The 60948-nt window shown below is 40.4% G+C and overlaps 1 protein-coding gene across 1 annotated transcript; it reads left to right on the top strand.

Annotated features, from left to right (window-relative positions):
• Positions 1–1993: 1993 nt before the first annotated feature.
• Positions 1994–26533, top strand: LOC146003115 (thiol S-methyltransferase TMT1A-like). Its single transcript, XM_083141291.1, has 5 exons — positions 1994–2110; positions 4414–4586; positions 6567–6712; positions 8449–8702; positions 26267–26533. Exons 2-5 carry the CDS (start codon positions 4414–4416, stop codon positions 26519–26521), a joined length of 828 nt encoding a protein of 275 aa, XP_082997417.1. The 5' UTR covers positions 1994–2110; the 3' UTR covers positions 26522–26533.
• Positions 26534–60948: the final 34415 nt, after the last annotated feature.

Below are 60948 nucleotides of genomic sequence, written 5' to 3'. Positions count from 1 at the left end.
CAATATCATAAGAAATGGAACACGTACATTTAGGGAAACACATGCCTCTCCTCAACTCCTACTCTAAATACACGAAACATACCGTAAAAGGGGGTAACTTCGACAGGTTTTCAGAGGTTTTCGTCCTGTGGAGCCCATGCAGTGGACGTTATAGAAGTGATGTTTAGTAGTTACACCAATCAATATCTTGTGAACAGATATGACTATAGGCCATTCTCATTGGTCAGCAATAGGGTTGCCAAAAATGCTGTTATGTACATGTCGATATTACCCCTGTTGTCGAGGTTACTTCGACACCCCCTGAAAAACAATCTGTTGTTGAAGTTGACGCCTCATGGGGTGAACTTCGACAACAGAAATTCGTATGGGCAAGCGTTATTGTGATTCTTTGACAAAAGTGGAGTACCAGGGTTGCTACAAAAACCTTCCTTTACTACAAACGTAAGTCGTACATATACAGAAGTAATTAACAAAAACAAAACAGAACCAAATGAGAAGAAACACTGTCGCAAAGTTCCTTTTCTCTGTGATAGTACAGTTCTAATCCTCCGAGTATACCTCACACTCGAAGTACGGGTTGGCGGTTCCCTTATTGCATACACCACGGATGCACTTGTTGCAGGTGATGCACTGGATCCAGTCTGGGCCGCTGTAGTGCTCATAGTCGCATTTGCAAATGAAGCCCACCACACTTCCGTGCTTCCCTCCGACCCTGTCCAGAAGCGTAATTCTTGGCACTCCTGCCTTTCTGGTGGGTGCTACTATCGACATCCCATCAGCAACAACTTTGATCGCCTGCTCCATCTTCCTGGGCTCGTAGTGCTGGTGACCGACCTCCCACTACCTTCTTGTACTTCCTAGGCATGGTACCTTCTGCTTCACCTGCAAGACAAGATCTTCTGACCATTAGAAGCGTGCCTTTGTTTCAAACGCAGCTGCGAATAGGATATCACACTACCCTGTCGAAGTTACCCCCTACGGTAAATCAGTCTCTAGAGGAAATCATAAGATATGAATTTGGTTCAGTGACTTTAGGATGTAATTTACATAGTTTTTTTTTTTTACATATTTGCTGTTTTTTGTGTCAGAAACCAACTTTTACGCTAATTCAAAAATTATATTTGAATCTAATTCAATTAAGATTTATGGTAGCTCTGTCAAAGAAGAAACATAATTTAGCAAATGTTCTGCTCCTTCATCTTGGTTATCTTCACTTTTTGTGTACAATGCACCGTTTTCGAGATGATATAATTTTGAGTTTCTAAGGTGAATTTTTGCCGCCATTTTCCAAGATGGCGGATTTTCTCCAAACATTTGGATAGTGGATTTTTAATATATTATTCACTATACCATTCCGCACAAGAAACATTTGTTTTGCAATTATTTCCGGGTGAAATCGTTTATTTCTTCAACTGTTAACTACTCTTCATTAGCATAGATGTCAGTATGGGAGCGGACTTGTGAAAATCTCGTCAGGATTTAGTTTCAATGGCTAGAAAAAATGCTGCTGTTGTCCAGATAATTGGGTTAATAATATTACGTAAATGTGTAAGCTTAATCTGAGAATAAATGTTCATTTTGATAAACATAATGGTTAATTGCTGTGATAATAGTGCATAAATACATTTAGGTTTATACAGGGTAAAGTAAGCCATAAAAACAGAAATAATCTGGCGAGGTTTCATATACTCATGCTTGTGTTATTCTATTCCTAATAGTAATAAATTTACAGAGAATGATTCGACTTGCGATACTCAGACATCTACAATTATGCACAGTGTCAGGGGAGCATTCAAACCCATGCGCTTCCACTGTCAGCAATAGTAGGAATTTATGTTTTAAGTCCACTTAATGCACAGATAGGCTAATCGGGACTGGACCTACAGTTTAAAGTGGAATCCGAACCACTATGCAATGTTTCTTCACCAGGAAGCAATAATAAGAATGCTGAGATATATCATACATTGTTATATTTCACTTAGTTACGGTATACTTTAATGAGAAATTCGAGTTACTGTCTTTCAAGGCATGAAACAAGGATGGAGGAATCAGTTGAAAATTCACTGTGAATTTATAAATCAAAGAATACAATCCTTTCAATCTTTTGAAGGTAGGTGGCACCACCTTCTCTTTTTTGCAATACTTACTGTAGTATTTGTCTTCACAATTAGACTTTTGATCAGTTTAACATGTTTATGTTCCTTTTGTGTGTGTTTACATATAATTTATCTATATGTGAAATGTATTCTTTGTTTAGGTGTGCTAGGAATAAAACCAATAGCATCTGCAACATCAGTAATGTAATTTTTATACATATTAAGTATATAACATTGTTCGGTACTTAGCAGATTTGACTAATTTGACATATATGTTCTGTGACTAAAATAGTACTTTCATTAAACAACATCGAACATAATATTAGCATTCAGTTCATCGTGGTCGGTAGGACGTCTGACTGCCACGTGGGAAACCCGGGTACGATTCTCGGGGTGGGAAGGAATTTTTCCCGCATAAAGCGGCTCACCCAACCTCAAATCAATGTGTACCTGGGGTTGATCCTGGGTGTAAAGGTGGCCGAAGCGTAGTACTGATCACATCACCTACAAAAAGGCCGAGATCGAGAACGTATGGGGCCCTACCTCCACATCCCCTAAATGTGCTTACCTGACACGGTGAGCTTTATCTATACCTTACGTTTTTATTTAAATCCATCATAGTCAATGACGTCTTGAGGACAGGATTAGTCTTCTACGCTTGTTCTATTGAAACCAATATTTCAATGGGAAAAAATAAGAAAGAACAAGAAGCAGTGACACCAGGAAAACGGTGTCGTGTCGTTTGCGCCGAGGCTTCTTATCGGGTCATTTCCGCCGTGGCATATGTCAAGACCTTCCTTGCCTGGTTTTCCCACAATCCAGTGTGTCATCACCGCCGCGCGCACATGTGTTTATGGGCACATGGTGCATAGTGCATAAAGTGGAATTAGAAACATAAAATCAAACGTGTGTGTATGACGATGCACAGCTGTGTTTACACTGAAAGGTTAAACCTATCCAGAGAGTCAAATATGAATTTTCTTTACTTATTTCAAAAGACGTTACACAGGATTACTTGTATCAATTTTATTCCACAACAGAAAATACATAAATCAGTATCAGCCTATTAACTATTAATCATTTATCGTTAATCGTAAAAAAAAACATTGTAATACAGTATTGTTAAAATATTGAAAGCATTCTACAAGTACTACGTAAATGTACACTTTGGAAGCAACATAAATGTGCCAGTTTATTACACTTAATTATTATACACTACATAAAATCGTCAAAAACATTATAAATACAGTGTAATTTTTTGCAAACATTATATGCGTAATACTAACGTATATATAAACACAATATTTCGATACACTTGCATAACAACAATACAAACGTTATTTGAATTATTGTAGGTATGCAAATGCTCGAAGGCATTCCACGCGTTGTTTCTATCATTTCCATATTCTCAGCCATCTTGTCGTCTCTCTCAAGTCTCAGATTTACATAAATACTGATTTCCCAATGTATATCCATCATATATACACTTTCATCTTACATTCATTTACCAATCACCTTCCTTTACAATCGAAGATAAACACAGCTGGAGCTGGGCAACGTCATAAACACACGTGAGCGCGGCGGTAATGACACTCCGGATTGTGGGAAAACCCACCAAGGAAGGTCTTGACATATGTCGCGGCGGAAATGAACCTCAAGCGACACGGACTCCAGGAAAACAACAAAAATAATAAGAACTAAACAAATGAGTACAAGATGGCACTTTAAATCGAATAGATTACATTGTTAACACTTTTCTGAAACTGTGCTCTGGTAAGAATATGTCCACATTTGGAGGCAGGTTATTATGTATGAGTGAGGAAGCCTGTAGGAAAAAAGACCACTGTAGAAGGGAGAGCCTTGTGGAGGGATTGTGAAAGGGCTTTACGTTGCGGGTTGGCCATGTTAGGACTCGTAGATGAATTTGTTGAGCAGAAATTCAGATTTAATGTTGTCGTTCATATTTTCATGCAAGAATTTCATGCCTATTAATTCGCGACGAGTGTGTGGTGGTTGGGTATTCAAGACATAATACCTGTTTTATGGAGGTGTCTCAGAGAAGGTATTCTATGGCGATCAATGGTGAGGAAAACGTTGAGGACAGAATCAATCCGGGAGAGATTGGTTTTAGAAGCCAGATAGGGGAACAGTATTCAAGAATAGGGAAGATATTGGATTTGTAAAATATGCTGATGGATGATTGGTTTTGGAATTCGGTGAATCCGCACACAAGACCAATAAGACGCATTGCTCTTTTAGTAGTGTTTGTAATGTGCTCGTAAAGTAATTTTTAAAATCCAGTGTCATGTTTCAGCAGATGCTCGGCGAGGAAGTCGAAACAACGGATGCGCCGGATGCTGAGAGCAACTGGATCACGACCTACACGTATAACTACGCGTATAACTACGCGTATAAATACACAACTACAGTCGTGACTCTTCTAGGTCTTTACATGTTGGACGTAATAGTCTTCAGGCCACTTCGTCACAGGTATGCTAAGGCAAAACTATACTCTATTAGGTAAATTAAGACTTGATCAATGTGTGAATTAACGGGGGGTACCGGGGATCTTCCCCCACAAACAAAATTATTTCTATCCTTGACAGGGATGCTTTTATTATCAACTAATAAAAATTGAATTGGAAACACAGGCACGTAGCCAGGGGGAGTGCTCTGGGGGCTGAAGCGCCTCCTGAAAACTTACAAATATCTAATTTAAGTATAGTGGTAATTAATTTCATTTTCTTAGCAGGACTGAACATCTTTTATAATTAGTTGAAAAATGCTGGGAAATTCATCTTCAGGGCTTCTGCCTCCCTACTTTTTAACCTTTAGATGGCGGCTGCTGATAAGGGATTCCCCCCGCCAGAAATAAAATTCTGGCTACGGGCCTGTGAAAGCATATGGTATGTAATTTCTTAATTACGGTAAACACAATTGAACAATCATTCTGGAAACAGTTAATTAACCTTTATATTAATTGCATCCTACTTCATGCCTGCAGTTCTATTTGCCTACATTGTTGTTGGGTGCAGAGGTTTTTCAAAAAGGAAATGCTTTCAGTATCATGGTTATTGCTTAAGATATATTTTTGCACTGAATTCAACTGAATTGATTTGTAGTTTGATAGGTCTTTTTGTGTATGACCTGAGGTTTTTCTTACAACGTAAATAGCTATACTAAGTGTTTTTAAATTACATGTAAATGTTATCATAAGATTTGATGGCTTAGGTTAGGACCACTGCTCCAAGGCACTTAGAACCGGAAGGCTATACTTTAGTGTACTGTCTGATAACATATACAAATTTGCATATCCAAAAAAATAACACACCTCCAGAAATGAAATCTCAAATGCGGCACTGAGTGGGCACCCCCCCAAAGCAAAAAACTGAATTTTACGCAGTGGATTTGATGATGTCGCTTTTGTTTTGTTTCGCTTGAAATTCTGGCGAGGGCCGGGTTCCATTTTGCATGCAGTGTTGTCATCATTTCCGATCAAGCTCTTTTGTGTCCAGAATCAGTAATAACTGAGAGATATGATTAGCGAAATTGAAAATTACGGAGTACTGTAGTTCTGACTTCGTTTTCTGATCGGAGTGCTGATGGTCTTGTCGATTCACCCAACAGATAGAGGTAAAGGAAATAAATGTGTAAATGCTCCCTTTAAGGACGTAGCATATGGCAAAAAAGGCTTTTAAGTTCTGATTGAAGCTCGTACCAGTGTACAACCTCAACGGTGCATTCTAAGTGAAAAATTCAAGCACATTAGATTGAAAACCACATATTTCGAACAACTTTCCTCTTTTTCTATTTTTCGCTATCTGCACTAACAAAGGAGTTGTACTGTGGTCCCAAGACTTGAATTACCATACATTTGTCAGTTATTGATGATGATAATCATAATATGCATTTATTTCCCCTTATGGACCGAAGCGGCAGGCGACACATGGTGCTTGAAGGTTTCACCAAACGAACGTAGGCATGCGTGGTCTGTCATGTCGCTACGGTGTGAAAGTTACTACTGATTGGCTCGTTCCCATGCGGAATTTGTCGCGTGTCGCTTGTGTGTACTCTCCCTAAAATTCACAACGAAGCGGCAAGCGACACGAGTTCCTTCAGTCTAAAGCAAAACATTCACCGCGCATGCGCGAACAACATGGCGACAAAATGCACAATATTGAGAAATCTGCCTAGTGAAAGAAAGAAGCAAGCGATAGGAGACACGTACAGCTTGTCGTGTCGCTTCGGTTCGAAAGGTTGCATTGATTAATCGAGTGTTCGCTTCCAAGTGTCACGTGTCACTTGTCTCATGCCACCTGTCGCTTCCGCCCGAAATCTTCCTTAAAATATAGTAAGAGCACATAGGTCCAATGATGGATCCCTCCTCCAAAAGGCAAATGTTTAATTTGCAGGCTACGTCATACACAAGCTCGGTTTAGCTAAAGTCTAACTTTTAGTTTTTGTTTACAGAATGTTTGCATGCGCCACGTCAGGCAGTAGGAAGGCTTACAACGAGGTTACACTGCCCATCAAGAAAGATTTATTTTCTACTTTAACAGATGCACTACCTCGTGAAGAAGAAAGGAGGATTATATTGGAAATTGGGATTGCAAGTGGTAAGGATTAGCCAATAATGTTTTTTTTTCGAGGGCAGATCTAGAAGTTCGTGGAATGGTTTATTTTTACGATCTTGAAATCACCATTGACGGTTGCATACGGTTCTCATTTCCTGGTGAATCACTCCAAAGATCGTCTGTTCCAAGGGTAAGGTATGAACTCCAAGAACTGGTGATCATATTTGGCAAGAAAAAAAAAAGTATAGAAGAATAATGTGAAATGTTTTCGTTTCAGGAGACTAATTACCAAGACTGAGAATTAGTCGTGTTCATTCGCATGTACTTATAAGGGAGTTTTCAGATCTAAGCGACAAGCGACATGTGTCATCTGGAAACGAACCCTCAGAAATAAATGCAACCTTTCGTGTCGAAGAGCTACACATGTCGCTTGTCGCTTGCGTGTCGTATGTATTCTTAGTGGCCTGGGTCTGGTGGTCACAGTGACTTCGGTGTGAAGCTTTGGTGTCGCCTCGGTCTGAAAGATTCCTATAACGTCCACTGGAAATTAAGCTTCCTCTGGAAAAAAAGAACATGAGAAAAATTATAATAATAACTTTAAATCATTTAATATTTTAATTCAAAGATTGTGTGAAATTACAACTGCATATGAATAAACAAAGGAAAATTTTGAATCAGACGGAAGGTAGTTTTTAAATGCAGGAATCAGATTTTTCGTTTACATACCTTAACACATATTTACATCATCTGTCATTCGGCTGTTACAGATCACAAGTCTTATTAACATAACTTTTTCTTTAAAAATGCACAAATGAATGTGAAGTAGGATTTACGTGCTTAATACTTAACTTTATTTACACAATAGTGTTGCCAAATATTGTATAGCATATAAAACAGTGAAATACATGTAATAAAATTATAAATTAAGTAAATGCTTTCAAAAATTTCAAAAAATATTCTGGCGCGATGGTTCAGTGGAGCCATCTGCAATTCGATTTGAAAGATGAATAGAGATAAAGTTTATCATTTATAGTGGTATACCGTTGACAGAAAAATGAAAAATCTCACTTTTCGGAAGATCTGAACATTCAAAAACTGAAATATGGAATATATAGTATTACTTGTGTAGTAATTTACGTTAAACATTAAAACAGATAATGGAACATCTTGCTTTTGCTAAACTATTTTAGTAAACGTGTCATTTACAGATAAATTGTTCAATTGATTCCCTTCAATTTAGTACCAAAAACTAAGGTTCCATCTCTATGCTTTGAAAAGTTATGCAAGTTTAAAGATTACACTACGAATTCTGACGTCGGTCATTTCTTCGAAACCCGCAACGGGATTCTTTGGGGCTTTTTGTGGCAAATGCAACACAAGTAGTACTATATACTGCGTCAAGTTTCGTTCTATTTTTTAATGTCCAGGTTAAACTCTAATATGACTAGATTAACTCTCTAGCCTTCTTAAACCCGAAGGTTTATGGCTGCAGCAACACAAGCCTTCCATCTGTCCCCATCCTGGGCAAGATCAGTTAAATCCTTACCGATTTCCTTCAGCTCCATCTCAACGTTATCCCTCCATCTTCGTCTTGGCCTCTTACCATCAGGTTTCCAAACAAGAATCCTGTAAGCTCTTCTTTCCTCTCCCATTCATGCCACATGGCCTGCCCACCTAAGCCTTCTTGATTTAATTATTAAATTCAGACGCCAGTGAATTCCATGTACCTGTTAAGGAAACATTAATTATTAAGAAAAGAACTACCAATCATATTTCAGGATGCAATCTCCAATTCTACCCGGACGGATGCTGCATCATAGGCATCGATCCGAACACTCACTTCACGAAATACCTGATGGAGAATATGAAGGAGTACCCGGAACTCAACCTCGGCAGGGTCCACTCCGTCAGCGCAGAAGACATGCCTATGGTCCAGGACAACAGCATCCCTGTCGTCGTCTCCACGTGTGTCCTCTGCACCGTCGATGATCTGGACGGGGCCATCCGCGAAATCAAGAGGGTGCTTGTACAAGTAAGTCGTGCTTTAGTCCCGGTGGAGGCACATAGTAGTGTTGGGCGATATCAACTAGACGATGTATCGTCACGATGTTTGGCGATATACAGGGTGTCCCAGAAATCTTTCCCTGATTACAAACTTTATTCTTATCCGCTATATGCAAGGTAGAGATGTGAAAGTGGTACCAAAATGTTGGGAAACTAACCAAGTTTTTTGTTGCAGGTTTGAGTAACGTGGCTGTAGTGTAGCAGTGTCAGTGCCCAGAAAACCGGAAATGTTCACAAATCAGGGAAAAGCTCAGCATGTCCTCTGGTATCACGAGACCCGGTCACCAATAACAGTGCAGACGAACTTTCAAATGTACAGAATTCTTTCGTCTAGAATATCTGCAATCAATAAGTTGGTATTTAAGAAATGGAATTTATCTTCATTCCCAAATCGTGTCAAGTCCAAGAAACATTGTTTGGAAAGATGCCACCCGATGTCAAGAGCATTTATTCCGGATTCCTTGGCATTGACGCTGCTACACTTTAGCCACATTACTGAAACCTGCAACAAATAAACTTGGTTAGTTTTCCAATATTTTGGCACCACTTTCATATCTCTACATTGCATATAGTAGCTTATATGAATAAAGTTTGTAATCAGGGAAAGACTTCTGGGACACCCGGAATCTCGTGTTGGCGTTATGTCGTCACGATATTTTAGGGATATGCAAGGGATGGACAAAAATATGGAAATACCTGCGAAGAAAAGCCGGAATGCTGTAGCTAATAAGTAGAGCCCGGAAGTTCAGGCATTTATTTTCGTTAAAATAGGCAGGCAAAAAGGCATTTATAATGTGGAAAATAGGCACTAAAAATGAAAAAAGGCAAAATAAACCGAAAAAAGGCACATTTGGAAGTCTATTACTTTTATCTATAATTTCTGGCAAAATGTTAAAATCTACATTGGGAAGAGCATTTCAATTTTCACCAAATTCACGCACGTAACCATGTAACTTACCACTTAATGGCACACTAAATTTCGGCATGATGACAACTACACGATCCTTTCCCTCCAAAGTGCAGAACTAAACTAATGATAGAGAACTTGATTTTGGAATCCAAGCAAAGGCCCTTGTTGTCAATAACCTCCTGACACGGACGCTGGACGTGATGACGTAATTGTGCAGATGTTCTGCAACTGGTTTTCAGCAGTCAATCATGCACAAGAAAATGTTAACCGAAAGGCAATATCCTAACTCTGCATGAAATACTTTTTTCTCACACCTTTCTCCTTCAGCAATGTTGAAACATGCGTGAGTTCAGTATTACTTGAATAAGGCGAAAATTATTCAAATAATAAACGGAAGAAAAATAAATGCCAACAAAGTTTTTTGGGAGAAAAATAATTTATATACACACTTTTTTTAAAAAAAATGGTCCAATTTCATTGAAAAAGGCAAAAAAGGCATTATAATTAAAAATAGGCAGTGGGGTCCCAAATAGGCAAAATAGGCAAAATGAAAAGGCTTCTAAAACACTCGAAACAACATAAAAAACTAATATCCGGAAAAATTTTATCAATATATGCAGTAGATAAAAAGAGGCATTTTGCCAAACTTCCGGGCTCTACTAATACGGTATGAAGGACAGCCTTTAGCTTCCAAAACGGCCTGCAATCTCCGAGGAATGGACAAATAAAAGTCCCGGATGGTGGATAATGGGATCTTACACCATTCTTCATGCAAAACATGGTCACAATCCTCCTCAGTGTTCTTCTGTCTCTGTCACTCAGTGTACATTTTCGTCCACGCAGGTGTTTATCCGATGATGTCTTTCCGGACACACTATTTTGTCATCATGATCTTGGATAGAGTCCCTCTCTATACGCCAAATAACATGGCTACTTTGGTAACAGAGGCGCCTGTAAGGCGGACACCAACAATTTGCCCTCTTTGAAACACTGTCAGCTCGGACATGATTCAGTATCAACTACACTGCACGCTATCTACAGTGCAACTGTCGACTCCTACCAGGCCGACAGGTCCTATCTCACGGCGCAAAACAAAAGAATGTCGCACCGTGTCAGATTTCAAGTGGAAAAATTGCGTCGATATCATCCGTTGTGATGTCGTGGTGTTTCCATATTTTTTTTCCACCCTGAATATCGTGTCAGCGGTATATCGTCACGACATTTGGCAATATATATCGTGAAGACGATATATCGCCGATATTACGATATGGAAAAAATATCGCATCGTATACTCTGTGGCGATATTTTCTTGACGATATATCGCGATATCAAATTATTATAGCATTTCTTAACTACAGTGGTTCCGGCCAAAGAACGGACTTGGAAATTCTATTTTTGTCTTTTCTGTGGAGGGTCACATGAACAGCTGAACCAATCTGCTTGTCCAGTTGCCGTGGTGAGGGGGAATTCTCGTGGTATTCTGCGTCCAAAATTTTCGTTTTGGGTCGTTTTCGAAAAAGGTGGCGCCCTCATCAAAGCCAGCACGGCAAAGCTTAATAGTTGCCTCCACGTAGCAAGCGAATGGGTCTCCGATTCCCTACCTATCCCTGAAATGCGAGCGAAGGAGGCTTGTTGACAGGAAGAGGTGTCGTGTAGGACTGGACAAAAATCAGGCGTGTAGCAACCGGTATAAGTCGACGCGCTAGCTACGTTAACGACCGGATGGCTTTGCAGTCCACGGAGCGCGCCCACCAACTGCAACAATCACATTCAACGCACAGTGTTGCCACACATCTACTCTACGCCACCTTGTCCCTCCGCGCACCTTCCCACGGTCTCCACATTGAAGTTGCAAAGTACGGCAACACCGTATCCGCAGTCATGTGACTGAAACTCCACGTGGAGTAGAGGAGCAGAATGACAGCTGCGCCCATTGGCGGAAGGTCGAATGTGATTGGACAAAAACAACTGGCCCGCTATTTATCCCCACCCACGTTCGTGGCGGCGGCATTCTTAAGTTCTTCGACGTTAGCGAAGTAAACACTTGGACTATAGCAACACCGCTTTTCCCCCCTTGAACTGGAGGCGGAAAGTCTGGGTTTCTTCAAGTCCATTCTTTGGCTGGCTGGACTTTATGCAACAAACACGACTGAAAAATCATTCATGTTCATTAACGGTCCAGTCATCAAAGATTTCCCTGCCGAAAAGTGTGCAACCTTGTGGATTAAAGAAGATCACCATTTTGCAACTGAACAAATCGCCGAGCCAAGACACAGCAGGCTCTTTTCCACTTTAGTTTTGAAAGCGTGGTCGTCGTCGCCTTGTAACCAAGGGATCCCGGGTTCGATACCCAATGGAGGCACATAGTGGTTCGGATCCCAATTTAAACTGTAGGTCCAGTCCCGATTAGCCTTACTGTGTATAAAGTGTACTTAAAACAAGAGGTCAACTCAACTCATCTTGAAGCTTGAGAAAGTTTTGTTACAGTTTGGCTTGAATCAACTTTATCCTCCGATAGGTTGATCCCGTACTGTATATACAAATTCAAATTCAAATTCTTTAATTCAAATTCTTTATTTGCGTGGGCGAGGTTCAGCCTGAGGCTGTTCTGCCACCTAACCCGTGTCATCGATTACATTTAAATTTACATTTCTTATGTTATTACAGTGTTAATACAGTGTACAATAAACTGTATGATTTAGTTAGAAAATCTATTGATAAAGTAATTGTAATAAATGTATGAATAAAATGATACAAAAATTGTGAAAAGACAACTACATAAAAATAAAATAAAATGAATAAAAAATAAATAAAAATAAAAATATGTAGACAAAATACATAACATAAACATACAAGTTACATCATAGTATTTGAACACAATCTCTGCTCTGCCAAAAGAAAATTCTTTACTTCATTTCGGAAAGATTCTATTTTAGATATGCTCGACATGGTCTTAGGTAGGGCACTCCATATTTTTGCAGCAAAATATGAAAACGACGACTGATATGCCTGTGTGTTGCAGAGTGGAAGGTTAAATTTGAAATTATTTCTTGTATGGTGGCTGTGAATACTGGTGCGAGGGATCAACATGTCTGCCAGATACGAAGGCTTGCCAGATGTAATAATTTTATGTATAAGGCAATATGTATGCAGTAGTCGCCTACGGTACATATTGAGGATATTCTTATTATTTATGGAAGGTAAAATATGTTCACGCCTGGGGATGCAAAATATGAACCGCATGCACGCATTTTGGCATTTTTGAATTTTTGCTTGTAAAGTTTTATTTATTCTACCAGAGTACACTACGTCACAATAGTCGAGAAATGGATATACAGGGAGTCCATAAAGTCCTGCAAAAAACTAAAACTCTATAACTTGAAAACTATTAAGTTTATTAACAAAATATTTTGTGTGTACTTACAGCAAAGTTCAAAGTTTATTTCCTGCTTGTTAGGTTGATCGGCAAACCTCCAATTGTGCACCATTCACGTCCAAACACTGTTGCAGTCTTTTTGTGAAACCGAGAATTGCGTGCTGACGGTGCTCTCCTGGGATATTCAGAATCACATCTCTTATTTTTTCTTTTAGGTCATCCAGATTACCTGGTTTCTGTGAATACACCTCGGTTTTTACATGTCCACACAACCAATAATCGCAAGGTGTCAAGTCTGGTGATTTTGCAGGCCAAGGTGTGGGCCCTCTTCGGCCAATCCATCTACCTTGAAATTGTTCGTTAAGAAACTGCCGAACTTGTAGGACCGGGCCTTCACCTTCTTGCGTACGATCTTGTGTAAAGTTGACTTCGGTATTCCACGTTCCAGTGATCTTCGTTTAAGCGATTTCATTGGACTCCGATGCACGGTGTCCTGCACTGACTGAATCACATCGTCACTCGATACTGGCCTTCCACTGCGTGGCAAATCTGACACACTTCCCGTTGCCTTGACCTTTTCATACCATCTCTTGATACTTGAATTTGCTGGGGGTGGTTTCCCATATGTTGTCTGGAACTTTCTCTGCACTGAAACACAAGATTTTAACTCTGCAAACCACAGAACACACTGTGCCTTTTCCTGGATGGACGCCATCTTAAGTCACATGATCACGTGATTACCAGTGCAAGCGTCACTGAGCAGTGTGGCCAGAACAAAACTTTAAACTTCCACCCTTCTCACCCAAAAAATGTGTATTGTTAAACGCAACAGCTAAAAAGTTATAGAGTTTTAGTTTTTTGCAGGACTTTATGGACTCCCTGTATAAGTGTTTCAACTAATCGCTGCTTGATTTCTGAAGATAATAGTAGTTTGTTAAATTTAAACAAGAATCTAAGTGTTCCAAATGATTTATTGATTTGGCGGCTAATATGCTCATTCCATGATAGACGAGTGTCAAATATCAGTCCAAGACTTTTAACTACTTGAGCTCTAGGTATGATATCATCATTTATTTTAATTGTTGTAGTAGTGTGCTCGACCGAACCAATAGCATTTCGAGTTCCAATAAATGTATAACATGACTTATTAGCATTAATTTTAAGGCCATTTGCATCACACCATGTTTTTATCGCACCCAAATCATTACTTATGTATTCAATACTTATGGCAATTTCTGTTGGATTGAATGATTTGGTTAGTTGAGTGTCATCAGCATATGAATGTATGTTACAGTATTTGACAACTGAGGGTAGGTCTGCAATATAAATCGTAAACAATAAGGGACTTAGTATAGATCCTTGTGGAACACCAGATGAAATATATAAATTATTAGATAATAAAGTAGGCGACAGTTTTACACGTTGATTTCGGTTACTTAGATATGAAAAATACCAGTTAAGGGTAGATTGTGAAAAACTGTAATATTTCAGTTTACTGAGCAGTAATTTATGTTGTACCGTATCAAATGCTTTGGACAGATCCAATAATATTAATGCAGTGACGAATTTCTTATCCATAGCCTGGAGGACCTCATTTGTGACTTTCAGCAAAGCCGTAGCAGTGCTGTGTGCCGGCCGAAATCCTGACTGTGAGGGTGGAAGAATATTGCTTTGGGCAATGAAGCTAAATGTCTGTTTATAGATTATTTTTTCTAGTAGTTTTGAACACACAGGCAGAACACTAACAGGTCGAAGGTCGTTTACATTAGTTGGTCGGGTCGTCTTAGGGAGTGGTGTTATCAAAGCTTCTTTCCATTTCCTGGGAAATACGGATTTCTCGAGCGAAAAGTTAATAATATGTGTGATAATAGGCAAAATAAAAGGTAGCGATAACTTCAGCATTGTAGTTGATATTCCATCTGTACCAATAGCAGTAGACTTGATTTCGTACAAACATTTTCTTACAGTATAGTCATCCACTTTTTTAAAAGCAAATTCGGGAAGCATATTATTAAACTTTTGGTTACTAAATTTTAAACATTCTTGAGATATCAGACGTTGGTCGATATTTAGACTATCAATTTAATTAATAAAGTGTTCATTTATCTCGTTCGCATTGTCAAACGTGGAGGGGAGATCATTTTTATTAGAGCCAATGCCTACAGATTTCAGTTGCTTCCATAAATGCTTTGGTTGTCTTGGTGTTTTATTGATGTTATGCTCAAAGTAACACTGTTTTTCTTGCCAAATAACGGATGTCGTGAAATTTCTCAGTTCTTTGTATTCCTTCCATGCAGGTTCACTTCCGGTTCTCTTGAATTTACGAAACGCATTGTCCCTTAGTTTCATCAACAGCTTCACATTCGATGTAATCCGCGGCATACGTTTGTTACGAACTCGTCTTTTACGGACTGGCGCGTGCTTGTCAAAGAGAATAAGTAAGTTGACATTGAAATACTCTACTTTCATATCCAAGTTATCGGTGTTATATATTTTTTCCCCAGTTAATTTTTTCTGCATCCTTCACGAATTTATCATAATCAATATCACCGTATTTTCTGTGGTATATAATTCTGTTCACGCTTTCTGGTTTGGTATACGCAAGTACAACGTGCGTCATTCTATGATCGCTGTTGCTGACTGGTTCACCGACACCATGTTGGATTATATTTTGCATGTTGCTGACAAACGTCAGATCAATTAATGACTTAGTCGTGGAGGTTATTCTGGTCGGTTTATTGATTATTTGGGTTAATTGAAATTGATTAAACAAATTTTGAATGTAAACGACGTCAGCACAGTCTGGATGTAAGAAATTAATGTTGAAATCTCCAGCTATAACAAGGTCATTAACTAAGGGGTACATTTCGGTCAATATATCTTCTAAAATTGACAACTGTGTATATGGAATACGCTTAGGCCTGTAGACGGCACAAATACCGAGACGTTCCTTTTTTTTATTTCAACCGTAGCTGCAAGGTACTCAACGTCAAACTCTCCTTCGATTTCGAAAGACAACGAATGCAGTTTTAGTCCCTCCCGTGCGTATATGCAGACACCCCCACCCATGCTGCAATGGCGATCAGAGCGTATTAAGTCATAACCTGGAATTTTCAATGCATTATCCGTTATATTGCAAGTTAACCACGTTTCTGTTATAACAAGAATGTCAATCTGTTTCTCTGTAATTTCGATGCATATTTCCTGAAGTTTGGGGAATAATGACCTGACGTTTACATTTGCTATTTTGAGACCCAGGGAGCAGCCGGTTCTTTTGTCATCGGCGAGAGGGCGACGGAGGACATGCCCTAGAGCAGTGGAGTTCATTTCAAGGGGGGTGGTAGGTTCTGTTGGAGGCATAACGGTAGAAGTAACTTCTGGAGGGTTGCAGAGCAGAGAGAGGTTGCAAACTCACTACATTTATCCGCAGATGTATAAAGGTTACAAATACAAGTACAAATAAATTTTTTCTGCTTTTTACGGTACTTTTGATCATTAGAAACTTATGAATATGTTTTTTTGATTTACTAACAATTAAACTTTGCTTATGTACAAGAACGTAACTCACATTTACGAAACTAAACTGTAAAATTATGCAGTTGAGATTAAAATATTGAAAGTAGTAAACAATAATAAAAGAAGCAAAACACGTATATATCAAAGAAAAGAGGAACTTAAACATGTAGAAGCTACAACTTAAGACTAAATGTGTTCCCGATAAATAACAATTATAAGAGTAATGTGAAATTTAAATTTTATGTTATGAAAGGTAAAAGAGATTTTAAAAAATGATAAAGTTTACAGATCACTCATATCTTCCCGGTAAGCGTTCAAAGTTCATCAAATTGCTTTCTGGAAGTGATGAAGTGCTTCACGTTTCCAATGTTTATTACGATATTCCCATCTTGGGTCCAACAGTTCTTGTAATGGTATTTGCTCGTCGCCAGTTTCAGAAGCTCGAGACGTGCGCGGCAGAGATCTTCTGTGATGGTGATATTAGAACCCTTCAGTTTACGTTTATTTCGAAACACACTTGCTCTCGCACGGTAACTAGTAAATTTAACAAGAATGGCTCTTGGCTTACCTCCGTTCTTCTGTCCTCCTACCCTGTGGCTTCTGCAAATATCACCATGCTGGATTTTGATGCCCAGTTGCTCTTCAAACAAGGCGGTTGCTTTGTTGTCGGTATTCTCGTTGGAAGTCTCGGGAATGCCGAATATCCGGATGGAGTTCCTCCTCTGGTACTGCTCTAAGTCGTCCAATTTGTCCCTGAGCCGTCGGAGTTCCTCATCCTTCTTCTTCAGTTCATTCTTCATGCTGTGCATTTCTTCAACGTTGAAGTTTAGTGTTTCCTCCAGACTTTGAAGCACTGATTTTGTCACTGCCTCGACTATCGAATCTACCATAATTTTCATCATTTCAGGTGCCTGCACAGCAATCTTTACTTCCTCACAAACACGTTTCACAAATTCTACGTTGTTCCAGTTGGAAACACTGCTTACGCTGTTCGGTGATCCCTGGTTCTTTCCAGATTTTTTTGGTGCCATACTGAACGGTGAATTAGAAAATAGTACAATACAAGGCACAAAGTAATAAATCGAAGGCGTGTTATCTGCAAATGCACTTCTCGGATATTAATCTCACCTTACAATAATAGTTTGACCATTGGAATGTTAATTTACTGCAGTTGTTTACGTTATTTCGGGAGCACAAACGTTACGCACTAGCGACCATCCGCCATCGCTCGACTACTCAGTGTAAAGAGGGATGGCAATGTGCCTGAACCGGTGATCGAACAGGAGATCCCTTGATTAGAAGGCGACAGCGCCATAGATATGCGAGCGGCTGGAGCCCTTTCGAAGCATCGAATCGGATCATCCTCAGCATTCCTGAGCAATTCAGTCACTCTGCAGCTGGTAGAAAAGTGAAGAATGTGTCAACTAAGGTAGGAGGTATTGTGCATTGTTGGAAGCTTTGATGGCAAGAGGAGAAGTTAAGTGAGGGGAATGAAAGAATGCTTGTGGCAAGAGAGAGAGGTTAACCTCTTGTTTACCACCTATCTTTTAAATGATACCTTCCTGTAACCCCCGGGGGGACACCTATCTTTTAAAGGATACCTTGTTGTGTTCGTAGTTTTTACGTCATAATGTCGCTATTTTTCGCTGGAATTGCGATTTTCTTCTTTATATTATTGTTAACACATATACTGCACCGTAAAGACTCTTGGATATCCATTTGTCCGCATACGTGATATTCACAAATGGATATGTTTTGGACATTTCCGGATCACTTCCAAGATAAAGAATGAGGAAGTATACACAACGGGAATACTATAACCATTTTCTAATATTCGAAACACATCCTATGTATGTCGATTGTTGGATAACAAGTAGTTCTGGATCAGTTCTAGACATGTATTAGATATTCAGAATTGTATGTATTTTGGATATCCAGTATTGGACAAGATCTGGATATGTTTTGGATATCCAGAATTGGATGTGTTTTGGATATTAAGTTTTGGAAGAGATCTGGCGACGTATTGGATATTCGGAATTGGACAATGTTTCTTACAACCAGTTCTACACACGTTTAGGCTGTGTATTAGATATCAAGAATTTGTCGAGTTTTAAATGTCCAGTTCTGGATATCCTATAGACGTCCAATGGATATTCAGAATTGGATGTCTAGAAATTTATATCTAATGGACATTCAATGGATATCCATAATATCCATGGATCTGATCTGGACATTGTTGATATCCAATGGATATCCCTGGGAGATTTGTGGTGTATGGGAAGTCGTGTTCTATTACTCATATAATAATAGTGCAATTTTTTTTTCTTGTTCCAAACATGCCTGCGATCATTTCCATGTGTATTTTGACAATGTCCTGTACTATGTTGTCCAGGGACGGAGGGGGGAAGGTTCATTTTTCTTTAGAAATTTTGGAATTTTTAGGTTCCTCCCCTCCCCCCGCATCCATATATACACTCAATGAACATAAAGTGTATGTAGTCCGAATCTATTGTTCATTCCGCGTATAACGGTACTTCGTTCGTCTGTCTAGGGCAATTAGTCTCCGATCTACAGTCATCTAAATGAAACTCTGCATTTTTGTTTAAATTGGGCCCGGTCCCGGAGGGTTTACATGGCGAAATGGGCTTGGTAATGAAAAGGGTTGATCTTGGAACCAAGTTGGGTGCGAGTCTCTTGGTCAAAGGTCAGGAGGACACTCAGTTATTAGACTAACGATTTAGGGACCAGGGATATGTCATTTGGAGTTAACTTATTGAGAATTAGTTAAACGGACTTTCTGTGCGTACGAGGCTAAGGAACACCTATTTGATGACATCTACTGGACGAGACAGATAATCCCTTTTCATGAATCATGAACGTGCCATTTCAGTCTGAAAGGTATTAAAATCAAATTGTGTGTGGCACCTTTCATTTCAGTGTTTGCTTTGATTATGTTAGTTGTACATCCTTCGCATGCTCTACGGAAGCCTAAACTACTTGTTGGGAAGTAACCCATCCCGAGGTTCGATCCCGGTGCCCTGAAAGTAATGGTAAGGCGCAATAGTTTGGTGTTGTTCGTGGTGGTACACCACGCTTAAGAGTGACATTTAACGGGATTGTGGTGAAACTTGGTAAAAAGTGTATATGGGAACCGCTATTTTTTACCAGACTATTATTTTTATAATATTCCACTTACAAAAATACAAGGCATTAAACATTATTTAAAAATTAGACTACTATTTCTATTCACTATTTTACTGAAATGTTCAAAAACTGAACGTTAGGCCCCCCCAATAGCATAGTGATAACCAGGCACGTATATAGAAATACATTTCGGGGAGGGGTCCGATCAAGTGTCTCATTAATAATAATAATGTATTAAATCAAAATAATATTGGCCTACCCGATGGCCTAGTGGTAAAGTGGTAACGTCGTTACCTTGTAGTCAAGGGGTCCCGGGTTCGATACCCGGTGGAGGCACATGGCACAGTGGTTCGGATCCCACTTTAAACCGTAGGTCTAGTGCCGATTAGCCTTCCTGTGCATAAAGTGGACTTAAAACAACAAATCAATCAATCAATCAAAATAATATTAATTAAATATGTAAATTAATTAATAATGTATTATTAATACATGAATAGGTAAAAAGATGGTAAAAGAATAGATATATAACAGCATGTTTTCATTATCTAGGTTTAATGTAGTTTATATCGCCAAAATTTGTATTAAATCAACTGCCCTGGCAAAGAAATTAATGCCAAATACATAAAGAATTGAATATTTATTTAATAATAAGAGGAGTTAGATCCGATTGAGTTTGGCAAAAATAATTGTACTGTGATCACTTTAAGGTGCCTATTACAAATGACAAAAAGTAAAGTTCCTGATTAATATTTTATGAATAATAGCATAAGTAGTAGTGTGCATAAATCTTTGGAACTGTCCTTCAAAGCCAAATTCCTAGCCTTACAATAGATTCAGCAGAAATAAATAATAATTCGATGATATAATAAATGCTACAGAACTATATTTTGATTATTTTTTTTATTTACTTGGTAAGTCTTTCTGGGGCGATTCGGACCTCCCCTAAATACGCCCTACGTGGTAACATCACCTCCTTGTAATCAATTTGGTGTGCGAGAGAGAATAATAATTTAGTGTTACTCATAGATGACGCTGCCGCTTACAATTATTACAATCATCCGTTTCGTCTTCTTTTTAGGACGGACAGTAAACAAATTTTACCAGCTTGTTTACGATTCTATTGAATTGAAAATTATTAATTTGCTCTTCAAGCAGAGAAAATTTTGTCGTTAGGAAAAGAATTAGACATGAAGACCTGGAAATGAGAGAATTTACAATGGTTATGTAAGGTAGAAAGTACACATGCTAACATTCCCTCTTATATTACACATTTTTTTAACTGCTATTTTTGTGAAACCCTTCATATACGTATTGTAAAGGGTTTAAGAAAGGAATAATGCACTATATAGTAAGGTCCAAGACATTGTTGTTGCACATTAGTTAGATTGCTGACAGCTCGGCATTTGAAGCGTCCTTCCAATAACGACTAAAATTTATTTATTTATTTATTTGAACACAACAGGCGAATAACCATTTACAGTCTTCTATATTTTCTGAGGAACATAAAACATGTCAACACTAAAGTACATTGTACTGTTTTACATGCGTGGAATCGGTAGGAAAAAATCAGGCGAGTCCAGGCCTGCTCGGTAGCTCAGTGGTTAAGGAATTTCAGAAATTTGGGCCTTTCTCATTATGTGCCTTGCCAAAATATGTCGTATATCGCCACAATGCTTTAAAGCAAAAATATGTATATTACCAGACTTCAAACATTTCCCTGTGAGGAAACAAAATGCCATTGTGTGGCTAATAGCACATACAATATACTATATATACAGCAAAACGTTTGAACCAAATATCACCCTATATACAATGCATCTTAAAAGATCTAGATGGAAACAATCAAATAAACAAAATGTCCGATTGTCACAATATTTTGGTAAATATCTGGATGTAATGTAATTGTATGTATACATGTAGGAAAAAAATCCATAGATGTAAACAGAATAGTGAAATGAAACAAAAAAAAAAAGTGGTCAGAGCAATGGCACGGTATGCTAGAGACCCGGGTTCGAGTCCTGGTCGAGCCTGCATTTTTCGCTGAAAATTTCTACATATACTTTCTGTTGTGTTTATCTCCTGCGTGCGCCTAATCTACAACAGAAAGTATAGTTACTAAAAATAATACATTAAAATTATAATACATGTTTGAATGTAAAAGTAACATAAAATGTCAGACTAACTATCCAATACAAAAATATCCTACAACGAATACAAAATTTCAAATCTTACAGTGTACAAATGTTACCTTTACACTCAGATCCGAACCACCACGTGCAAATCAAAATAAAAAGAGATGCTAATATAATGCATTACAATTTACATAAAATATGAAATTAATATAAACACAGTAAAATTCAAGGATGGAAGATATAACTTCAAGATATAACCAACTACATTATGAACTACAGTGAATTTAAATTCCTTGAAACTGAAGTCCCCATTCGTTCTGAGTATTTGAATGAGATAATATTTTTTAAAAAAATCTTCGATAAATTATTAATTAACATTAGCATAATTTTACAGTCCCTGTTTATTCATTTATACCGTCAACAATTTACAGTATTCAGTATGTGAGGAAATACACTAATTTGTGTTGGTGATAAAGTACCCAAACTATGTAAATAGATGATACTACACAAAGAGTGCATACAGGGAATTGAATAAAAGCTACGAAAAGAAATAAATATACATTCAGAAGAAAATTGCCTCCATTTTCACGATGTCGACACTTATTCTTCCACACTTTGAATGGCTTTTTTGTAAACCTCAAAAGACATGTGGAATGTGAATATTTTTTGTTCCCTTTTGGAGCATCTATTGTACAGTTCACACATTCTCCTGACCAGTGGCGCAGGAACGGAGGGGGGGAGTGCAGAGGTACATTGTACCCCCCAAATTTTTGAAGGGCGTCCAATACCCCTAAATCAAAGATCCAAGTTGTACCCCTTGTACCTCCCTTCCTTAATTTGACACATGTAAGGTACTACTGTTTTCTAATAGCTCAACACATAATGTTTATATTGTTTACAAGCATTATCTTTCTTTCCAAAATAATTCAATTTTCTGCAAACCTATTCTACTACACTTTATGTGTGATCTGCGAAACCTTTTTAAGGGGATGGAAACTGTTTAAAATGAGTTTGAAACAATGGAATAAGATAAAGTTTAGTTTCAGTAAATCGCGCTGCAGGCTAATGTCCTTTCTGTGCGTTTGGCTAAGGAAGAGGAGGGGGTACAGGTTTATAAAAGTACTCATTGTTGCTTCAGATAAAGTACTGACCTTCTATCCTTTCGAATTTTTCAAATATAATTTTCCGAAACTTATAATTCCACAATCGTCACAAAATAAATTGTGAGAATTTTTTATTGCCTATGAAATTACATAAATTACAATTTTTCATATTCCATCAGTATAATTAGGATTTTAATTTTCCACATTTTATGCATACGTAAATGCATTTAAAGCGTCGTTTAATTTTATCAGATAAACTATTTGCAGATATTTCTATTTCTATCAGAACAGTAGATCCAGTTCCGATTAGGCAATCTGAGCATAAGTAAGTCTAGTCGACAAACTTCTGAGTCGAGACTGAGACGAGAACGAGCACAAACAAGAACGAGAAACACCTCATCGCACAGGTAACAAGAGAGGTTGTGGCAAGTCTCGACTCATCTCATCTTGATAGGATTCCTAGTTGAAGAAGTGTGATGTTTCCTCTAGACATTAAAACAGGGTGCAACTTCGTGATTCTCTATCAAGGGAGGTATGGACTTGATGGATTACATATCTTAATAAGATTACAGCCAATAGTTCCCCAGGGCCTTCCCGATGGCGCAATGGTAGCGTCGCTGCCTTGTAATCAAGGGGTCCCGGGTTCGATTCCCGGTGGAGGCACATAGTGGTTCGGATCCCACTTCAAACTGTAGGTCCAGTCCCGATTAGCCTTACTGTGCATAAAGTGTACTTAAATCAACAAAATCAACAACTAATCATAAAGATTGTAAACATAGGAACACCCAGTAAAAAAAACCTAGGATTCTAATGTATATTTATTTACCACTATTCCACATACACGCCTCCAACATAACCAATCAGGCAGCCAAGAAAAAATCCCATAAACCCACTTTCGGAGAAAGCCTATGTTGGGGTACATTAAACGTTTAGTTACGTACGACTAAAGGATATACAATGAGAAAAAAGTTTGAGAATCACTACATTCTAATTTCTCCATATATGAGAAGTATTTATTTTACACGAGAGCGCTGAACTAAGCTTATATTGCATTTATTGGATCTGAAGTGACGCATGCATCAATTGTGGGAAAAGTATTATTACTTTCCTTCACTTCAGATCCAAGAAATGTAATATAAACTTACTTGAGCGCTCTCGTGTAAAATACACTTCTCCTATATGAAGAAATTAGAATGTAGAAATGCTCATGATTGTCGTCGCAGAGCAAGCTGTCCTTTTCCCCACAATTGACGCATGCGCAGCATGCACCACATGCGTTCACGAGACGCCTCTCGCTGCGGGCCTGTTACTTATGCTATCTATTTCGGGAGAAGCGAGAGTGTGTGGCATTTGCAATGGAAAGAGACAAGAGTGTCAACTCTCATCCCGTCTCTTCACGATACCATCCCTACATGGTAAGTTTCTGAATCCGTAAAGATCAACCCAAGTCTTGTTCAAGTTTCCAGTGTCCTCTCGAGCAGATTTCTGTGTAGAGACGTGTGCAAGTTGTCTCTCTGTATAGGGTCAACCCATACCAAATAGTCGCCCACGGGTTGCTTGACTATTATTTTTTTTAAAAAAAAAAATCATATTGTTGTTGTTGCAACCCCTATCCAAGGAGAGTTCAAAACATGCATTATTTTTTTCTAAAACTTGTATTGGTTTAAAAATCTTCTAATAACCTTGTTTTCATAGTCGTCTAATTTGTCATCCATCATATACTTTATTACCAACTGATCATGAACATTATTTATCATACAGAAATTTTTAAAATGTAATTCTTGGTGTTAATAATTTTGCATGGAACTATGAATATCGGTGAGCTTTCTGCAATATCAATTACTTTATGAAAATAATTTTTTACATCCAACATAATTTTAAAATTTTTACAGTGAAGTTCTGGAGGAAAGTGTTTTAGAGTGATAAGGGTTCATTTTCTTTTTTTGTGCAAAGTTTAGAATTAATTCTAAATATTTATGGGATGTATTTATATTGCTGGTATTTAACCTAACCTTCTAATCTCGTTCAATGCAGTCTACCAAGCAATAAGTGTTGCACTTGATACAAAGACTATTTTTGCGATCGGGAATAAATTATTTGGAGGATCACAAATAAAGAGTTTCCCTGACTCCTGGAGGAAGTTTGGTTTGACACTTCAACAACATTCACCATTTCGCCTAAAATAATAGGATTTTCCCTGGGTCCGTACAGACACTATATACGCCCCAGTTTCATGCCCATCCATGGGCGTCCGGAAGGAGGGGCAAGGAGGGGCCGTGCCCCCCTTGGAAAATAAAAGTCAACCAAAAATTATGTATTTCACACATATAATTTCATTTTAGCCACAATAATATGTGTTCATTATTCCATGAACACCATAAATTTAAATGTAAGCAATGTTTTTTTATGGAACAACACTATTTTTGAGGAAAATGTGCCTTTTTTGCCCCCCTGGAACAAAATATCTTCCTTGCCCCTCCCTGGAAAAAATCCTGCGCACGTCCATGTGCCCATCAATACAATAAGACAGTGCCTCATCAACCCCCCTCCCCCCAATGAGAGGGTCTGCGCACGCGTATATGCCTACTAAAATTTTATTGGTACTTGATTAGGCTGAAACATGATTGCTTCTTTCATGTTTTCTTGATTTTCAACATCGCACCCCCTAAATTTCATTTTATAGCTGTTACCAAAGAAATTAAGTTAAAAATGAATTAATTATTTAATTTCGAAAAGGTTGTTAAGTCCCCTGATTATTATATTATTAGTAGTAGTGGTATCATGAATTTTCTCAGGCACTGTCAACTCAAAATTTCATAATCACCATCTAATTCTTACCCGTACGTAAGTTCTACGGAACTTGTAATTCAACATTATTATACAATATTGAAAAATTATTTTGGGTACTTCATTTTCAACATGCTACAAGTTTTTCGGAGGAGTTCTGGCCCCCTGGGTCTCCTCTAAATACGTGTAATAAAATATGGACAAGTTGTATTCAAGTTTTATTGCCTATAATGACTGCTAGTTCTTTTGAAGGTTAGTAAGTTCTATAAGCTAGCCTTCTCAAACCCGAAGGTTTATGGCTGCAGCAACACAAGCCTTCCATCTGTCCCTATCCTGGGCAAGATCAAACAGATATTTTCCATCCCTACCGATTTCCTTTAGGTCCATCTCAACGTTATCCTTCCATCTTCGTTTTGGCCTTCCTACTGGTCTCTTACCACCAGTTCTACAAGTTCTATTCGTTTTATTGTCTGCAATGACCAAAGATTACTAGTTCTTATGAATGTTAATAGGTTCTACAAGTTCTCTTCGTTTTATTGTCTACAATGACCACTGTTCTTTCAGGGCGGTAAGTTCTATTACCTGGAACACGTCGCGGACCGAAGGGGCACCTTGTTGCACGTGGCGCAGAACCTCCTCACCGTGACAAATGTCTGGCCAATGGCCTTCCACGGGTGTCGCCTCAACAGGAACATCGACGACAGCGTCGACAAGGCAGGGTTCTCCAGCGTCGAACAGGAGCGACTATACATCGACACCTCCAAGAAATATATCTTCAAGTTTATACAGAGCCATTTAAAAGGAGTGGCCACAAAGTGAAATACAGCTTTCACCGGAAATGCATTATATTTGCGTACTTACTAAGAATATAATATCCTCCATTCGCTGTAGGAACAAAGACAATGTAAGCAAATACGCGCGCCATCTGTAAATTGCTATTGGTTATTCCAATGCCAGCTGCGCAGTAATCCTGCGCGTAGGAAAATAGTGCATGCATTAAAGCCACACCACTCAACGTAGCTGCTATATTGAAGTTGTGGGACCTTATAAACTGTGCATATTCATGCGCGAAACAAGCCCAGAACTAGCACACGGGAGAGGAACTATTTCTAATTAGTCACGTGGTTTTGTTTACATTAACTTCGTTCTTATGATGGATGGAGAATAGATTATACAATATTAATTCTTTTGATTCTAGACAACCAAAATTCAACCTCTCTTCCATGTAGTACGTTCACCCTGGACTGCATTAGCCACTACATACACAGAACTAAATCACTTCGCATTGATTGATGCACCAGAGTCCGTTTTTGTTTTATTTAGTCAAGAATCAGGTTTACTGTTTGATGGATTTTTTATATTAATTGTAAAGGTAACGGCAAATTCATCATACGATGCAAGTATTTTTCTTTCCGTGTCGATCTGTGCTTTAATGCATCAATTTTTAACGTTTTTTGATGCATCTTTCTCCATGATGCACTTAAACATTTCGTCTGAGCTACATACTTTATGCATTTTTTGTTTCAGCTGATGCATTTACTTTTCTGTTTGTTTAATACTGTGTGGGGCTCGTATTATATTTTGTATTCTTAATATTTAGCGTCGCTTTTCTGCCATTTTGGACTAATCGTAACGATGAAGATGAGTGATAATTTGATAAAATTGATGATGGAAGATGCTCTGGCCGAGTTTCCAAAGGGGGAACTTTGGTCGCGAGATCGGAAGTCGACTCCTTACTTGGGCTAGGAGTCGTGTTGTGTCTTGTGCATGTGTGCGTGTGTGACTGTCATTTCACAATTTTCATCTTCATCTCCACAATTAACAAAAAGTGGCATGAACTTGAAGTTATTCAATGAATTTTCTTGATTGTAACCTTCTCGTCACAAAGAAACCAGTGTATGCTGATTTCAATAATTGCTGCATGTTCATTTGAACCAGAGGCGTCGTCTATTGATTCGAACAAAATGGGCAGGTTTTTCAGTGCAGCCTTCTGTCTGTCTGTTCGTTCGCCTAAGCCAGGTTTAAGACAGATGCGACAAGTGCCTCTTGGAAAACAAACTTACAAAATAATTGCTACGTTTCGAACCTAAGCGAGACGACAAACTGCATGTGTCGCTCGGACTGGGTCGTTTTCTCAATACGTGTGTTTCACCTACGTCACAAACTGTTGCATTGTGGGATCGAGCAGCCATGATCCAGGCCAGTTCTTGTAAGCATACGGAATGCAAGCGGGCGGGAGGGAGATTTGACCCTTGTTTACGATGCTACTGTGCAGTATTCGGTTGTTTAACAGAAACTCACGTTTATCCTCCAATTTTCCGAGAAAGAACAGACGGTGCGCTTCACGTCACGGAACTCGGTGATCAGATGATTGACGAGAATTAATTGTGCCAACATTAATAATCAAAGCAAACATTACAGACTGTGGAGTGAACATTTCCTCTCAGGTAAGTTCATATATCACCTTTCTCTGTGACTTTTAGTACATGTCGATCAAGCTGGTGTGTTTAATCATACTTGCAAGTAGTGTTTCTTTGTTTTTATTTGCTAGAAAGGTGCTGATACTTCCGATAAATTTGATGATAAAAATAATAACATTCAAAATTCATATTGATTACGTTTATACTTGATTATTTATATTTCGTTATTTAACACAAACTATTATTAATTTTTAGCCGGTCCATGAGAAAAGGTGCCGGTAGTAGGCTTTGCGTACTGTCATAAAAAAAATACTGCTTGATTAAAACATATTGATGATCATAGGAATCTCGTGAACGCATGCGGTGAATGCTGCGCATGCGTCAATTGTAGGGAAAAGGAAAGCTTGCTCTGCGACGACATTCATGAGCATTTCTACATTCTAATTTCTTCATATAGGAGAAGTATTTACTTTACACGAGAGCGCTGAACTAAGCTTATATTACATTTCTTGGATCTGAAGTGAAAGAAAGTAATAATTCTTTTCTCACAAGTGACGCATGCGTCACTTCTCATCCAAAAAATGTAATATAAGCTTAGTTCAGCGCTCTCGTGTAAAATAAATACTTCTCCTATATGAAGAAATTAGAATGTAGAAATGCTCATGAATGTCGTCGCAGAGCAAGCTGTCCTTTTTCCCACAATTGACGCATGCGCAGCATGCACCGCGTGCGTTCACGAGACGCCTCTGTTAATGATACATCAAAGTATCCCAAATTGATTTGATTTATTTTACTTCGCTTTTCTGCCAGTTTTGGCTAATCGTGAAGACAAGACTGAGTGATGATATGATGAAATTGATTAAGGCAGTAGCGTACGCAGGATTTCATCAAGGGGGGTGTTATTTCGAAAACTTTCTACAAATTCATATTACCATTGTTTTATTATACTTTAATTAATTAATTATAATAAATTAATTAATAATTCTTATTAATTAATTAATTAGTTTAATTACTACTAATAATTACTACTAATGCAGCTGCTATTTATGAAAGAAATAGAACAAAATTACATTTATTTTGTTTCTTTGTTACAAAATAATAGTCTAGTCAACGGTTATTTGTATATGATAAGTGAGACATTTTAAGTATGAAGAAAATCCATAAAACAAGCAAATATATTAAATTTATTGAAATAATCGAAATATGAAACTCATTCAAGGAGTCGCGCTGGTCTAGTCTGACAACTTCGTGGGATATCCAGTTTCGATTCCCCGGAATTGGTTGGAATTTATCCAGCATTGTCTCCGCACCCAGCCTCATAGCAATGGGTACCTGACAGCAACCCTGGGGGATGAAGGCTGCCGGAGCATGGTGCTGATCACATCACCTGCAAAATAGTTCGAGATCGAGAATCTTTGGAGTCCACCACACCACTACGTGTGCCTTCATGGCAGGGTGCTATATGCAGGGGGGAATTTACATTACCTTTACCTATGGAACTTGCCCAGGATGATGATGAAGAGCGAGAATACATGTTGCTAAATTCCACTGAGTCTATGTTTTCGTTCAAAAGTAAGTTTATATACATTCCAACACATTTATCACTTCTAGGTGATTCACAAAGCATTTCTTCAACATTATTTAATGATGTGGATGTAGACTCAGCATCACTTGAGAGTTCACAAGGGGATGTGAAATCAGTACCGGGAAGAACGTTTGCAATAAGGTCGGCACACTGCGACGAAGCAAGGAATTTTCACAATTCTCGCGAGAGTCACTGCGCGACTTTTTGCAAAAAAAAAAATTGCAAAATTGAACTTTGCGGCCGCTTAGATTGTGTTTGGAATGTTGTGTTTTTCTTCATGCAGCATGGGAATAATAATTCAAATAATTATTATTATTCCTGTCGCAGATCTTTGACTGTGATAAATTAGCCATTTTTATTTTCCATAATAGTTCAAAAGCTCAAGGGGGGGGGGGTTAAACCCGGTAACACCCCCCTTGCGTACGCCACTGGATTAAGGGAAACTCATAAAGAAAACTCATGCTCAGGCCGGGATTCGAACCCGTGACCCCTGACATCGTAGCGCGCTGTGTTAACCACTCCGCCACGGAGGCCAGCATATCCAAAATTGTTAAAGCAATGAGAGAAATTGTTGTATTTGAGCAACTCAACATTTTAAGTAACATCGCTTGAACAAACCTTAGAGGGAAACAGAGACGATAATGGCACAGCCTTGAAGTTATTAGTAAATCTGGACTGGATGTAAATATTTCAGGCAGAATCCGAACCACTAATAAATACGAAAACGAATTGATTAATTAAACACACGTGAACTAGAGTTGGCCAAAAGTCTAGGCCCCTTTTCATTTTGTTATCGTCCAGTTCATATGGATCTACACCGCAAAATTTCGCCTTTTCTCCATATCTTTTTGTGTCGACTGCGCAAGGAGCTTCAACACGAAAAATTACCGCCATTTCCAGATGGCACAACATTGGCATTAATTGCATGCAATGTTACCGAAATTTTACACAGTACTAACAACAAACGTACAGTTCGCGCAAACAGAACGAACGCTACGCAAACAGAATGGATTCCTTTCTCCTACGTGGTGGGTATTTCCTTGCAAACGACAAACAACTCTGCCGCAAACATGGCGGCGTTGCGAATTCTGACGTCACATGAAACTCACCTATACCGTCGTCGTCTCGATATGTTGTTCGCGCATAAGCTGTGAATATTTTGCTTTAGACTGAAGATACCCTTGTCGCTTGCCACTTCAGTGTGAAATCTGGCTGTCACTTGTCACTTCAGTCTGAAAGCTCCCTAAGGCAGCCGTGACATGACGTGACGAACAATGTGCGATTGTGTTTATATTTCAGTATACTGCTACCTTGGACCGAAACAAGTTCTAGAGGGAGCAAGGCGGCAAACATTGACGGATTAGGGTACCTGCAGGGGGCAATTACCTCCCCCAATTACAAATTTTATGCAAATAAAAATACTTTTCGTAAAATTCTCTTGGTGTTGGCATGTTGCATATGTATTTTCTTACTTTACGTCGCTCCATATTGCATATGTGTAAAACATATTTAGGTCTAGGAATTAATTCGTGCGGTTGTTACGCACACATTGAAGCTGTAGTTCAAACACAAAATACATAAATACCTTAAGAAAAATATTGTCCATCGCGAGCAACCACTTTCGCCCATCTGTCAGGCAAGTTACGGATTCCGTGGCGAAAGAAGTCCTCATCCTTTGAAGCGATCCAGTCAGAGACCCATTTTTCGATATCTTCTGAAGAAGTGAACCGCTGTCCAATCAAATCGTTATTCATGCAATCGAACAAGTAGTAGTCCGAAGGAGCAACGTCTGGTGAATACGGCGGGTGGGGTAAAACTTCCCATCCGACATTTTCTAAATAGGTTTTGACCGGTTTTGCGACATGTGGGCGAACGTTATCATGTTGAAAAATAAGTTTATCATGTCTGTTCTCCCATTCTGGTCGTTTCCTGGCCAGAGCTTGCTTCAAACGCATTAATTGTCGTCGATAACGTTCTCCATTAATAGTTTCACCCGGTTGCAGCAGCTCATAGTACACCACACCTTTCATATACCACCATATGCACAGCATAACCATTGCACAGTGAATATCTCGTTTCGGTTGTGATGGACCTGGTTCACCTGGCTTCACCCAAGCCTTTTTTCGTTTCGGGTTCTCGTAATGGATCCACTTCTCATCGCCAGTAACAATGCGATGCAAAAACCCCTTTCTTTTCTGTCTTTGAAGCAGCAATTCGCAAATGGTTTTTCGTCTTTCAACGTCTCTGTCTTTCAATTCATGTGGAACCCAATGTGACATCTTTTGAATCATTCCCATGGCTTTGAGGCGTTTGGAAACTGTTGTTTGATCAACGCCTAATGCTTCTGCAAGTTCTTTCTGCGTTTGACACGAATCCTGATCGAGCAATGCTCTCAATTCTTCGTCTTCAAATTTTTTTGGCTGTCCAGGTCGCTCTTGGTCTTCCAGGCCGAAATCACCACTTCTAAACCGTGCAAACCACTTCTGACACGTTCGCTCAGCTAGCGCATGGTCACCATACACTTCCACCAAAATACGATGACTTTCGGTAGCACTTTTCTGCATGTTAAAGTAATGAAGCAGAACACCCCGCAAAAACACTTTATCTGGCCCGAACTGCGCCATGTTCAGTTGACTACAAAATGCTGTTGTTGACGCGTCAATCAACTGCCCTATGCTACGAACGATGCGCGCTGACAGGAGTTTTCAACGCATGTGTGGATACACGGAACTGTGGGACGATACGCTCGTTACGCCATCTCTTGTCCAGGCGCACGAATTAATTCCTAGACCAAAATATATCGTGCATGAAAGTTATACATGTTACTGTAAAAAATATATGAAGTATTTTCTCTCATTCAAAAATAGTTTGTGTGCTTCTTTTCCTTTATTAATGTGAAATTGAATGTGCTGAAAAAATAATTCAAATCGTTTGTTCGAACACAAATGCTTTAGCACTGACTTCTACCCCTTCTTTGCGTAATTTACGAGGATAATAACGTCTTTGATACTACTACTACTACTACTACTAATACTACTACTAATAATAATAATAATGTTATATTATTATTATTATTATTATTATTATTGGTACGTTTATAATGGTACTTGATCCCCCCGACAGAAATTCGTGGTTGCGCCTGTGACTGCTGTACTGATTCAGAATGCCAAAATTCAGCAACATTGTTTTTTTTTTACTTTTCAGGAAGGGGATAAAACATGAACAGTTCTCTAAACAACTAAATCGGGCAGGAAACTGCTACAGAAATTTCTCTCACAGTCGATTATTTGTTGTTTGCGGGCCGCAAAATTGTTGTTAATGAAAATGGAATTTTCCTACTATATTTTGTACTTTTTTTATGGGAGATTTAAAACCCAAAACGACACGTGGCGCTTGGAAGCGAACCCACGGTAATCAATGAATGCACCGAAGAGACACGACCGTTTTCTCAAAACCGTGTCGCCTCGGTCTGTTGTTCGCGTCCGTCCGCGGGGTGAATGTTTTGATTTAGACCAAAGGGGCTCGTGCCGCTTGCCGCTTCGGTCTGAAAGCTCCGTAAGACTCTAGTAGCAATTATTTTTCTAACCGGACACTAATTGTGCTGAGGAGACTCAGAACACTAATGAACAGAAGAAAAAAACACATTTGAATTAAAATAAAATCTTATGTTTTTATTTTTTAGTTGAAAATACTAAAGTTATCTTGAGTTAACAGCACTTTCGCCGCTATTTTCCCCGACTATTTCTGAAGCAAAGGAAACCGGCACGTGAAGAAGTTTTTTCTACAATTTGTTACTTTTGGCTAATTTAGCTAATCGTGAACACTTGTGTGTTGCAAAACGAGAGTTCCCTGATTTAGCCATCAGCTGATGCTATTGCTAAATACTTATAGGAGTAGTGTAATGCAACCATGATTTATCCACACACCTCCAACAACCCCCTAACAACCCCTCCCCAAAATATCAACACCCTCTCTAAAATTTTTCACTAAGATCCAATGTCAAGTTGAATGTATTTTTGCTTATTTTGTCTCCTGATCCATACAATTTTAAAAAGGACTTTCTATGCATAAATTATGTAATAAATGTATCATTGCTTAATATATATATTGCGAAATATCTTCGAAACATAGGGCGTGTGTGTGGAATCTAGGACAATTGGGATGAAGCCAAAATCTACGGACAATTGTGATGATTTTGACGCTGAAGGTCATTTTAGAAATTAATGGTAGGACAGTTGCGACCATCAGGATGACTAACCCACAGATGCACCATAATTGACAACCCTTCATTCTACCCCCCTCCCCCACCTAAGTCTGAAATCACAGAGACTTGAATCCGGGCATCTGCTTATCTGTCCTGCAGAATACAGTTTTTCTGTGCAGGTGTCACAAATATCTGGAATACCCCACCTACCCCCATCTAGCAGCGGAAGTTTGCTAAGAGGTGAAGCTTTAAAAATCTGCCATTGCTGATCCAGTTGCTCTAGTGTACTTCACTTCGTAGTAATTCGGATAGCATACTTAATTATGGAAGTTATTCAAACGGAGAAAGGAAAACCTGCCGCACTGTACGATGCTCACTCTTATCGTCAAGTTGCTGCAAATATGAAGATTGGCAATGTTACGTGGCTGTGTCTGCAGGAGAAAGCTAAACATTGAAAGGGAAGGTTAGTGAGTAACAACAACCTAACCTAACCTTGCCAGTCTCCAGCCTGGAGAAAGCGTTAGAGGAATCAGTGTTCTATTGGAAAATATCATCAATATTTCACATAATTCTCTTGTAAGAGGTATTGTACGGAGTATTAAGTCACCCTTCAATTTGATAGAAGACTTAAAATGTAATCGCAATTGTCCACCGCCCTTTCACTTCTAACTGTGTTCATCGCAATTGTCCGGCTACCCCTCCCCAATAAGAATTCGTGGCATTCTTTTTCAGTCAATGAAGAACCACCATCATCGTCATCGATCAACATAGACTCTTTAGATATACCGGGTGGTCCAAAAGTTCCGTAACGGTCACATATCGTGAGAAATGTATATCGAATCTGAAAACGAAAAAATACGTGTTTAATAAGTGAAAGAAAGCTATTCAATGATATCACATTTGATTCCCCACCCCCGGGTCGGGCGGGGGGCAACTGTGAAATTTGAAATACAAACCCCCATTTTGTATTGTAGAACCGGAAAGAGGACTTAATTCAGAGTCCAACAGTAGATAGTAAATATGCCTTTGAGGCCAATTCTGATTTCTTGACCAAACGACCACAAAAACCTCAAAAACTCACTTTCTCTCCCTGTTTTGCGCCTCATTTATTACGCTGACGATGTTTCACGGCGCAGAAAAGCAGTGATGAGTGAAAGATGAGCTCTCATCCTCTCATCCTCTCATCTTCTCATCTTCTCATCTTCTCATCCTCTCATCCTCTCATCCTCTCATCTTCTCATCCTCTCATCCTCTCATCTTATGCACCTTATCGTAATCTTCCAAGTCTCGGGGACACCAATGTTTGTATATCGTGACCTTTGTAAACCTCTCTCGGGAACGATGTGCCACACACACGCGCGCGCGCCTCATTTATTACGCTGACGATGTTTCGCAACGAAGAAAACGGCACCAAAACATCAAAAATTTATTTTACTCATTTGGCGTTCGCCAAAACCTCAAAAGTCCCGGTCACCAATGTTTGTATATCGTGACCTTTGTAAACCTCTCTCGGGAACGATGTGCCACACGCGCGCGCGCTGGCGCTTCTTATTGCTAGGACATTGACTATAGCGCTTATTGTGTTTTAGTTTACTGCGTGCTTCGAGCCTCGAAGCGCCTGCCAGGCCATCAATCATCCAACCTGCGTGGAAATTCTCCTCTCGCAACACTCTGCCCCCGAGAAGCGAGATATCATTATCCGGCCTACTGCGTGCTTCGAGCCTCGAAGCGATCGCCTGGCAGGTCATCAATCATCCAACCTGCGTGGAAATTCTCCTCTCGCAGCTCTGCCCCCGAGAAGCGAGATATCATCATTTTATCTCTAGCCTGTTGCGTGTTTCGAGCTTCGGCCTCGAAGCGATCACCTGTCAGGCCATCAATCATCCAACCTGCGCGGAAATTCTCCTCTCGCAGCTCTCTGCCCCGAGAAGCAAGATATCATCATTTTATCTATAGCCTGTTGCGTGTTTCGAGCTTCGGCCTCGAAGCGACCCGGCTGCAGGTCATCACCCGGCCTGCGTGGAAATTCTCCTCTCGCAGCTCTCTGCCCCGAGAAGCGAGATATCATTATTTTATCTATAGCCTGTTGCGTGTTTCGAGCTTTGGCCTCGAAGCGACCCGGCTGCAGGTCATCACCCCACCAAAGGAGGGGTAATCCTGTGGGGTGGGGATTCCTATATATAACGTAGCAGTTTTCTTTCTATCATAGTGAACGTCAATCGTGGCAGTTTAGTATTCTTTAATTTGTTTGTTTGGCAGTATACATACATACATATCATCGTGGAAGTTTTTTTAGTGAGCTACAAGTTTATTTTCAAGTCTCTCTATTTTTCTTGAAAGGTGAACGTCAATCGTGGCAGTTCAGTATTTTTTAATTTGTTTGTTTGGCAGTATACATACATACATATCATTGTGGAAGTTTTTTTTAGTGAGCTACAAGTTTTTGAAGTCTCTCTATCTCTTTTGAAAGGTAAGTTTTTATTTTTTTCATGATATATTTATATTTTGTTTTGCGTCTGACACACATATATTCAAGAGGAGTCATAAAAAAATTGACACACACACTTACATGTCGCATATTTTTTACCTCCTACAACAGTGCACACACACACACACACACACACACACACACACACACACACACACACACACACACACACACACACACACACACACACACACACACACACACACACATACTGTTCGCGTCTATAGAGGAGCCCAAGTTAAGAGTTTAGTATGGGCTGTTATGGGCTTTTATTTTTGAGATCCCCATCCCCATTCTGCCAGAAACAAAAGTTATTAACATGCGAAGAGAAAATAATAAATATGCAAAAAGGAGAAGAAATGTAAGGTTTTGATGCTCTATACCTTCTATTACAATTCAGAACATTCAAAAAATGCGCTTTCCTTTCTTATGTTAAGCGCGATTTGGGGAGTCAAAAATAACAGCCATCCCCCTGTTGCCACTCGCTGCAAACACGTGTTGGGAAGAGGGAAGGGGGTGGGGAATGGCCAGGCAAAAGTTCGTGAATAGGCTTCCGTCTTGGGGGCCAGGTCAAGAAATTTATTATTTGTGTGTGGGCTTTCTTGTTTTGGGGAATTTTTCTCTGAAAACAGGCATATTGTATGCATTGGTGGATCTAGCGGGAATATCCCCGGTTCACTTGCTCTTCCCAAAGGATGACTAACTATTATAAAAAGTTAGATAGCATTATATTAAAAGAACATAAAATAATCGAGCAGTTCTTTTCCAGATAGTAAAGTTTGACGCAAATGCATAAATAGGGGGAATAGATTTATGAGATACCTAAGTAAATTTAATCCGGAACTTGTTGTTTGAAAGGCAATAATATTAACTGATGGACACAAAGCGAGGGCATTTTAGATTGAATATTTCCAATGTCTGTCTTTTTTCTATTACACAAATACAACAGAACTTCATCTATTTCACACCTCTAGTTTTTGATTAATTGAGTTTTAAATTCACTTTTCTGCACAGATATGTTAATTGGGACTGGACGGACTTACGGTTTTATGTGAGATACGAACCTTTAAATGCCTCCACAGGGTATGGAACTCTAATCCCTTAATTAAAATGCGACGACCGGGGTTCTTTGGTGTATGCCGGTATTATAATGAACACTGTTCAGTTTCAAATGAGACAGTGCACCGAAAAATGTGAAAGAGGCCTCCCCGATGGGGCAGTGGTAACGTTGTCGCCTTTATGTGCATAAAGGAAAGAAAAAACACTGTGATAAAATAGAGAGCAAGACGTATAAAAAGTATATTCGGAAACAGTTATTTTCAAATCTTCCTCCACGGACCGTCATTATTGTGGACCAACAGCTGCAAGAATGAACAGCTTCCCACCAAGTCATGCATTCTTGTATGTTCCAGTCAAAGCAAACTATTGTAGGTGCCAGCACCCATGTTGTGACCCCACGCTTTTGATGGGCAATTGTTCTCCCATATTTAAATATAAGGGGAATTTGATGCTGAACGTGCTGCTATTACATTAAATTGCAAGTTTAATTTCATCTTAACATCGGAAATTATATCGGAACATCAGTGTTGTGAAACTAAGAATTTTAATAAGACGATCGTCAATAACAGAAAAGATATCGGATCTAAAAATAGCATTAAATTTGCACAGCACTTGTTTACGTCACCTTGAATTTTCACAATTTAAGTGTTTTATTCTTGTGAATCTGGTAAAGAATAATACATAATAATTCCACGCAACTGCATTTTTTTTATAGCTAGTTGTTATTAATACCCGACTTATTTTTTATCGTGATATCATACTTTTCCTCATAGCTAGTAAATATAGTTCTCTATTTTATACATACACATTTATTGAGAAGAATAGTTATTACAAGAAATATGTTACATTCTGTTTCATATCTCGCAACCTCTAGGATTTTCTTATTTACAGGAATTATAATCTTAAAAGGACGAAAATACGAGGGGGAAATGTCTGCTTCATACAAAGAAAACATATGTTAATATTAAGTTATAGGATAGGGCATAGTGTATAATAATAAATATTATGCGCTTATCCACTTAATACATTTTCTTTTGTAATTTAGGTAGTTTCCCCGATTCCTACTCTCGCCGTTGAATTGCACATACTCGCAAGTTGCAACAAGAGGAAACATAAAACCGTAGTGCAGAAATCTATTTTTTTTTTAAATTATAGACCCATAGCAGCTAGGGACGACCAAAATAACGTCTAGTTTAGTGCTCTTTGTGCATAAATATACTATATTTAGCCCGTCTGAGCTACCCTGTCGTTGCGCTTTAATATATTAATTCTTAGGTTCAGGACAACGTAATTTTCAGAAATTTATGACTTGCTACATAATCCTAAAGCTTTTGCTAAACAATTTTTTTGTTATCGATTTACACAAGAAGTTCTTACCTTCGTTGAAAATAACATTTGAATAGCCATCCTATCGCACTCCAATGTAAAGCTTAGGGCAACCAGATGACGAACGAAATTATTTAGGGACAAACAGGGCTGGTGCCTCTAGAGGAAAAGTTTGGCAGTGAACAGCCCCGTTGACCACTAACTTTTGTTGTTGCGTGTACCACAGCAGACGCTCGATGTGCACTGGAGCTTTCTTCTACTGCACACCATGCGGCAACGCTGTTGCCATAAGCCCCATACTGAACTCTTAAGTTGGGCTCGCTAATAATATATATATATGTGGAAGGAAAAAAAAAAATGTCTAGCATTTTTTCAACTTTTTTTCCTTCTGTTTCAGTGTGCTTTCCCCTACCAACCCCCCCCAAAAAATTTATCTGTATATATAAATAACAGAGGAAAAATGGAACCGCAACCAGGTCCCTCCGGTCTTTGCGGGAAAGTGGCATGTCGCAACTGTGGAAAATTAATTTCTAAACCTAATATTGCTAGGCATTTGAAAAAATGTCGTCTACCGGAACATGATGTCGTAGCCCCCCCGGCAAAGAAATCTCGCATTGATGCGCATGAATGCGGCGGTGCTTTGAATAAAAGTGCACGCATTATGACGTATAAATCTGGAGCTGACGAAAAATGTGACTCGAGCACCTTCCTCGACAATGTGAAATCTCTAGTAGTTGATCAATTACGGGATTGCATCGTTAATGTTGCAGTTAAAATTCATCTCGTCTTGACCCTGCTGTATGAGAAAGTTGTCTCGTCCGAGTCAAGCACTTTCAGCTTTTACGTAGGGTGCAAAGGCTTACATGAGAGCAATCACGACGATTTGGAGGAAATTGTGACACGGCTATTCGAGCACTTGGGACAAAAACAAGAAGAGTTTGAAGGTCGTGGAAGTGGATGGAGTCTTTGCGGTCGCAGCCACATGTTACAGCTTCGAGTCTGCAATTTCAAACCATTACGCAGCGCTCAAAAAAACAAAAAAACAAAAAAAAGCAAAATGCAGTGTTGAACATAAAAAGTAATGATGCGAAGAGTTTCCTATGGTCTGTCATCGCCGCATTACACCCAGCTAATAATCACCCCCAACGTCTGTCCAATTACAGAGGATATGAGGGGGGATATGAGAATATGATGAGAGGAATTTCCTATCCTGTGCCCCTGAATAAGATCAATCAATTTTTAAAAAACTATAGAGAGGAAAAAAGAGAAGATCTCGATATTTCTGTGTTTGGGGTTGACGATTCCGGCAACATTCGTGTGTTAAGACCTGCGAGAAGCCAGAATAATGTAATTCGACTCTTGCTTGTAGATGGCCGTTACAGTTTGATACGGAATTTCTCACGATTAGTAGGAAGACAGATCAGCAAGGATCACGATAAGATCGAAATTTGCGATCGATGTTTGAGAATTTTTCGCGTGGGAAAGAAGACGAAAGAACAGCACAAGTGTTTTGGCTCCGTGACTGCAGAACCCGAAGATGTCATGCCGGAACCCGGAACCAAGATGAAATTTCAGAAACACCAGGCTCTTCTCCACCATCCCGCTGTTCTTTATGCCGACTTTGAAAGCTTCCAAGTTCCCATGACGTCTTGCAACCCTGATCCCTCTACCTCAAGCACAATCCAAATTTTTCACCACGAGCCTTGCAGTTTCTCCATCTACGGAGAAAAATTGAATGATGTCATCTTGTATTGCGGACCTGATGCGGCAAAACATTTTGTTAAGAAGATAGCGGAATGCGCGAAAGAACTTGCACCCAGCCTGAAAGGCTCTTACGTTTCTCCACCTGCTCTCACGACGGAACAACAGCGGAGACATGACACGGCGACAAGATGCGCGGAGTGTGACCAAGCTTTCACCCCCGAAAATCACAAGGTCGTACACCATGACCATCAGAATGGATTATTCCTGAGCACGATCTGTAATTCGTGCAATCTTAAGATTAAGGAGTCGCATTTCGTTGCCGTGTTTCTGCATTACACGGAGAAGTACGATACGCATCTGTTCGTCAAAGAGCTCTACAACATAACGACTCGAATCAGTATCATTCCGAGAACGAGTGAGAAGTACATCGCGGTGAGAGTGTGGATCCCTCTCGAAGAAGGAGGAAGTGTGGAAGTTAGAATCCTGGATTCGTACAATTTCCTGTCCTCCAGCCTGGCCACCCTTGCAGCTCAACTCGGCGACGAAGATCTTGTGGCCACCAAGCAAATGTGTTTTTCGGGAGGAGCTGAAAATTTGAATCTGTTGCGTCGCAAGGGCGTCTACCCCTACGAGTACGTCAACGATTTCGACAAATTTGACGAGACGGAACTTCCACCCCGGGAGGCATTTTATTCCCATCTCACGGAGGACGTCTGTTCCGAAGAGGACTACGAACACGCCCGTAGTGTGTGGACGGCCTTCAATTGCCAAACTTTTCGTGATTATCACGACCTGTATTTGAAATTGGACGTGACTCTCCTCATGGACATTTTCGAGTCGTTTCGCAAGAGATGCATCTCGATCTACAAGTTGGATCCTACGTATTTCTTCACGACGCCGGGATTGACTTGGGAATCGATGATGAAATACACCAACATGGGACTGGGACTCATCGCAGAGAAGGAACAGTATGCCTTCATGGAGAGTGCGATACGCGGTGGCATCGTCCAATGTCCCCGACGCCATGCTCAGGCAAACAATCCTCGTACGCCTGGTTACGATGCATCGAAGCCCAACACCTACATCGTCTACTGGGATGTCAACAACCTGTATGGCCACTCCATGTCCCAGTGTCTTCCCATCAGCGACTACGCGTGGATGACCGAAGAGGAACTCTCCTGCGAGGATGATTTTCTCAACTGGAGCAAAGATAGCGAATGGGGCTGTTTCTTGGAAGTGGATCTCGATTATCCCGAAACGCTGCACGAGAAACATCACGGATTGGCCCTGGCCCCCACCAAAGAGAAGCCACCTGGAGGATCATCGGAGCCAAAACTCATACTAAGCATGGAGAACAAGAGGAATTACGTTGTGCACTACCGACTCCTTCAATTCTACGTGCGTCACGGCTTGCAGCTGAAGAAAATACACAGAGGATTGAAATTTAGGCAGAGCAGGTGGCTGGAACCATACATAGCCGAGAACACGCGACGCAGAGCGCAATCGACATCGCCTGCAGACAAGGATCTGTACAAACTGTTCAACAACGCCATCTACGGCAAGACGATGGAGAACGTGCGCAATTACATCGACGCAACGTTGGTCACGGACGAAAAGAAATTCGAAAAGATTGTCGCGTCCCCCTACTTCAAAAACTTCACCATTTTCGACGAGAATCTGGTATTCGTCGAGAAGAACAAGAAGCAAGTGATGCTCAACAAGCCGATTGCCATAGGTGCCACCGTCCTTGAACTATCAAAATTGCACATGTACCAATCGTACTACGACCAGTTTCAACTCTTTTACGGAGATAACATCCAAATATGCTACATTGACACGGATAGCTTCATTTTTCTAATCCAAACACCAAGCCTCGAACGTGATCTGAGTTCGATGAAGCATCTTTTTGATTTCAGTAACTTACCATCAGGCCATCACTTGCATTCGACGGAAAACAAAATGATCATAGGAAAGTTCAAAGACGAAGCGGCTGGTAATTACATCAGCGAATTTGCGGGGCTTCGTGCCAAAATGTACTGCGTCAAGATTGCAGATAAGAAAGAGATCAAGAAAGCGAAAGGGGTAGGAAGAACAAGTACTGCTAAATTCAACATGAAAGACTACAAAGAATGCCTCTTTCATGGTGAAAAAAAACTCAGCACAGATCATCGCATTGCGAATACTTTACACGAACTGTACACGACGCGCGTAACCAAGGTCGCATTGGATGCAAGGGACAACAAGTTGCGTGTTCTCGATTGTCAAATACATACCAGAGAGTGGGGCCACTGCAATGGAAGCGATAAATGTGACGTGTGTTAACTGTAACCCCATAGCCATGAAGTCCGCTGTGTTTTTTGCTATTTTTCAAAAAACAGACGGAGGAAAAAAAAATGAAAGGGGAGCCCTCGGGCGATGAAAAGTTGCAAGTTGTAATTATGTCGTTAAGGCTCGCTCTAAACACGAGGCTCATTAAATTCAACTCTTACTTTTTTCTTCTTCATAATTACATGTTCTCGAGCTTTTTGAATTGCATCGCCGCAGATAAAATCTTCTCTTCTCTTCTCTTTATTCGATCTATGAAGGGGCACAGCATGTAGAAATTTAATTTAAATAACAGGAACAATGAATCTTTTCGGTTTTCGCAAACAGACCATTATGGAAACTGCACCAATAAATTCCAATAACCTCTTACCTTCCGTGTTAACTAAACTCAATGGTCTACTCATCGTTCACCTTAACAGCATTTGGACAAAACTGGATGACGATGTGGGCAAGATGTTTTACGTTTTTAATAACAATTTACATTTTTACAAAATTCCGATCGATGGAAAACTTCAAATCACCGTGAATCCGGAAAACGTAGGCGAAATCAAAATATCTACCGGCAAGAACATTTTTCGAATCAAGCACGACAAGATGCTTTCTAACATTACGTACGATGTTTCTGCAGGAGATTGTTTATACGTGGAACTCCTAGGAGATTACGACAAACTCATTCCTCTCTTCGTAGAATTACGAATCGTCTATCCTATTATAAATAACCGTTAACCAAAAATGCCTAACGACATTTTCGGCAACACCAAGCGTGTAGACCACGCAGAAGAGATTCTCATGCTCGACGTCCGAATTAAAAAGTTGAGGAGCGATTTGATCGCTTTGCAGGAGACCTTAAACAAAAGTTTAGAGTCGGAGATCGCTACGCTCCAAACGCAATGTCTCGACCCCATTCTGAAAATCGATTCCGAACTGAAAACGCTCATAAAAAAATATGTCGACGTACCTTCTTACGACAACGTTCAAAATATACAGTTGAGCGTGGATAAGCTTCAAAATGATTTGGCCAAATTACAACAATTTCAATCGAAAAATGAAGATTTGGAAAAATTGAAACTCGAAATCGAAGAACGAACTTCGGCAATCGAAAAGAATTTCTCTGAACTTCAAACCGTCGTGAAGGATATTGATGTAGAACGCTTGCATGTTGTTGTTTCCAAATTACAAGAAGAATTCGCCGGCACGTTGGAAGAAATTAAATCCAAGTTACAGACTTTGGAAGATACCATGACGAACCTACCATCGTCAGACGAACTGCAGGTCATCAGCAAAAGCGTCGCGAACATAAAAATTCAATTGGAGGCTTATCAAGATTTCGAACACATTCAAACCACCATCGCTACGCTTCAGGCGTCTCTGGAGTTGATCAACGAAGAAATTAAAAATATTCACGCTGAAGCCAGTGCGTTGACGAGCATACAAGACACGTTGAGCACGGTTCAGCAGAAGATCGAATATTTAGAAAATTTGAACATCGAAACAAATCTTGCTCATTTTCATCACGTACTGGACAACATACAGGGTGACTTGGAATCGTTACGGACAAGCGTACCTTCGAGCGAAGATTTGGAAAAATTGAAATCGGCGGTGAGGGCACTATCCGATTCGAGCGACATCAAAAGTTCATTGAGCGATCTCGAGAGTAGGGTGGCCAATCTCCCCACCTCAAAAGAATTACACGCTTTGAAAAGGAACATATCACGTATGCTGAAACGACTAGAAACAGAACAGATTCGAGACGAACTTGCTTCGCTGGTGTCGACGCTACCCACTTCGCAGAGCGTCGCCGACCTTCACACGCAGTTTACCGAAATGCGAAGCATCGTGAACGATCTTACCGAGAAAAGCTCGAAATTGAATCAAGTCGAGAACCTTCAGAGTATCGTCGTCAACATCAGAGATCAAGTTGGAGTGCTGGAATCCACGCAGGAATCGACGCTGGCCTCTTTCGGTGCCAAATTACAAGAACTCAACGAAAACTTCAAGCAGTTGAACGTGGAAGTGAAAATCAAACCGTCATTTTCTACAGTAACAGATACCATCGTCGAATATTTGTTGCCCGTACAAAATACACTGGGACAGCTTCACAGCAACCTCGTTAGCGTCGATACTAAATTCGCTAAACTGCATTCTCTGCAAGCCATCGAAATCAACAGCGTACCCAATCAACAGAGAATCTCCACGTTCGTCGAAGGTAACAAACTGTACATGTTACATCCTTATCATCCGTACTACAAGTTTCTCCTCGATGGTACAATTCAGATAAACGAATTTTCGTACTGGTCTCACGGCAGAAAAGCTAGCGTTCCCACCATGACCTTGATATCGAATCGTGGTGTTCAGAAAGCAGGAAACATTCCTCTGGCACGTTGGAACGAAACGCGCAACATATATGAAATACACGAAGACGAAGATCTCACCGTTTTCGACGTGAGTGCCGGCGATAAGCTGATCATTCAAAACACGAGCGAAGTGCCACCCTCTTTGAATCCCATCACGCTGGTGCTTCTCTTCAAACGTAATCTCTAAAAAATGTCTAGGCAAGCCATCGTCGAAGAATTGCATAAACCTGCACGCCGCAACTACAAACGTTTAGCTGTGGTAACCAAGGGAATCGATGACCTCTGGCAAAGTGACCTCGTGGAGATGAGTAGCGGCAATCTAAAAAATGTGCATAAATTGAACAAGGGTAACAAGTACCTCCTCACCGTCATAGACACGTTTTCGAAATTCGCATGGGCTCTACCTTTGAAAGCCAAAACAGGAACGTGCGTCACGGAAGCATTCAAGACAATTTTTCGCGAAAGCGACAGACGACCTCGGTTTTTGCAAACGGACAAGGGGAAGGAATTTTACAATGCCGTATTCCAAAAGTTTATTCGGAAACACGACATTCGACATTATTCAACCTTCAGTCACATCAAAGCCAGCATCGTGGAAAGATTTAATCGAACCTTGAAAACACACATGTGGAAACGATTCACACTTCGAGGAAATTACAAATGGGTCGACATACTGCCGGAACTCGTCGACACTTATAATAATACGGTACACAGAACAATAGGCATGAAGCCAGCTGACGTTACGAAATCTGACGAGCAGCGTTTAATTTCTACAGTTTACTGTCCAAAGTACACTCCCACGACTACCAAGAAATCAAAATTCAAAATTGGAGACCAGGTGAGGATCAGCAAATTCAAACGCACCTTCGAGAAGGGGTTCACAAAAAATTGGAGCACGGAACTTTTTACGGTGGTTCGAGTTTTACCCGGAAACCGACACACGTATATAATAAAAGATAGTAGCGGTGAGATTTTGAAAGGAAGATTTTACGAAGAGGAACTCTCTAAAACAAAACATCCCGACACGTACCTCATCGAGAAAGTATTGCGTAGAAAAGGCAACAAACTGTTTGTCAAATGGCTGGGACTTCCAGAAAAAAGTTGGATCAACGCGAACGAAGTAATCTTGTGAGTACGTGGAACGTGGTGAAGCGTCTACCGGATTCGGAAAGTCAAACGAAAAAAAAGAACGGTGAGTTGCTTCCCGACAGCATCCGCTGTCTGATCGTAGGTCCTTCAGAGTGTGGGAAAACAACACTGCTCGTGGACAATTTTCTCCTCGCACCGAATTGGTTAGATTGGAAGAACAGGCACCTCTACGTATTTTCGAAAAGTTTGGAGCAAGCGAAATACCAGCAACTGATGAAACTGTACGATGGTCTGGACATTGCAACGTTCTCTTCGGAAATAAAACCACTCGACGATTGTCGTGAAAATTCAGTTGTTGTGTTCGACGATGTTATCCTGGAAAATCAAAATGAAATTCGCAATTTTTTCACGCAAGGTCGTCACAAAGGAATAGATTGCTTCTTCCTAGCTCAAACGTTTTCCAAAATTCCAAAACAGTTAGTACGCGACAACGCTAATTTCATATGTTTGTTTCGTCAAGATCACACCAACCTCAAGCACGCGTACGATGACTACGTAGGCGGAGACATGAACTACAATCAATTTTCGGAACGCTGCTGCTCCCACTGTTGGAACAGTGACGATTTCGGATTCGCGACGATCGACATGACGAGAAAACCCAACGACGGAAAATACAGAAACAAAATCAACGACTTTCTAAACGTTGCAACGTTGTGAGAAACGACGTGTATAAATAACGATATGACGAAACGAAAAATCGAAGACGAAAATCTCAAGCTTCGCGATTACCTCGCGAAACGCTTCAAAGGTTGGAAATCCGAGAATCGCGGATTCTACGAAGAGAAGAAACGTCAAGATCAACCTGTGATCGACGCCATCAGCGATCTAGGTAAAGAAATTAAAGGTGTCACGGAACAAAATAAAAATTTGATCAACGAACTCGTACCACTTGCAGCTAAAAGTTACACCGTACCCACGCCCATTTCGAGCATTCCTTCGACGCCGTTCGAACTGAAGGACGTACCGGCACGACGTCGAGCCATAGGTAGCACGCCGTCGTCTTTGGATAAGATTGAGTTAGGACCTTTGGCACGAGACTACCTGAGCACGGGAAAATTCGACAAAGATGAAGTGTTCGGATTGTATCCGAGCATGGAGAGCAACGAAGGCGGCGGTGTGGTTTGGAAGATTGGAAAATCGAAGGTGAGCTTCGAAGGCAACGACATTAAAGTTAATTTAGGCGAGAAGGATAGTTGGAACAGGTATCCGGGTACGGTGGGACTGTGGGAACTCGTTGCCAAAAAGCAGCCGAAAGATTACACTGACGAAGATTACCAGAGTTACAAGGAAATTTTGATCATGACGGATGCCTTATACCAGAACAACGACGCCTCGCAGAATAGGGTGAAATCGAGCAGCGGCGAGAAGTACAGAAATCTCATCAAACCGATTTGGAACCAGGTGAAAACAGGCAGCGGCGTCAAACTCTACAACACCCTGCCCAAAGAGTTTGTGTGGGTGGACGACGTGCGCAAGCTCATAGACCGATTGTTGGTTATTGCAGGAGAGGAGAATGCAGGCAATCGTAATTTCTACAACGAGAAGGTAGGAATTGTGGACATGATCAGCACAAAACTTTCCAACTTCATCGTGAACAACGACAAGGGCATAGGTTACCTCATTAAAATTATCAACACGCTGCCTCCGAGATTCTGGAACGTGGCCGAAGGAAAGGGACTCGTGAACGACATCATCAACAAGTTACCTTTCGAGATGCATTTACCCGGCTACCAGTTCTGCGGACCGGGTACCAAACTCGAGAAAAGATTGGAGAGAGGAGACAAGGGTGTGAATCCGTTGGACGCCGCATGCAAAGATCACGACATTGCCTACAACACCACTCGCACCGATCTGAATGCACGTCACGAAGCAGACAGAAAGTTAGAGCACGCAGCTTTCGAAAGATTCGTTAGTAGAGACGCTTCGCTGGGAGAAAGAGTTGCAGCACTGGGCACCACCATCGCCATGAACACGAAACAAAAATTTGGATGGGGTGTATAAATAAATAACATACAGTAAAAAAAAAAAAAAATAATAACAACATGTCTTGCATAACCGATTTGCCGCACGAACTGCTATGTAAAATATTCAAACACGCTTGCGAGGATGTAGGGAAACTTTTACACGTAGCAAAAACAACTCCGAAATTTCGTATCCCTTGTGAAATGCTTATCAAGGACCATCTTCGGGAGATCAGTGGAATGAGGAGCGATGATCTTGACACTCTTCTTTCGGTTGCGGGGGAAAAATTAAACGATAGGTTAGACGAACTGCACGAGACGAGACAGGGGAGAAGACGATATACTGATGATTGGTGTAAGTCCAAACAGGAAACTGAAGAAATCATCACGCACATCATTGCGTTTTCCGAAGCACGAACTTTCTTCCTCTAACGCACACACACAAAAAAAATCTTCGATACAAATCGTGAAAAAATATATATATATAAATAACACACATCGTGAAACAAATCTTCGGTATATATAAATAACACACATCGTGAAAAAAAAAACTAAATTTCTCTAACACACACACTGAAAATTTCTCTTCGATATGACAACTGAAAAAATGAGTGACCTCCAAGCATTAAAACAAATGCTAAATTTGTCAGTAGAGTATGTAAAAATTCGGGAATTGGAAGTGGACAAACCTTACACGATAACTTCCGGTTCAATTGTTTCTACCCAGTATGGTCCCAAGGCGCGTCTGTTGCTCAACGCACAATACAGTCTATTTTTACCAGATCGATACGCTGACATGTTATCCAACGAGAAGCTAGCTATTTTAATCGAGAACAAAACTCGAATCGTGTACAAGGGTACAAAAGAACTTCTTGGTAAAAAAACAAAGCACGTAATAGAATTTGTGTAACGACTCTGCGCGAAGTATATCCTTGAAAAAAATTACACGGAACAAAAAAATCTCAGAATATTTATATATAAATAACATACCAAAAAAAATTACACAAAACAAAAAATCTCAAAACATATATATAAATAACATATCGTGAAGATAACATATAGAGCATCAACATGAAGCCCAAAGGTGTCGTGTACCAGATACCATACTCCAATCTGAAAAATCTAGGTGCCCTCGATGGGTTACTCACCAAGAAACAACGTGAGAAGAAACGTTCTTGCTTGACGAAAGGACACGGAATGAAATTACTTCTCAGCACACCTCAATTGAAACGCTTGCAGCGTTCGCGGAAACAGCAAAAGATTGGAGGTTTCATATTCAGCATCCCAGCCAGCCTGGCAGCATTGGGGGCCGTTGGAAGTTTGGCCGGCGGTAGCGCCGCCATCGCGAAAACCGTCATCGACTCGAAGAAGAACAAGGCAGAATTGGAAGAACAGAAACGTCACAACCTGGTTATGGAGAAGAAGGGGAAAGGTATAACCAAAAAACAAAAAAGCAACCTCGATGCTTTGAAGAAATATAAAAAAAAGAAGAAGCCCTGTCCAACTTCGATATTGAATCTCTGATCGAACTGTTGGGAATAAAGAACTTCAGGGGTGTTTTCATGTCCGATTCTCTACCCTCTGCTGTGAAGAAAAAGGAGTATGGGGTGGTCAACCTGGACAGTTACAAAAATCCTGGTACACATTGGATATGCTACCTCAAAATTGACGATAACAATGCATTTGTTTTCGATTCGTTCGGTGGCACACCACCTGCCAGGTTGGTGAAGTATCTCAGTGTTGCCAACCTCTACTACAATGACAAACGCGTCCAGGGTTTCACCGATGTTAACTGCGGCCACCTATGCCTTTCCGTTCTCGCATACATGTCTAAAATAAATAACCCGTCGGTGGAATATTTTCAGAAAGCATTGTGGAACCTGAAACACGATGGGCGTGTTCCATCTCACGAGCGAATCTTCGATCCTGAAACTCACGCTGCACGACGACATCGTCTATCCTAAATCCGTAGCTCTGCGTGCATTCTACAGCATGTACCTCATACCTAACGTCACGCAGCACAACAACAAAATTAGCGTCGGAAGCGAACACATCGTCGTCACGCCAGGCCAATACAATCTTTCCACTTTGCAAGCTCAGTTACCCAAAGGCACGTACCTTTCTCAAAATTCGGTCACGCACAGAGTGGAAATCGTGTCGGCGACGGAGACCGTGGACCTGGGCACCATGGGAGAACTTTTAGGTTTCGAGAACGACACCAAACTCGAAGCCGGCATCAAACACACGGCAACCAACATTCCTAAATTTCTAGCCATAGAAACTCTAAACGTTCACTGCAACGTAGCAGAAGGCATGATCACGAAATCTTCGGACGGATTGTTAGGAAGTCACAAGCAGACGGGAATCATAGCCACGTTCAAACCCAGTTCCGAATTCATGGAACCGATCATCTACACGCCCTCTTCGCCGATCTATTTTCCAGTATGTCGCAACCGCATAGACGACATAGAGTTGGTGGTGACAAACGAGAAAGGAGACGTGGTGGATTTCGCAGGTGCAACAACCACTGCCATCGTGGAGATCAACATATAATAAATAACACGCATAGAGAAAAATGGAGCAAATCGAAAGTTACGAATTGCAATCTTTCCCTCCCAACCGTCGCACGTTCGCCAATCTCAACGAAGCGAACAGGGAGATCGAATACGACGTGGACGTAGGCGACGGGTTCGTTCATCCTCACAGAGCGGACCTCTACCTTCAATTCGACGTGGTGAAGAAAGAAAGCGGAGACGCATTTCCACCCAATGCAAATTTGATACTCGTGGACAACTTCGTGCCTCACCTATTCTCGCAGGTGGAGGTGAGGAAACACAACACCGTCATAGACAGAATAGACTATCCAGGCATCACGTCGACGGCAGTGGGAACATTGAAATTATCCAAAACGGACGCAGCATACTACCAGGCGGGAGGATTCGAAGCGGGGACCAAAATATCGACTAGAAGTCACACGGTGCTTTTTCCCATGCGTCTGCTGCCGGGATTCTTCTCGGACTACAAGGAGATCATGTGGAAGGGAGGATTGCGCGTCACGTTTCGAAGAGCGGCCAACGACAACAACGCACTGATGCGATACACCAACTTGAACGCCGACAGCACGCCGATAGCCAACACATTACCTGAAGCAGCCAAGTGCGTCATCCGGAGCATGGAATTGAGAATGCCGATCGTGGAATACGAAACAAACTACGCCCTCAAGTACAAAGCGGAGATCTTGAAGAGTCCGCAGGTACTGATTCACTTTCACGGTTACCAGTGCGTGCAGAAGATGGCGTCGGGGAGTCACATGGAATTCGACGTGACGACACAGTTCAACAACATACAGTTCGACATGCCAGATTTCGTCGTAGTGCTCTTTCAAACCGGTCGCGATAACAACCAGGAAAAAAATTCCAGCAAATTCGACGACTGCAAGATCAAAAACATTTATCTCAAGAATGGACGCAACGAAGTCTTCCCGCGCGAGAATTACAACCTCGACATGACCAAAAACGATTACCTCAAACTTTACGAAGCTTACACCTCTTTCAAACGCGTGACCGAGGGAAGCATGGACATGTACTACACGCCCAGCGAATTCAAAACCCGCAGACCCATGTTCGTCATCAATACCACGAAGAGGAAGCAGGTGGTGGTCAACGATCGAACCAACATCAAGGTCGTCTGCGAGTTCAACAGTCCGTTGCCCGAGGACACCGTATGCAGTGTGATCCTGGTCGCCGAGAAGTCCTTCGTCCACGACGTGAAGAACGAGAGGGTCACAGAGCAGTTTTAACAGGTTTTTAACATCTTTTTCTTGCACAATAAGAAATTTTTGTACTAGCACAATCAGTTTCAATGGCACAATACGAAAATTTCACTAGTTCAAGATCAATTACAATATCAATTTCATCAGTTACAATATCTTTTTTGCACTATAGCACAAAACAATCAGAAAATTTGCACAAAATTTTGTTGTTGGTGTTTTTACATGAGAAAATTAACAATAAAATTTTTTTATCGTTTCAGATGCTGTCAAACATCAAAAACACATACACATACACATACACACACACTAAAAAATAAGCATGCAACTTTATTTGTAACACACACATACATTCTCCATCTTCATCAAGAAAATATTATAATAAACATAATTATTTTTATCTATATCTCACAATAAAACTCTATATCCAAAAATATTACAACATCAAAATAACACTAGAGTCGTTAGTACACGTTGCATGCATTACGGAGGTCCTCTGTAGGGTTTCATGGAAGTTTGGGGGGAAAAAAAAAACACGTGAAACCCTACAGAGGTGCGGCTATCTAGAACCGCAGCCATTAGAACCTTTTTGGGTTGGGCACCACGCACCCTGGCGGGGTTAGGGGCCAGGCATCCTAAAAACAACAATTATTATTTGTTTTTGCTTGGGTCACAATACGAAAATAATAAGAAGCGCCAGCGCGCGCGCGTGTGGCACATCGTTCCCGAGAGAGGTTTACAAAGGTCACGATATACAAACATTGGTGACCGGGACTTTTGAGGTTTTGGCGAACGCCAAATGAGTAAAATAAATTTTTGATGTTTTGGTGCCGTTTTCTTCGTTGCGAAACATCGTCAGCGTAATAAATGAGGCGCGCGCGCGTGTGTGTGGCACATCGTTCCCGAGAGAGGTTTACAAAGGTCACGATATACAAACATTGGTGTCCCCGAGACTTGGAAGATTACGATAAGGTGCATAAGATGAGAGGATGAGAGGATGAGAAGATGAGAGGATGAGAGGATGAGAGGATGAGAAGATGAGAAGATGAGAAGATGAGAGGATGAGAGGATGAGAGCTCATCTTTCACTCATCACTGCTTTTCTGCGCCGTGAAACATCGTCAGCGTAATAAATGAGGCGCAAAACAGGGAGAGAAAGTGAGTTTTTGAGGTTTTTGTGGTCGTTTGGTCAAGAAATCAGAATTGGCCTCAAAGGCATATTTACTATCTACTTCCAACGAGCTATCAACCATCAACAGAAATATGGCGATTTTAAATTTTCGCAGGAAAAAAGTGAAAATTGCATAAAAACCCCAAAAAATTCAATTGAGCTAAGAGTAAAAGCGATTGCAGATTCGGAATCTGCACGTCAAGACCTTTCAATAGAGTATATGGAAGGGGGGGTCAAAGGAGCGTCCCTTTGAAAATTCTTTGAGTTTTATGAAATGTTCACCTTTTTTTTCTTTCTTTTTTTTTTTTTTTTTCTTTGCGAGAATTTAAATCACTATATCTCCGTTTCTAATTTAGCTAGGAGGATGATTGATAGATCGTTGGACTCGGAATGAAGTCCTCTTTCCGATTCTATAATACAAAACGGGGGTTCCCATTTAAAATTTCAGAGTTGCCCCCCGCCCCACACCAAGGGGCGGGGGTGGGGAATCAAGTGTGATATCATTGAATAGCTTTCTTTCACTTATTAAACTTCACTTCGTTTTCCGATTCGATGTATATTTCTCACGATATGTGACCGTTCCGGGACTTTTGGACCACCCGGTATATATAGTATATTATATGTGTGTGTGTGTGTGGAGCAAGTAAAAAAATAAATAAATGTAAAAGTAAACGACAGGTGTCTTTGAATTTAATGGTGAGTTATTGTTTTTGGTTTACAAATAAATATTTTATGAAAAACTTGGTTGCTTCGTTCGCAATATAGGCCGTTCGGCGAGAAGTGTCTAAATCTGGCAGATTCATGGTACCGTTTGGTTTTTTCACATTTCACCCCAGTGCAGAAAGATAGAGTGAGCCGCGGTGGCCTAGTCGGTAGGAAGTCTGACTGCTACGCGGGAGACCCGGGTTCGATTCCCGGGGTGGTTGATATTTGTTCTCACGTTAAGCGGCTCCAGGACTCACCCAGCCTCAAATCACTGGGTATCTGGGGCAACCCTGGGGGAGGGGGGTATTGGCGGCCGGAGCGTTGTGCTGATCACATCACATCCACAATAGCGGAGATCGAGAATGTGCGAGGGCCCTATCCCTGCATTCCCTAAATGTGTCTTCATGGCATGGTGTTGTATGCATGGGGAACTTTACCTTTTAAGACACACGCACTTCAAGTTTACACCACCAAAAACCAAAAAAAGTTGATGGTGATATACGTATACAATGTAGTGTATTGTCTGCTACCATTACTTGGCTTGGTTTCAATTTATGAATCACTTCGCTAAATCAGGATTCAAATCTTGGTCTGTCCATTTCTTGGTGATACTAATCACTAGGGCTCGTACGAGGGGCGATCAGGTTGCTCCGACCCTAACATAGAAGGAATGACGTTATGATTGATTTTTTATTTCGATATTGTTTAGTGATCCTTTATATGCTTTCATTCTGAATTGCAAGTCTGAGTGGCGTACAGTTTTCCTTTTAAAGGGGTTTAACTGAGTGAAGTTGTGTCAATGTGCAAGAATGGAGAAAACTGAGGTGAGAGCGGTGATCAAATATTTTGTGAAGAAGAAGTGGACGGTATCCAAAATTCATGAGCACTTGGTGGATACACTAGGGGACCCTGCTCCTTCATACAGTATGGTGAAGAGATGGTGTCGTGAGTTTAATTGTGGGAGAGTCCTGTGAGGATGAACATGCAGGTGGAGCACCAAAAACTGTCATGACGACCGAAAACATTAACAAAGTCCACGATATCGTGCTGAAAGATCGTCGAGTCACTATCCGTCATGTTGCTGAGATGTGTGGCCTGTCATATGGCACTATGCAAAACATAATTACCCAGGAATTGCAAATGAAAAAAATTGCTGCAAGATGGGTCCCTCGAAACCTCACCCCAGATCAGAAGCGCACCCAAGTGCTCATCAGTCAAGAACTTCTTGGCAACTTTCGTGCTGATATAGACGATTTCCTTGCCTGATTTGTAACTATGGATGAAACATGGGTCCATCACTTCGACCCAGAAACAAAATCGCAAAGCATGGAGTTGAAACACCCACATTCTCCACCAACGAAGAAGTTCAAGGTGTAAACGTCAGCCAAGAAGGTGATGGCCTCAATTACTGGGACTGCAAGTGTGTCCTTCTTGTGGACTATCTACAAAGAGGCCAAACCATCACTGGCACATACTACAGTGACCTAATCAAGAAATTAAAGGATTCCATCAAGAAAGAGAGGCGTGGGATGTTGACCCGTGGTGTGCTCCTTCACTAGGACAATGCTTCTGTCCACACCTCACGCATTGCGAGGGCCGCTATTGCAGAAGCATCGTTCGAATTGTTGCCCCACCCACCTTATTCCTCAGATTTAGCCCCCAGTGATTTCCATTTGTTCAAACATTTGAAGAATGACATTCGTGGGCAAAAATTTTCTGATGATTCTGATGTGATAAGGGCTGTGGACTCATGGTTGGAGGACCAGTCGGAAGAATTTTTTTTGCAAGGTATCCAGGCGTTGGAGCACCGATGGGAAAAGTGCAGTGGAGTTGCAGGGGAGTATGTTGAAAAATAAAAAAAAATTGATACCCTATTGCCGCTCTTTCTATGTTAGGGTCAGAGCAACCTGATCACCCCTCGTAAGTTGAGGAAAAATCCTTTTTTTTTTCAAGTGTCCGAAGACGAGGCCTAACATAATATATGTTCATTTTGGGTCATTGTATGCCAGAAAAAGGTGGGTTTTGTTTGTCCTTTTTTGCCTTATTCGGCGTTTTTTGGCTTATTGGTCCTTTCTTAGCCTTTTTTTTAGGTCTTAACGGCATTTTTTTGCAACTCCACCTTCTTTCGACTACGTTTTTACTGCCCATTCTCAATTCGAATCATTATCAGATCATCACCTCTTAAACATCCTTTCTGTAGTAAAGAAATATATATATATATATATATATATATATATATATATATATTTGAACCATCCCTGAAACGAGAGAAAAACATTTTTGGACGACTGAAGCAGGTACGGTACAAGGTCCTTTAACCGTAACTTGTCTGGAAGGTCGCGCTGTAAGTGGCAACTTTCTCTTGTTTTGAAGCTTTCAGCACGGTGTATACGACCATATACATTAAATATGTAATTGAAACTGAAGTTATTAATTAATTTGGATCACATTTATACGTCCTTTTTTCCGTTTGTAGATCCTTTTTTTATATTTTTAGGTCTTTTTATAGGTCTTTTTTTGGCAACTTCCAAGCCCTGGTAATCAATTTCCCTTTCTTTGCACGGAAAGAGTAAACGTGCGCCTTCAATAAAGTCTTCATTTACCAATGTGTGAAAGCCTCCTCCTCAACCCAGCACTCAGCCAGCCCTTCACCAACTCGACATAACGTGATAGAACATCACGTGAGCATCACGGGAAAACAAGTCCCGAATCTCTGCGTTCAATTGCAAGCGAGTTATTCGATATTTTTACTGCCTCCACACTGGCGTATGGCAATGAAAGTCAGCGGTGATTTTCTCCCAAGTTTTATTCAGTGTAAGGCATGAAGAAACATGTTTCTTCTCACGGCGATATCTTTTAACACCGCGTAAATTCTTGCGTCGCCAAACAACAATCGTTTTCACCTCCAAAACTCTAACCTCAAATCCAGTGACGTATAATGAGTCCCAGATCTGGGCTATCACACTATGTCACGTGGTCCTAGGCTATGAATAGAAAAAAAAAGTTTACCAACTCCTAAGAAATCAGGTTGCCAACTCGTAATAAATCACGTTGCCAACTCATAGGAAATCAGGTTGCCAACTCATAGGAAATTAGGTTGCCAACTCGTAGGAAATCAGGTTGCCAACTCGTAGTAAATCAGGTTGCCAACTCGTAGGAAATTAGGTTGCCAACTCATAGGAAATCAGGTTGCCAACTCGTAGGAAATCAGGTTGCCAACTCGTAGTAAATCAGGTTGCCAACTCGTAGGAAATCAGGTTGCCAACTCATAGGAAATCAGGTTGCCAACTCCAGAATCACCAGGCTTCGCAGATAGCCTAGCTAGCTTAGAATATACGCCCCTGCCCAAATCATTGAATTCCCGAGAAAACACAGGTTGTGCGTGACGGCAAATCACTCTCACTTGGCTGCGACATTTCTTTTTGTATTCAGTGCAGTGATAAATATGAATGAACGATATCGGAAATCGATATCGCGATATATCGTCAAAAAATATCGTCAGAGACAATACGATATTTTTCCGTATCGTCATATCGGCGATATATCGTCTCCACGATATATATCGCCAAATATCGTGGCAATATATTGCTGAAATATCGTGACGATATAGCCTATCGCCGACACGATATATATCGCCAATATATCGTCTACTTGATATCGCCATATATCGTCTGGACTAGTGATAAACCTCGTGCCTTTTATTGCGAATCATTCGCGCGGAAAAATCATTCAACATCACAATTCTTGAATGGCCTTCTTGCCTGGTGTTATCACAAGTTAAAAAAAAACTCTTCATTGTTGAAAAAAAATCGTTCTCTGACACCTGTCAACACCGGCGTTACTTTCGTCACCTCACGCGTGTGCGAATTAACGGGGGGGATGCAGGAGGAGATTCCTCCCCCACGAACAAATGATAAAGCTGTCATATGCATGTCATATGAAAGAGAAACATAAATAGTTTATGTAATAAATTAAGAGAATAGTCACAGGGGATTTAGGACACTATGTATTCCATAGAATGAATACATTATACTGTTAATTAACTTTTTTATAATTTTTAATTTTGCCATAAAAACTAAAGAAGCATAAAATTTAACATATTTTCAATGCAACATTAAATTTGTATAATTTGTTTTTACTCCAATGTTTAAAGTTTTTATTATTGTATAATAAGTTGATAACGTAAAGCAATATGAATTTCAAAATATATTTTCTCTTTGAAGATGTGGCTACCAAAATCATTGACAGCCACCTAGTGAGCCTTGTGAAAATATTATCAGTTAACAACGAAATAGATCCAAAATATTCCTGCACCCTTCAGTAGTAGGGTGTCCCCGGTTCTAAGCCCGAAAGTGGGGCTCGCCTTAATGGTTTGCTCTTGTAAGGCATGAGCCCCATTTTCTCGCAGTGTTGCCAACACCTTACTCGAAAAAATCACCAAGGTTTTTTTTTGTCTAACCTAACCTAAAGCAAGGAGCTGGCAACCTTGCTTGAGGCTTTTCTCGCAGTGTTGCCAACACCTTACTCGAAAAAATCACCAAGGTTTTTTTTGGTCTAACCTAACCTAAAGCAAGGAGCTGGCAACCTTGCTTGAGGCTTTTCTCGCAGTGTTGCCAACACCTGACTCGAAAAAATCACCAAGGTTTTTTTTGGTCTAACCTAACCTAAAGCAAGGAGCTGGCAACTTTGCTTGAGGCTTGCCTTACAGTGCATAAAGCAATTTTTGCCAACCTACTGGTACCCTTGCCATAGCCTTTTACAAAAAAGAGAGAGGAGAGAGAGAGAGGGGGAAGAGTTAAACAACCGACAATGCTGCCAACACCTACCTACAGCCTTTTTTTTCTTCCTACTTAGCAAAAGCTACTACCTTTTTTTTTGAGGCTTAGCTAATTTATATACTGGCGTAACATACACACACTGGGCAAGGAGAGCCGGCAACAAACACATACTGCCGTAAAAGAGAGAGATGGATGGATGGCAACACAGTATGTGTGTGCGTGTGTGTGTATAATATGTAGCATTATTAACTAGAGAGTGTTGGCAAACCACCTACAACTAAAAAAAAAAGATAGAGATGCCAACGTTGCTGTAAGATGAAGAGAGAGAGAGAGACCTATAGCTGGCAACAGTGGTGAGCGAATGCACCTTATCGTAAATTTTTTCCAAGTCCCGGGGGCCAATGTTTATATATATCGTGACCTTTGTAAACCTCTCTCGGGGGAACGATGTGCCACACACGCGCGCGCGCGTGCCTCTTATTATTTTCGTATTGTGACGCAAACAAACAAATAATAATTGTTGTTTTTTTAGGATTCCTGGCCCCTATAACCTCGCCAGGGTGCGTGGTGCCCAACCAAAAAAAACAAAAGTAAAAGGTTTTCTAACGGCTGCGGTTCTAGATAACCACACCTCTGTAGAGTTTCACGTGAGATCGAATTTCTTCCGGAATGTCTTTCAGTTCGTACATCTGACCGTACATGCTGTTCATCATCAATTTAGCTGTGTTCTGTTTCGAACAATTTGCCCGGCAGCAAGGTCTCGCAATTCTTACCTTTTTTGATTTTTTACGCAAGGCCATGGCCTTGCGAATGCACGTGGTGCGTTGAGCGTGTGGGGCGAGAAATACACGTGAAGATCCGCTTCCGTGCAGCCGGTTGGGGATTCGTGTCGCCGCGATAAACATCGACTTCCGTGCCCGGTGTGGAATTCGCGCCACTCCCAAAGTTCGCGTTGAAAGGGGAGAGTCCAGCTGCAACCATATAACGCTCGGGTAGAGTGACGTGAAATCCAGCACCAAAAATAATTTTATCCTCCGTCCTATTTTTGAGCGCCACTTTAGCAATAAATCGTCTATCTTATTTTTCTCGTAGAGCGTCTGCACGATTTCGCCCTCTAGCATCAGCTTCTCTCCCAGGTTGAATTACAACGAAACGTACTTCAGCGTGTACGAGGAGAGGTTCCCGAAAAGGTATCGCACCACTTCGATGCAGTCCAGTTCGAGTTTCGGGCGACCAGAAAATCAGAGGCAACATTGATACGGCCTAGTGAGTTGGCAACATTGACACGACCTAGTTTGCTTATATTGTCATCGCAACCGGATGTGACGACGGGTGGGGGGGAGAGATGACTTTTGTTCTGTGGTGTCGATGTAGGTCAGATCAAACACAGTAATGTGAAAGCTTCTGCACAGAAGAGTAACGTTTTTACAACTGTATGCGATTATACTACTGTTTTGTGTGTGTTAAATTGCTAGCAGATTTTTTGTAGGTAAGTTTTGTTTCTTGTTATTTCTCTTGCATGTGTGTGTGTGTTAATAATAATTGCGAGTTGTGTTAGTGAACACGAAGTGGTGTTTTGATTAAACAACGAAATTACGCTAAACAAAAAAAATAAGCATACATAACGTACGCTTGAAAAAACTATTCTTCATCGCGAATAACATAAAAGCGAGGTAACAATCGGAGGGAGGGGAGGGACGATGATTATGATCATGTTAGTTCACTCATGGTGGATGGTATTGACGCGTGTACTCTGGGTTGGATTTTTTTAAGTCTACTTTATGCACAGTAAGGCTAATCGAAACTGGACCTACAGTGGGATCTGAACCACCTCCGCCGGGTATCGAACTTGGAGTTTAAAATTATACAAGTGTACAGGGGAAACTTTATCTTTTTGAATTTGTTGATACTCTGGGTTGGATTTGTTGTTTTAAGTCTACTTTATGCACAGTAAGGCTAATCGAAACTGGACCTACAGTGGGATTCGAATTATACATGTACACAGAGGGAAACTTTATTTTTTTTTTTGTCTGTGAAGGTTCTAAGGTTTTGTGAACATGTTGGAAAAGCACTAGTATATACATAGAGCAAAGTTACAAGGTTCTACGCCCCATAAGAGTTCTATTGGAAACAAAATGATTAGTGCTTAAACAAGAACATTTTCATAGTTTCCCACCTCTACTAGAATGGTAGAAAAATATACTAGTAGGCAATAAAATCTGAAGAAGATTCGTGTCTAGCAAAAATAA

The sequence above is a fragment of the Lepisma saccharinum genome, chromosome 19, assembly GCF_977018435.1.
Source record: "Lepisma saccharinum chromosome 19, izLepSacc3.1, whole genome shotgun sequence".
NCBI classification, from domain to species: Eukaryota; Metazoa; Arthropoda; class Insecta; order Zygentoma; family Lepismatidae; genus Lepisma; species Lepisma saccharinum.
Note: the sequence above shows the minus strand (reverse complement) of the source record. Positions and strands in the feature narration are given on the sequence as shown.

Excerpts from the sequence above, each read along its gene's own strand:
- LOC146003115 (XM_083141291.1), top strand. The coding sequence starts at position 4,414 with ATGCTCGGCGAGGAAGTCGAAACAACGGATGCGCCGGATGCTGAGAGC. Across the intron at positions 6,713-8,448 it reads GGAAATTGGGATTGCAAGTG|GATGCAATCTCCAATTCTAC; the intron begins GTAAGGATTAGC and ends ATCATATTTCAG. Across the intron at positions 8,703-26,266 it reads TCAAGAGGGTGCTTGTACAA|GGCGGTAAGTTCTATTACCT; the intron begins GTAAGTCGTGCT and ends CTGTTCTTTCAG.